Source organism: Solanum dulcamara, chromosome 12 (assembly GCF_947179165.1).
Source record: "Solanum dulcamara chromosome 12, daSolDulc1.2, whole genome shotgun sequence".
Classification (NCBI taxonomy): domain Eukaryota; kingdom Viridiplantae; phylum Streptophyta; class Magnoliopsida; order Solanales; family Solanaceae; genus Solanum; species Solanum dulcamara.
In genome coordinates this window covers 58,747,863-58,819,951 of record NC_077248.1, presented here as the reverse complement: position 1 = coordinate 58,819,951, position 72,089 = coordinate 58,747,863, and the positions used below count along the sequence as shown (strand labels likewise).

Below are 72,089 nucleotides of genomic sequence, written 5' to 3'. Positions count from 1 at the left end.
AATGAATTCGAGTCAAGGAAGTAGTCATTACCTTCAATGCTCTCCTCGGTAGGCACGAATAGATGTGGGTATTTAGACTTCATGGCTTCCTCCGCTTCCCACGTGGCTTCCTCAACAAATTGATTCCTCCACAGGACTTTGACTGAGGCGACCTCCTTGTTCCTCAATTTGCGGATTTGGCGATCAAGGATTTGGATTGGGACCTCCTCATAGGATAAGCTATCCTTAATTCCAACGCTTTTAATAGGGACTACCGACGAGGGATCGCCCAAGCACTTTTTCAACATTGAAACGTGGAACACCGGATGAATAGAAGCTAGTTCTGAGGGTAGGTCCAGATCATAAGTGACACTCTCGATCCGCCTCAAAATTTGGTACGGGCCAATGTATCGAGGACTAAGTTTCCCCTTCTTTCCAAACCTCATGACCCCCTTCATGGGTGACACTTTCAAATACACCCAATCATCCACCTCAAACTCTAAGTCTCTCCTCCTCACATCGGTGTACGATTTTTAGTGACTTTGGGCTGTCTTTAGCCTCTTTCGGATAACTCGTACCTTTTCCATGGCTTGATGGACGAGGTCAGGCCTAATCAACTCGGCTTCACCAACTTCAAACCACCTAATGGGAGATCTACACCTCCTCCCATACAAGGCTTCATAAGGAGCCATTTGAATGATTGCATGGTAGCTATTGTTATACGCAAACTCTATGAGAGGCAAGTGATCATCCCAATTTCCCTTAAAGTCAAGCACACACGCCCTCAACATATCCTCTAATGTTTGAATTGTGCGCTCTGCTTGGCCGTCTGTCTGGGGGTGGAAGGCTGTACTCAAGTTCACCCTCGAACCTAATCCCTTCTGAAAGGATTTCCAAAATTGGGAAGTGAATTGGGCTCCTCTGTCTGAGATAATAGACAAAGGGACCCCATGCAATCTAACGATCTCCTGTATGTACAACTTCGCATAATCTTCTGTGGTGTCAGTAGTCTTAACCACCAAGAAGTGAGCTGATTTCGTCATTCTATCCACAATTACCCAAATGGAATCATGTTGCTTTCGGGACTTCGACAAGCCTGTAATAAAGTCAATGTTGATCATCTCCCACTTCCATTCTGGAATTTCTATGTTTTGGGCTAGACCACATGGTCTCTGATGCTCAACCTTCACTTGTTGATAATTCGGGCATTTGGAAACGAATTCCGCAATATCCTTCTTCATCCCGCTCCACCAGTAGATCTCCCTCAAGTTATGGTACATTTTCGTAGAACCCGGATGAATAGAGTATCTAGAACTATGCGTTTCAGCCATAATCCTCTCTCGAACATCATCAATATCCGGCACGCACAATCTATTTTGGTACTGTAACACACCATCTCCCCCTTGGGTAAAAACCATTACCTCTTGTTTGTGAACGCCTCCCTTCAATTGGAGAAGGACGGGATCTTGGTCTTGCTTCTCCTTCACCTCTGCCACAAGTGAGGACGTAGACCCATCCTGAATGGTAACTCCACCTTCATTATTCTCTTCCAGATGAACTCCCAATCGGGCTAATCTGTGTACCTCTTTCGCCAATTCCCTCCTTCCTTCCTCCACGTGGCTAGTGCTACCCATGGACAACCTGCTAAGAGCATAAGCAACAACATTAACTTTACCTGGATGGTAGAGGATGCTCATATCATAGTCCTTGAGTAGCTCAAGCCATCTCCTTTGCCTAAGGTTGAGTTCCTTTTGGCTAAAGATGTATTGCAAGCTCTTGTGATCGGTGAATACATCGATATGCACTCTATACAGGTAGTGGCGCCAGATTTTAAGTGCAAACACCACAGCTGCCAGCTCAAGGTCATGAGTTGGGTAATTCCTCTCATGAAACTTGAGCTGTCTTGAAGCATAGGCTATCACCTTCCCCCTTTGCATCAACACACAACCCAAACCAATTCTGGAGGCATCACAATAAATCACAAAACCTTCTGTTCCATCGGGCAAGGTTAGAACAAGAGCAGTGGTTAGCTTGGTCTTCAATTTCTGGAAACTCTCCTCATAAGCATCAGACCATTGGAACTTAGCCTTCTTTTGGGTCAGCTTAGTCAATGGTGATGATATGGATGAGAATCCCTCTACAAACCTTCGATAGTACCCGGCCAAGCCCAGAAAGCTCCTTATCTCTGTTGGGATGTGGGTCTAGGCTAATTCTTCACAGCTTCTATTTTCTGAGCATCCACCTAAATACCATCTCCAGATACAATGTGGCCTAAGAAGGCCACCGATGCAAGCCAAAATTCACATTTAGAGAACTTTGCATACAATACCTGGTCCCTCAAAGTTTATAGAACGACTCTAAGATGATAGGCGTGCTCCTCTTCATTCTTGGAGTAAACCAGAATATTATCTATGAATATAATCACAAACATATCAAGGTACGGTTTGAATACTCGGTTCATGAGATCCATAAAAGCGATGGGAGCATTAGTCAACCCAAAAGACATGACCAAAAATTCAAAGTGGCCATAACGAGTCCGGAAAGCAGTCTTCGGAATATCGCATTCTCTCACCTTCAACTGGTGGTAGCCGGATCTCAAGTCTATCTTTGAGAAACAAGTGGCACCTTGAAGTTGGTCGAATAAGTCATCTATTCTGGGGAGAGGGTATTTGTTCTTCACAGTGACTTTATTCAACTGCCTATAGTCGATACACATTCTAAGGGACCCATCCTTCTTCCGCACAAATAGGACCGGAGCACCCCATGGCGAGACACTCGGCCTAATGAATCCCTTATCTAACAAGTCCTTCAGCTGCTCCTTCAACTCCTTCAACTCGGCCGGAGCCATTCTATATGGGGGAATTGAGATAGGCTGGGTATCAGGAAGAACATCAATCCCGAAGTTGATCTCCCTATCAGGAGGGACTCCAGGCAGATCTTCAGGAAAGACATCCGGAAACTCGTTGACAATCGGAACTGACTCAAGGGATGGAGACTCAATGCTGTCATCTTTCACTCGGACAAGGTGATAGATACACCCTTTTGAGATTAACTTCCTGGCCCTAAGGTATGAAATAAACTTACCCTTAGGCGCAATAGGACTACCCCTCCATTCTATGATAGCCTCATTCGGGAATCTGAATGTGACAATTTGAGTTCTACAATCAATAGAGGCATAGCAGACATAAAGCCAGTCCATACCAAGGATCACGTCGAAATCAACCATGTCTAACTCAACCAAGTCGGCCAAGGTGTCCCTGTGATGAATTGACACATTGCAATCCCTATAGACTCTCTCAGCTAAGACAGAATCACCGACAGGAGTGGCCACACAAAAGGGCTCAAGAAGACGTTCAGGGATTTTATTGAACTTACTAGCCACATAGGGAGTTACAAAAGATAAGGTGGCACCTGGATCCATCAATACATTACAATCAAAGGAAGAGACTCGAATCATACCCATCACGACGTTTGAAGAGTTCTCCTGATCTTGGCGACTACCCATGGCATATAGGCGGTTTGTACCTCCACTCGTACCTAGAGTAGCGCCCCTCTGATTTCCTCTAGCTGGTGGTGCGATGGCAGAGGACTGGGCCCTGTTCCCCCATATTGGACACTCCCTCAGAAGATAGCCCATTTGGTCGCATTTATAGCAACCAACCCTTTCTGCTCTGCATTCTCCCAAGTGGAGCCTACCACACTTGCCGCATGGTGGATTTCCCTTCGAACCCTGACTTACACTGGCCGGGGATTGAGAAACCTGGGGTCTGAAATTCTGGCGACTTTGTCCCTGCCGATCATACCTGTCCTGCGGTATCGGTGCGCTGGCGGTAGATGAGGCATAGGTGGAAGACCTCTTCTGGAAGAAGGACCTGTTGCCCTTGCTTTGCCTCTGCTCATTCTCATGCCCAGATAACCTTGCCTTTTTGCTCAGGTGCTCTTTTCTGTCTTTCCTCTTCTCCTCCTCTACCTGTTGAGCATACACCATTAATCTGGAAAGGTCCATATCCTAGATCAATAATGCTGCCTTGCATTCATTCTTCACATGCCTCCCTAATCCGGAGACGAACTTCCTCATCTTCGACCTCACATCAGGAATTATTTCTGGAGCATACCTGGATAGCTGGATGAACCTTAGGCCATACTCCTTAACCGACATACCTTCTTGCTTCAGATTAACAAATTCCTCCACCTTCGCTTCCCTCAATTCTCGGGAAAAGAAGTGGTCAAGAAAAGCCCCCTCGAATTCATTCCATCTAGCAGGTTCAACATCTTCACCCCTACTCTGCTCCCATTGGTTATACCAAATGTTTGCCACATATTTGAGTTGATAAGACACCAACTCGACCCCCTCGATTTCTATAGCGTGCATAGCTTTTAGAATCTTCCACATTTCATCAATGAAATTCTGGGGATCTTCATCAACCTTAGAACCCGTAAATGCCGGTGGGTTCATCCTCAGAAAGTCTCTAATTCTAGTGGTAGCAGATGGCTCCTGGGAACTAGAGCTGAGAGTCGGCAAACTTTGATTGCCACTTCGGGCGGCCATTAGTTGAGTGAGCATGGCAATTGCCCCTCGAAATTCAGCTTCTGATGTGGGTGCAGGTGGAGTAGATGGCACTTGAGGTACCTCCGCATATCTCGCGGGTCGGCCTCTAGCCCTTGCTGGGCGTGCCTCTGACTGTGGCATCTCTGCATTATCAACATTCCTCTGGCTAGCGGTACGTTTAGGAGGCATTATCTGTAACGTATGAATGCACGAATTAGAAAGGAAGTTTCATGGAGTTCAACTCCATCACATGAATTCAGAGTATGAAAGAAGTGAAACAATTCCTAATGTCCTATAGCCTCCTGCTCATAAGTGTGGTGCACAACACACCCATAAGAAAGATTCTACTAGACACGACTTCATAGACTCCCTAGGACACCTGAACTCTGTGCTCTGATACCATGTTTGTCACGCCCCGAGAGGGTACCCTAGGCATAACCGGCACCCGAAGGCCATCTCTGACCTCCGAGCGAACCACTTGGTACAGTCACTCATTCATTCAATCACATTCTATTAGCAGAAAACTCAATTTAAGAAATACTTCTCATATCATAAGGGCCGAAGGCCAAACATTTACAATCAAGACGATAATCAAAATAGGAATCCTCAAGATGACTGCTCGACCTCCTCAGATCTCAGTCTATGAAGCCTCTATTCAAGTCTAAGAGGTGCCAATGACAAGCCCATGGCTACCGACAATCTAAATAAAGAAAAGACAATCAAAAACTGTACAGGAAGGCCCAATATCCTCCGGGAACTAGGAGGACTCACCGACTGGCTGGAAGTGTAAGTGGATCTTCAACGGAGCCCCGGTTGATGATCTCTAGTACCTGTCTCTGCATCATGAAATGATGCAGGCCAAATGGCGTTAGTACATGGAATGTACGAGTATGTAAAATGGCCGAATACAATGAACATCAAGGAAGAATAAATCAACCAACTCGGGAGCTCAACTCAAAAGGAATGACAACTTAATCAAATGTCCTAAGTCTAAACAAGAGTATGATTTAGACTGGACCAATCATATACAATTCAACTCAATCTAACTCAGAGTGCTATCAGAACTTATTTGGGAGTTTCTCTTAACCGACAACCAACACTTATGAGCCAGTGAAGGTACAATGAAACGACGTCGTTGCCACGCCCGTTCATACCTTGCTAAGGCATGAACGATGAACACTCATGGATCCAATCCAACCAGGTCCTATAATGTCAGGACAAAAGCTCTCGGGGAAGCATCCGACTTTAATGGTTCAATCCCCCCTACGTTTGGCAACACAGGTATTGGGTTCGAGTATGGACTATACTCTTGCCCAATTCGGTGCTCAATACTCCTCCCAAGACTCAATGCTCATAAAACTCCATCAAATCAACTCCATCAACTCATATCACAATCAAATCTCAATCTCAATGCTCAATCTCAATCACATCTTCAAGGAAGTTTTAAATGCACATATATAACATCATCTATATATAATCAATCATTACCTCCATCCATTTGAGAAAATCCTTGTGACTCATCACATCCTCAAGACTTCATAATCGACATTTTTATAATAAGCAACATGTTTAAGAAAATAATATACTTTATCAAATCTACATAATTAAAAAGACCAATAAAACATATTTAGCAACTCATTTCTTCATCATCTCATACTCACATAAGGGCTCATTTTAGGAACCTCTTAGATCAACAACATCAATGCATATAGAATCAAATAAATAGGGGACAAAACTCATTAAACTTAGACCATATCAAGAAACTCCATTTTCATGGACATCTAACCTCAAAGCAAGAATAGGGCACATGGGTGGACTCAACCCATGTTTTGGATAGCCTTACATACCTTAGTGAAGACTTTGAAGAAACCTTGATGTTGGGTCTTTAATGGGAGCTTGAGGTCTTGAAGCTCTTGGACTCCTTTTTGGTTGGAAATGGAGAAGAAGAGAAGAGAGAAGGGAGAGGAGCTAGGGCTTTTTCGAGAGAGAGAATGGGTCTGAAGAAAAATGGTCCCAAAATATACAAGGTTTGTGTATATATAATTTTGGAAATTTCCCAAATTGCCCTTCCTCCAAATTCTGAAAATTAGGCAAAAATGCTCTTGGCGCAATAGTGGCGCGTCGCGCCCTTACAGCGCCAAGGCCAATTACGCCTAAAACCTGCACAACTTTTAGTGGCGCATCGCGCCAGGGACCAAACTACTGAGGCATGTTTCTGGCGCGATAGTGGCGCGTCGCGCCTTTACAACGCCAAGCCTATTGCTCCAAATTATGGGAATTTGGCCTGAAAAACCCTGCATACTTTTAGTGGCGCGTCGCGCCAGGGACCAAACTACTGAGGCATGTTCCTGGCGCGATAGTGGCGCGTCGCGCCCTTACGGCGCCAGGGCCATTTCCCCAGCAGTGGTAGCCCAGGCCAAAATGAAATCCCTGTCGTGCTAGTTTGTCTTCGGATCGTCATATCTTTTGGCTCCGAACTCCAAAATCTACATTCTTGGTGGCGTTGGAAAGAAGACTCGACGACCTTTAATTTGATAGGTCGTGGGCCACCCGGATTGATGTCTTTCAAACGATAGGGTCATTAAAAGTCGACCCTGACGTGAACTCGTCCTAAACTTAGCCACGACAGATCTTTTGGACTTAGCTCGGTCCTAGGGGTCCTCAATGACCCCACATCACCTCCAACGCTCTTAAAATCCTCAGGGACTCATCTTAACTCAAGCACGTACTTCGAAATAAATACGATGGGCTCCACACGTGTACAAAAAAGGCCCGAATCTTAGGAAAAATTTTGAGGGGTGTTACATTCAATTCAAACATGTATAATAATCTTCATTTCTAAGAAATAAATAAACATCTTAAAACGATCTACATTTTGTGTATAATTAAAATATAAGCTTATGAACATGAATAAGAACAAGAACAAAAACAAGAGCAAAACAACATAGTATGCTTTGTAATCTTAATCGATTATTAATGAACAAAAATCTTTGAATCTTGAGTTTGTCAAATCATTTGAAGTAGACAATCAACCCAATATTTGTTTTGAAAACAAAAATCTATAAACAGAGTCTAACATGAGAAAGATCTAAATCATCCAAACAAGGAACTTATCAAAAACTTAGAATACAAAATATAATCAAACCAATATATATACACAACAATCATATGAAATTTAGATTTACAAGAAACATAACATATATATATATATTAAAATTTAAATACAACCATACCAACATATACACAACAATTCTATGAAATTTTTAGTTGCAAGAAACATAACATATATATCTATATACACATATAATGACATAAAATTTAAATGCAACCATACCAATATATACACAATTTTAGATTTGCAAGAAACATAACATAATATATATATATATATATATATGAAATAAAAGTAAAATGAAACCATACCAAGACAGATCTATGAAGATCCATTTTCGATTTATCGTCTTGTTCATTTAGCTACGACGCTCGAAGAGATCATCGTCACTGGTTGGAGGCTGCCGTCGTCACTACCGCTGTGCGCCGTCGTCGTCGGAGCTGCGAGCTGGAGGCTGCTACGCGTCGACGGAGCTGCTGGCTGCCGTCACTGCTTCTTCCGGTGGCTGCCATTGTTGGGGTCGTTTAGTTGTGTTGCTGGACAGCATCGTTGGTGGCGTTGTTCGTGGCTACCGGAGACGAAGAAGGCGCGCAACCATGGCTGCTTACAACTTATGGCTGTTGCGTGAAGGTATCGAGAGAGAGAGAGGAATAGTGTGGGAGAGATGAGGGGACAAAAAGAGAGTGGCAGAGGGAGAGAGTAGAAGGGGCGGCCATGGCTTGTTGTTGTCTTCTTCTCCTTGGAGAAGATGACCAAAAAAGGCAAGACCAATTTTTTTTTTGTTTAGGTTAGGGTTTGGGTGTTTTGATAGTGTAATTGTAATCCTAGCCGTTCATTAATTGAGATGAGCGGTTGGGATTAAATCTTGATATTTGATAAAGATGAGATGGATGATTGTGATTAAAAGGTGGATTTAAGATTTAAAAAAGGTTATATATGACTTTAATTTAGGAAAAAGACTACACTAAGAGTAAAAATAGAGAAAAAATTAAATAGATTGCTATCTAATTAATAATCATAATATATCATAAATTTTATTTAATTGGTAGTATATATATATATATATATATATATATATAACATACGTATGTACATACTAAAATGCGTGCGTAATTAATATAAAAATATATAATAAAGTCCATTAAATAATAACTTTAATGCACGCGTATAAAATGTAATAAAATAGATATGCAATATAATAAGTAAATTATAAAATATATTTAGTTAAGAAATATTTTTTATATAGATAAAATACATACGTACATAATATATGCTAAATAGACACGTAAAAATATTCGGACATATGAGGCTAGTTATTAAAAAATGAAAAATAGTGAATATAATAGTTATAATATTAATAAATTATAAACTACTAACGTAAAAATATATGTTTTATTGGGTAAAATTAAATATAAATTATTTATTTAATAAAGAAATAATTTTTTAAAAATTGTTTATTTATTAAGATAGCAATCCGAACAAAATAGTTGTGAATTGGTCAAAATTGAGTGTCAACAGCAACCACGCGCCTGCAACATCGAACCAGCAACCAACTGCACCACCTGCAACAACAACATGCGCAACTCCACAACGAAGACAACAACCATCGACGCTGCCAAAATAAATTCCAGCAGCATTCAAACGACTCTACGAAATTCTAGATTCGGATGTATACGTCAAGATATAATTTTGTTTTAAGACGGATCTGGTATGTTCCTATCTCATCTTTTCAACCCCTTTGTTACTGTTAGACATGACATATGTGAAGTTGGTTCGTACATTTTTTTCGTTTTTAGATTGGGCTATTGATTTTGTTCAAACTCATTATTTCTTTTGGTGTTTAATTGGCTTAATATTTTGTTAAAACTCCTATGTTTGATCAGATTCAAGTCTGTTTCTTTAATTATGTTAATGTAGTAGGTTGATTTTAGTAGATTAGAGTTGTTATTTTGACATCTGGAACAAGAAATTGGATATTCGCTAATCTGCTAATATTTCACTCTTTTGATTGATTCCACAGTTTGGTTGAAATTAAAATTAGAATAAATTATGCATTTAGCTCAATCATGGTATATTCTGATTAGTTAGATAATTATTCCGTAAATTCGATGACCTCTAAGCTAATTATTATAATATTTCTTGGTCTTGTATTTTAAATATTATGATTATGACTGATTCTTTGTTTGCTTAAGTTTACATACTTAATGTTCTAAATTGATTTCTTGTTACCTTATTTAATTTTTACTCGTCTCATTATGCATTACATACTTTCTTTGGTGAGCATTATTTTTTAAAATTGCTTATGAAATTATGAGCATGATGTTGTCTATAATTAACTATTTTCTCTAAAGTGATTTACATAATTTTTCTACATTATTGATAGTGGGTCCCTCTGGCCATAACTTTTTACTTTTGAGATATCCTTTTTTGAATAAAATTCGGATCAAATCTGAAAAAACAGAGGTGGATTGATTTGTTTTTGACAAAATCTTGAAAACCTTGCCATTTTCTTTGAAATAGTTTATGACTTATTTGGTTTGAATTTAAAATCTGGCCAGTTGTCTTGGTTGACTTCATTGCCCTTCACTCATGAGTTATCAGTATAAGACATACACAAGAAAAGAAATTAAAAAAAAAGGAGAGAAGAGGATAGACACACAGACACAGAGGAAAAGACAAGAATAAACACAGAAGAAAAGAAAAGAACACATTAGAACACAGGGAAACTTTTTAACAAAATACATATTGCTTTTAAGTTCTTTCTTTTGCCTCTTTGCTACTTCGACTTGTTTAGATCTCGAATATTGCTACCGCTTTTCGTTGGCATATTAATAAAACTCATATTAACCGGTTAATACTTCTTTTTCCTATTTTTATTGTATAGTATTTACTTTAGGATCTTACATATTATATCTTGTTAAAATAAATATATGGAGTATCCAGGTTAGTTCCCACTTTCTTTTATATATTGGTTTATTATTTTAAAATATGTTCTTGCTTTATTTGTTTGCTTTGTTGTAGTAAAATTATCTAATCATGATGTACCTCTATATTATTTGTATACTGCTTGTATTTTCTTTATGGTTTAGCAGGATTTGGATTTCAAATGCAAGACATGAAGATGTTAATTTGGAACAGGATTCAATTGGTTTTAGTTTCTGTTTTATTATTTCTATTTGTGTATTATTCTTTCTTAATTATTTTGGCATGTAAACTCTGTATATAATAAAAGGGGGAGAATACATGGGGAGGGAATATACTTGCTACTTGGTTATTTATTTAATTTTTAGTTTATCATAAATTTATGTGTGCTTGGGATACATGTGATCTAGTTACACTACTCATTTCCACATGCTTAGGTTCATTTATTCACGATATAAATATTTTATTTTTACAAGATGTTTTCTTTAATAAAAAAATAAAATAAAATAAAATAAAATGATCTAAGGATAGTTTGTTAAATATCGTTTATCATCATATATGTTTTCAAAAATAATTTGTCTATTTTATATGTGTTATCTTTGTTTATTAAATTTTAAATTTTATTAGAATAATTACCTTGATGATGTTTCTACATTATAACTTGTCTTTTAAACTTAAAACTATGAATATAGTTTCAAACAATAATTTTGTCACATTAACTATTTAGACATTATATATGTACGATCTACTAAATAATTTTGAATATGATGATAAGAATATTTAGATTTAAATGTCATTTCATATAGACATCATGCCCATAGGATTTTATAATTTTGATACATCATGTCTATATATTTTAATTAATATTTTTTTAACATACCATTTTGTATAGACATCATGTCCATAGGATTTATAATTTTTAATATATCATGTCTATATATATTTTAATCAATATTTTTAACATGCTAATCACTTAGAAATCACTTATAGAATTTTATGTTAAATACCATATAGCAATTCATGTCCATGAGATTTAATGAATATTTAAGTATTTATAGTGCTATGGTCCTTATTGGTTTTTTTTTTAAAACTCATTATATGGGTGTAATAAATATTGACAAAATGTTATTAGGTAGTGTCGATATGAAATAATTCCTAGCTTAAAAGCATGCCATTGGGGTATAGAAATTGTGAGTAGGTTTTAATAAATATTCTGGTATTATTCCATTTTGAAATCATGTCTACATTTTGATAAATTTTCATTTCATTCAGAATTCATATCTATGGTATTTTAATAAATCTTTAGCATGTTATTAACTAAAATCATATTAATAGGATTTGAAACACTATTAGTTAATAACTAAAATTATCAAGCATTTTTTCCATATTATTCAAGTTTTTATATTTGTGATACCTACATCTGATTGTATGCACACACATATAATTATTATAACTTTCACTATTTATCTGTGTTTTTAAGCATGCTAAATAATTAATCTAGAGGCTTACTTGAGATTTTATGTGCTAACTGCTCGTCCCATCTGTTTTGTTTGACGATGTATCTAATTAGGATGACTATATTTTCTTTAGTATAAAACCCACCAGAATAGTACGTCCAATGCCTCTTGGATATTAAGTTGGGACGTTAGACATCTTTTAGGACGTTAGATTTTCTTATTTTTTTTAGATCGTTTTAGGATTATAACAATAAATAAACTTAAGAGGGGTAGGGGTAGATAGACCCTTCGGAAATGAAGGAAGTCGACCCGAGCAGAAAATGAAAAAATATTATATTTTTGTCTTCCGATTAATAAGCCGGCGCTGATCCGAAGAATATGAATATATAAATATTTTTATCCTGTCTATTTTAAAATATTTTCATTGATATATATTTGGGGTAGTTTAATGTTAAAAACTAAATTGTTTTCTTCTAGGTATCACTAATTTCTATTGTATTTAATCTTTTTTTTATTAGTTAATAATATTTATTTATCCTGTATTAATTCTAATATTAATTGTTTAGTTTAACCTAATTAAATTCCTTAAAGAGAAACCATTTTTTTATGATCGTTTGTTTAATTTAAATAATTTATTTAATTATCCCTCTTTTATTTAATCATTTTTATAGCAAGTCTATTACTCTTATAAATTATCTAAAAATATTTCAAAATTTATATTTCTTTCAAATTGTTTAATGCTTCGATTATTGTTTAAAACACATTTTCTCAAAGTTAGTTAACTAATTTTCAAATCGTTGGACAACCGCATGTTAGCGGCTATTTTAAGTGCTAAAACCTTCTTAAAATGGTAATATGAACCTCGTACTTTTTTCTCTGAATTTTTAAGACTTAAATCTGTTAGAGTCTTTTAAATTAAGTTTTCTTAATTTCTTTAAAAAATTAAGTGGCGATTCTTCTTTTACAAAATTGAATTTTTCTCTAAAAATTGAAATTAATTTTAAACTGTCTTTTTTTCCGACATAACAAAAGTCACCACACATGAGCCAAGGACCATTATAATAAGACTTAATATTATACAGATTATTCCAAAGCGTGTTTCTTTGAGTGTAATTTGTACTAGCATATATTATACTAAGCATCCAAGGGTCATGAAGAGGGTGTACCTTAACAGTGGCATGCAACTCCTGAGTGGACTGACGAACACAAGTGACTGTGACGGCATTATCATGCCAGAAAAGCACAATCCCTCCAGATCTTCCTATAGCAGGTTGTTCGATCATTCCACTAAAGTGGAGAGAATCACGAAGCCTGGAGTGATCTTCCATCCTAGTTTCAAGTAAAGCTAACACCGAAGGGTTATAGATAGGAACCATTTCCTTAAGATTTCTCAGGGCAGTATCATTAGCAACATCCTGAATGTTCCAAACAATGAAACTATTAGGCCTATTCATCATGGGAACAAAGTTTGCATGGATCTCAGTTGGTCCCTCCAGTTGGGGAACCTCCTTCAAGGTTGGGCTCATCACCACCGCAAATTTTGCTGCCGCTCGATTGATCAGAGGACGAATGTCTATAAAGCATTTCGCGCAATTGGGCAATGAAAGATGTATTTCTTGTCGTCCATTTCCGGAAATAGCATAAGGGCTACTTCTCTTAGATTTGCTATTTCGGTAAACGTACGTTCCAGCTCCCTTCCTTCCCTTATTTGCACCTGCTCCTGAGGGGCCTATTGTTGTTGCATGTTCCCCTGGAATTGTTCCTGCTACTATTTCTGTGGGATCGTCATCTGAGGTGTCCATGGAACAAACAGCATTTTCGATTCCATGTTCTCCCTTGGACTGAAGAAAGGGAGATCCGGTCTTATCAATGGGTTCAGTAGCGGGTTGAAATGTGTGGGCATGTCCCACATCTGTTGCATGGAGTGGAAGATGTTCGAAGCCACTGCAGGAGCCAATGGGATCAAGATGTTGTTCAGCCACACATGATATGTGTAGTTGTCCATGGCCAACGTCATTGCTTCGGTGACTAACTGAGCAAGGAAGTTGGGGTTTTGGAGAATGATCATCACTTCCTGACCCTCGATGTCCAGAGTAAAGAAAGTTGCCTGGTTCTGGAGACCCACCTCTAGCCATGAGTGTGGTGGTTGACTCAGTGGGAGTGCTTGGGTGGCATATACTGCTGTTGGATTTGGAATAGGGTTCAGAGGCAGTAGATCGTCGTCCATGGCTGGAGTTCGTGGAACACTTTGAGATAGAAGAGCTACTCTGTTTCTTTTTTTTTTTATGGGAACAGACCCTACACTAGGCTCCCACCTCTCATGCACAGTTAGGGGTTGAGCATCACCCCCAAGCCTTAACATAAAAATAAAACAGAAAAATACAAGGAGGGGGACATAAACCTTACCTCCGATCCTATGTTGGTTCATAAGTCGGCTAACCTATTAAGGTCGGCTAACTCATCCCCGTAGCAAAAGGAGCTATCTATAACTAGAAAGCAGTAAACCTATGAGAGGACTCCTCCCGATACAAGTCGACTAAGAAAGCATAAATGAGGGAGACTCTCCCCTTCCATGAGAAGACAAGAAAGTAACCTACACTAGTCCTATTCAACTATGCTACGTACCATACATAGCTAAATTGAAGAAGAACAAGTATATGAACCTTCTATCTTGCATGGGGTGAAGAAGCTCTTTTCATCTTTGCCCTTTCTCGTCTTGTCGTACCAAGTGAGTCCAGATGGAAGGATGCATCAACTTCAAGATCATGATTATAGCAGCTCTGGAGGATGAAAAATGGAAAGAAGTGTAACAGTCAGCAGCTTTGGAGCTGTATCAGTCAGCATCTTTGGAGTTGTTGTTGAGGATGATATGGTCCTGAGTTGCTGTATGTAGCGGATGTAAGTGGTGCAGCTGTGGCTGAACTGCTGCTTGGAGATCCAACTGCAATCAAAAACTAATGAGGCACAAATGCTAAAGCAGTGCATCCACAATGTTAGAGATGCAGCTGGGATGTCCAAGTGCTTGGCTGCATTTTGTGTCCCTAGATTGCATCTCAGCAAGTAAGTAGCATCTTGCAGTAGCAGTGTGCATGATATTGAAGGCTTCTAGGTTGTTGTACTCCAGTGTTGCTGTGATTGTAGTAGCCAGCAGAAGACAGTTTGTAATGGAGCTCTAGTTGGTTTCTTTATTACTTGCATGCATTGTAGGAGGTATCCTGTAATAGAGGGCCCCATTAAGAGTTGTAATTCTGCTGATTCCTGCAAGTCTGCAATCTCCTTGGGTGCTGCATGTTGTTGGAGATGTTGTGTATTGTGTCTTGTATCCACAAATGTTACTTGATTTAATGTATCTCCAGCTACCTGCAAATGCATAAAACCAAGCCAACCAAACAAAAAACCAATAGGCACAAACAGAAATGGAAATCCCCGAGTTGCTGTGGTTAAGGTATAGTTGCTGTGGATGGACCAATTGTTGAGACTGTAGCTCCTCATGTTCTTACTGGTGTTGAAGCAGTTGTACCTGCACAAAGAGACACACAACAGGGAACAAAAATATAGTACTGTTGTTGCTGCTGCTATAGCCCATCTGTTGCAGGTATGTGTTGATGTTGCTTTATGTTCTAGTGAGTTGTTGTATGCTGGAGACCTTGTTCTTGGAGATTTCAATTGTGTATTGTACCTGCACAAGTAAAAGAACCAGAGGAAAAGTACCTCCAAGACTTCTGCACAGCAAAAACTGTGCTGTAGTTCTGAATGTCCATTGTAGGCATGTAGTTTCTCATTGTATGCTGCATGTTGTTGGAGTTGTTGTGTGTTGTGGCTTGTGAACATGTCTCCAAGTGTTACATGCTTTAGTATACCTCCAGCTATCTGCAAATGCATAGAACCAAGCCAGCAAGACCAAAAACAAACATGCAAAAACCTTAAATCGGCTAACTTTTTCAAGGTCGCTCGACTAACGTCTTCGGTTGTTCGTTGGAGTTGAAACTTCTTGGGCTTTGCAATTACTGTATTTTCTGTTGTCCTGCAATTTTTGGAGGACTTTTCCATAAGTTGGAATTTCCAAATTGAGACTTGCTCCATCATGAGACTTAAGTCGGCCAACTTTTTCAAGGTCGCTCGACTAACGTCTCTACTTATCCATTTGAGTTGAAACTTCTTGGGCTCTACAGGAGGTGTATTTGCTGTAATCTTGCCCAATTTGGAGTTCTTTTGGTGTTGCATGATGTATTTGTTGAGTGTTGGTGGTTGCCTCTGGCTTCTGCTGTTGCTGTTAGGTTGCTGCTGATGATGATTAGTGGCATTCACTTTTGCTGATGTAATGGAGCTTTTGCAATTGATGTTGTTGAGTTGATGCAGGTCTATGGTGGGTTGTTGGTCCTTAAACATTGTTCCTGCAAAATTAAAACCAACAAGAAGGGAACTCCTAGAGTTGAATGAGCCTCCACCTGCTGTTAATGTACTGTAGTTGCTCCATGTGCTGTTGTGGAGTTGTTGTATGTATGTAGATGGTAGGTGTTGCATGAATTCCAGGCAAAGCTGCTGCAACACCACCACATGGCTCAAAGTTGCATGATACCTGAACAATGAGACACCCAACAGTAAACAGAATTGGAACTTAAGTTTCCTTTTTGATGGCTGTTGAGTGTGGATCCATGTGTGTGATGTTGTGTTGCTGGTCTGGGTTGTTGTTGCTGTATGCTCTTGAGTGTTATGATAGGTGGAAGTTCTTGTTCTTGGAGGGTGCAGATGTGTAGAGGGTTCAATGTTGACATCATACGCGAAATAAGAAAGAAGAAAGTGGGGTAAAAGGGATAAATAATTTGAATTATGGGTCCATTAAGAATAAATAGTTTGGATTGAATCCAATTTGGATAAATAGTTTTACTATTGAATCTATTTTGTATAGTTCTTCCAAGTTTAAAATCTCACCCTTGTCCACTTTCTTTCGATTGTTTTATGTTATCATTTTCTTCTCTTCTCATTTTCTCACTTCTTCCGGCCACTAACATCGCCCACTCCCTCCCCTTTTTTTTTCTCATCAACTGTAGCGAACATCAACTCGTCGTCTCTTTTTTCTTTACCATTTTTTTCACGATTTTCTCTTCTTTCACTTGGATACAAAAATGCTTATCCTCTCCAAATAATTTTCAGCCAAAGTACGACGGTGGTTGATATTTATTTCGCTTAATATTCATTTTCAGATATGGTTTTTGACACAATACTTTCTTGGAAGAATTTTAAGAGAAGATAAACCAGTGAAAACAATGAAAGTAGTATGTCTGCAGGAATTATCGTTAACGATTTGATTGGGACACATCCAATTGAAAGTCTAATTCCAACCTGCTTGAGTTGTTGACCATCACCTGACCTCATACGGGAGGCCCCACGCCGAGTGATTCTCCCCAAAAACACTGTGTGGGTCCATTCCATGCAATTAGTCAATAACAGCTGCAAATCACTGCAGAATTGTTGAAAGGCAACAAATGTATTTTTGCTGTAAAATTGGATTGTCAACAAATGTTGACAAACGGTTTTTGAATGGTTATTTGCCATGATGTCATCAGTGACAATAAAGGGCAAATTTTCTCATTTATTACGTACCAATTCACAGATAGAAAAATATTTAGAGAACTGTGAAGTTTTCATAGATTATATATAAGAAAATAGTCTGTGAAAAAAAATAGAGTGTGTGAGATATATTAGTAAGGTGGTAAATCAAAAGAGTGTTATTTCTTTTGAATGTGTGGTAGTCATTTTTGAGTATTGTACTCGTGACTACACGATGTAAAATTCCTTACTATAGTGATATCGGTTGCTCCTCTTGGCCCGTGATTTTTTTCCTTACTTAAAAGGATTTCCACGTAAAATTCTTGATGTCATTATTTTTTCATTTTATTTCATTATTTTGATCATATATATTTTTGTATTAGTCCGCTTTTTCCCAACACACTGTTGAAGAAGATATACTTTTCTGTCAAGTTTGTCAGTTCTTCAATGCTCCTCCATTTATACATTGTGTAATTAGTGTAATAATCGTATAATTACAATGTATACATCAAGTATATATTGGTTATACATTCATTGTACACAAATTATACAGAAAATTGGGCATGAAAGATTATAGAGGATACAATTGGTACTGATAATTTGAAAGAAAAAAAGGTATAATATGTACTCTTCAATTTTGTGATTTAGAAATAATATGTACCTTGTTATAAAAATAAAATGGCTCATATATACCACTGTCATTACACAAGTGGCCTAAATATACCCTTTTTGGTTGACAAATAAAGTTAAAAAATGATTTTTTATTTAATTTTTAATTGTATATTAAAATAAAATATATACAAAAGTATATTTGATCCTTCTTTCAAAGTTTGGGGTATATTCACTCCTTCTCACGAGTGATTTTTTATAACTATTTTGATTCAACGGCTAATTTGTATTTTAAATATCTTTCTTGTGGATCTGTTTACTTATCATTATCTAATTTTTTTATTTTTTTTCATTATTTTCTTTTATTTTTAGTGTGAAAATATGAAAAATAAAAAATTGAGGGTAATTTTCCCCATAAAGTTTTATTAAATAGTAAAGACAAAATTAAAAACCACAAACATAAAAGACAAACATTAACGACTACACGGAATATGGGCAGTCAGTGCAAAGCAAAAACTTGTAGATAAATTTAAAGATTTTTGTAGGCCAATTTGTCCAACTTATAACATCGAAATATGAATACAATAAAAATGAGTCATTAATAGAAAAACTAGGACAGAAATGGCACGTGTTCGCTTATGAAAATATAATCCGTCCAATAGAATCGGTCTTTTTTTTTGCGTAGAATAAATTTTTGTGGTGAGAATTTAGAAAAACCAGGAGATTTCCTAAGTAGTAGGGTTAAAGTTTGATTATATATAGCATGAAATTGCATTAGTTTGAATTTCATAGCTAGCTTTTCTTATATTTTTACATGTAAATTATAAAAAAAAATGGATCGGTCAAGTAAAAAAGGGTCCAAAATGGCATGTTGTTTCCCTGTTATCCTTGACCGATCCTTCAGAAGCAGCTTCAAGCTATCTAAGAGCTCTTCTTCTGATAAACTCAATAAAAGCAAGAGCTCTATATGTAAGGACTCCTTTTTTATCATTACTATATGAAAATATAAAATTAGCAATTCGTTTGGAAATTCCTAGCTAATGCGTAATTGAATTTTCTTATAATCTATCGCTTCATAATGGAATTAGTATGAGATTTTTGTTGTATAGCTATAAAATTTTGCATAGATTCTCAAATCTCCGACAAACAAAATTTCCATGCGCGCTTTCTTTCTCTCCTCCATCCCCTCATTCTTCTTTTTTTAAGTAAATAAGATTTTCATAATTAATATATAAAATAATGAAAATCTCATTTTCTTGACACCCATAATATGACCTATATTTAATATAGGTCATAGTGTATTTTTGCAGTAATTCCTATGCATGATCACGATGACAAAGCCAGAAATTATAACAAGAAAATTCAACGAAAAAATAAATAAATGATCAAGTGCCACAACTGAGAATTCAATATTGCAACCTTTAATTAAATAATATCTGAACCACCTTTTATCACTACATATAATATAATATAGAAGTTTTCATGTGTCAAAATAATTTATTTATATCAATTTATATAATACACATGAAAAATTTGTTTTTCGGCAAAAGAAATTTAATTGAACACCTCTTCAGATTTGTAACTCTTCCACGACATAATTCAGCAGCATCGAGTTCATTTGAATTTGATAATAACGTTAAATAACACATATTGTTATAGGTTCACCAACATCGCTATCGATGAAGAAAAAGGAGGTCCAAGAAAACGATCACCTTGTTGTATGTTTCGGGGAGTTGTTGATAGATTTTGTACCTACAGTATCTGGAGTTTCACTTGCAGAAGCACCTAGTTTTAAGAAGGCTCCTGGTGGAGCTCCGGCTAATGTTGCCGTTGGTATTGCAAGATTAGGAGGTTCTTCCGCCTTTATTGGCAAGGTATACTCACATTTATTAATTAATTCAGAGTGAACGATCAAACATACATCTAAAGTATGCTAGTTTTTTGAGTTTCATATGTGCGAGTTTTCTACTTCAACTGTCAGCAACTGTTTATCAAAACATACATTTTCTATCTTACGTTTGTAGGTGGGTGCAGATGAATTTGGTTACATGTTAGCTGATATATTAAAAGAGAACCATGTTGACAATTCTGGGATGCGTTTTGACACTCATGCAAGGACAGCTTTGGCTTTTGTCACATTGAAAGCAGATGGTGAGAGAGAATTTATGTTTTTCCGTAATCCAAGTGCTGACATGCTTCTAACTGAGGCAGAGCTGGACAAAGATCTCATTCAAAAGGTAACGTAACACAAAAACATGCTCTTTTCATGTCTTCTAACTTTGAGTGTGCAACAAGTAGAAATATTTAAACTTGTATAAAATTGAACAAATAGTCACATTTGTCCTACGTGACAATTTTATATCCTATTTGACGTCCTACCAAGCATGTGTTTACTAGTCTAATTTATACAAGTTTAAGTGCTTACTTGTGTACAATCAAAATTGAAGAACATAGATATCAGCTGAAGCCAAGTTAGAAGCAAATTTCATTTTTGAGTAATACATAACTCAAATTATTTCCCCATTTTTACAGGCAAGAATATTTCACTATGGGTCAATCTCTTTGATTGCGGAACCATGTAGGTCAGCTCATCTTGCTGCCATGGAGACTGCTAAAAAAGCAGGCTGCATTCTCTCTTATGACCCAAATCTAAGGTTACCCTTATGGACATCCGCTGAGGCTGCTCGTGAAGGAATTTTAAGAATTTGGGACCAAGCTGACATTATTAAGGTAAGTACAATAAATATTACTACGTGTTATAGCATGTTATTACTAGATTGTTTTTATCTGTTATAGCAGGTTATCACTCTATATATTACAATTTTTAGATTAGCATATCAGATTTGACATAAAGAGTTAGTTATTGTTATAATGTGGATGAAAATAAATTTCAGGTAAGCGAAGATGAAATCACATTCTTGACAAATGGTGAAGATGCCTATGATGACAATGTGGTCATGTCTAAGCTTTTCCACTCTAACCTTAAACTTTTGCTCGTAACCGAAGGCGGAGACGGTTGCAGATACTATACTAAGGTTAGTCACTAAAACTTTGTTACGGTTATTGATTTGATTGTGTAAATATTTTTTATAGCATATACATACGTATGTAATTAAAAAAATACTGACAATTTAATTATTTCAGAATTTTCATGGGAGAGTGAATGGAATTAAAGTCACAGCAGTTGACACCACAGGAGCAGGTGATGCATTTGTTGGTGGACTTCTCAACAGTATGGCCTCAGATCCAGACATTTACATGGTACTATCATCATCATTGCAATTATTTATTTATTACATCGTACATCCTGTATATAAATTAAATCTCGATTAATTTATTTTTGGGTGCGGTGTAGGATGAGAAGAAATTAAGGGATGCCCTCCTTTTTGCTAATGGATGTGGAGCAATAACTGTAACAGAAAAAGGAGCAATTCCTGCATTGCCTACAAAAGAAGCAGTACTTAAAATCTTGGATGGTGCCACTGCTAATTGATCAAATCATCTATGCACCCCACCCCCTAAAACATACAAACAAACAAACAAAAAAATCCTAATAATATGACATTGCACCACTTGTGTAAAAAATATTATTGTGTTATTTAGTCCATTATATAGATATTGCTATCCCTGTAACAAAATGTTGATATAATTCTGTTAAAACATATGTATATTTTGTTACTCCTCCTGTATTAAGGTTAGCAAAACAGAAATAATAAAGATGAAAATAAAAAATAATATCCAAATCCACATAATTCATTGTGTGTCCTCAAGGAATTTAATCCCCTCACTGTATCCGAGGTTATAGATTATTTCCTCCCAAGATAAAACGGATAAATTATTAAAGAAGTAGTGATACCTCAAACTTCAATAATTTCAGTGAACTCAAAAACCAGCAACAAAATCACACAAAAACTCAACTTTGTTTGTAAGAAAATATATGCAGAAGAGGGATAATTCAAAAAACAAAGAAGAGAAAAATCCTCTATTTATAGACAACAAAGGGTAGTGTAAACAAGTGTTTATTGTGGCTTATCGGAAAAGTCACAATTCTTCACAAAAATCACGACCTTTCACAAAAGTCGCAACTCTTTAAAAAAGTCACATCTTTTTTGGAAAAGTCGCAACCTTTCGAAAATGTGACAATCTTTCATTTTTCATTTACACCTTTAAAACCCAACAATCCCCCACATGAATGGTGAATGACTATTGTTAAAACATATGCATAAAAAATTGTGTGATTTGTAAGTAAGAATTAATTACATCTGGATAAGTAGATTTTCCTTTGAACTTTCCGTAGTGAACATATATCGGATATACTCGGTCAATCGGTAGATTTGATATCTTTGAACCGTCGAGCTTTGGTGTATACCTAGACAACATAAGTCACATAATCAACCCTTTAACTATTTTTGGTTCTCATTGTTTTGTTCATTTCAGTCATGAACACTTCTTGGTTCATAAGTGCGTAGAGAACTGGCCTTACCGGATTCTCCTTGAAGCGGCTTACACTTCACACTTACATAAGTGATATCTAAATGTGTTATCCCATAGAAACACCATTTGATATGCCCTGTATCAAACTTAGATATCATTAAAAGGTCCTAATGCCTTATCCTTGTTACTGAACATTGTCGCATCATGAGAATGGATCATAAAAATTATTTTAACAATGTTGAATCGTCATCAATGACTTTGTTGATCTCCTTGAGCCTAGATCTTGGGATCTCCAGTCTTCTAGATAGAGTTATCGCCACGATAATTTGTCATCGACCATAGTCCCATTCCCTTTGATGATCGCTCAACTCCCTCTCTAGTTAGGCCTTTTGTAAGTGGATCCGAGACATTATCTTTTGACTTTACATAGTCAATTGTGATAATTCTACTAGAGAGTAATTGCCTAGCGGTATTATATCTTCGTCGTATGTGACGAGACTTACCGTTATACATAACGCTCTCAACTCTTCCTATTGCAGCTTGACTATCACAATTTATGCATATAAGAGCCATTGGTTTAGGACAAAATGGAATATCTTCTAAGAAATTTTGGAGTCATTCTGCTTCTTCACCGGCCTTGTTTAAGGCTATAAACTCAGACTCCATTATAGAGCGAGCTATACATGTTTGTTTGGAAGATTTCCAAGATATCGCTCCTCCACCAATGGTGAAAACGTATCCACTAGTGGACTTAGTTTCAGTTGACCCAGTAATCCAATTTGCATCATTATATCCTTCAACAACTACTGGATACTTATTGTAATGTAAAGGAAAGTTTTGAGTATGTTCTAAATACCCCAAAACTCGTTTCATTGCCATCCAATGATTTTAGTTGGGATTACTCGTGTATCAACTTAATTTACTTATAGCACAAGCTATGTCTGGCCGTGTACAATTCATAATATAGTTTTGTACGGATAGATATGTTCAAAACATTCAGCATTATCTGATTCTATTATCATATTCTCATGAATATCCTGATGTTTGGACTTGTGAATCAAAAATCGACATGCTTTACTATTTGTAGCATATCCAATGAAAACACAGTCCACAGTCTTAGGTCCTATTATGACTCTCTTAGATTTAGGAACTTGGATTTTGGCTAGACACCCCCACACTTTGAAATATTTCAAGTTTGGTTTTCTTTCTTTCCATTTCTCATATGGAATAGACTGTTTTTTGCTATGGGGAACTCTATTGAGTATTCGATTTGTTGTAAGGATGACTTCCCCCCACAAGTTTTGTAGTAAACCTGAACTTATAAGTAATGCATTCATCATTTCCTTTAAAGTTCGATTCTTCCTTTCTTCAATTCCATTTGATTGAGGTGAGTAAGGGGCAGTAGTTTGATGGATGATTCCATTTTCCAAACATATTTCTGCAAAATGAGATTCATACTCTCCACCTTTATCACTTCTTATTATTTTTATCTTTTTATTCAATTGATTTTCAACTTCAGTTTTGTATTGTCTAAATGCTTCTATTGCTTCATCCTTATTATTTAACAAATAGATAAGATAATATCTAGTGCAATCGTCAATAAAAGTTATAAAATACTTTTTCCCACCATGAGTTGGTGTTGAATTCATATCACAAATGTCTGTGTGAATCAATTCTAAGAGACTGAAATTCCTTTCAACAGATTTATAAGGATGCTTAGCATACTTAGATTCAACACATACTTGACATTTTGATTTATTGCACTCAAAGTTAGGCATTACATTTAAGTTAAATCAGTTTTCGCAAGGTTTTATGATTGACATGTCCTAAACGTGAATGCCATAAATTATTTGACTCAAGTAAGTAAAAAGAAGCTTGCATTTTATTATTATCAACAATCATTACATTTAGTTTGAACAGACCCTCAGTGAGGTAGCCTTTTCCTAAATACATTTCATCTTACTGACAACTACTTTGTCTGAAATTAGAACACACTTGAATCCATTTTTGATAAGAAGACCAGCAGAAACCAAGTTCTTTCTCATTTCTGGAATATGACAAACTTTGTTCAGCATCACCACTTTACCGGATGTCATTTTTTGGAATACTCTACCATATCCTTCTACCTTAGCCGTTGCAGAATTTCCCATATAGATAGTCGCATCAAGTGCGCCAGATTGAATAAATAGCGAAGGCTTCTCGGACCGCACAAACATGCGACGTAGCTCCTGAATCAAGCGACCATTCTTTGGAATTTCCTACCAGTTGCATTTAGTCATTATTGCACATAAGTTTTCAACATCTCCATTTGTATCAACCATATTAGATTGACCTTTCTTCTTTTCCTTCTTGGGAGCATGACATTCCACAGTCTTATGTCCAGTTTTTCCACAGTTGTGGCAGTCTCCGTTGAACTTCTTTTTGCTAGGATAGTTCTTTGGTCCAAAAGGTTTTTTTTCCTCTTTTTTGATTTATTTGGACCATCCTCAACAATATTTGTTCTCATAATTGTTGAGTTTCCTCTAGCCTTCTTTTCGACAGCCTTGTTGTCTTCCTCGATCCTAAGACGAACATTCAAATCTTTAAGAGTCATCTCCTTTCGCTTGTGCTTCAAATAATTTTTAAAGTCTTTCCATGAAGGAGATAGTTTTTCAATAAACGCTGCTACTTAAAATGTCCCATTTATGACGATACCTACAATGGATAATTTAAAATCACTACTATATTCAATAATTTTATCAATATAACTATTGAATTTGATCATACCTTCTGTCAAGAGATCATGAATAATGACTTATAATTCTTGGACTTGAGACATCACAGTCTTGCTATCAAGCATCTTATAGTCCAAAAATTTTGCAGCCACAAACTTCTTTAAGCCTGCATCTTCAGTTTTGTATTTCTTCTCAAGAGCATACCAGAGTTCTTTAGAGGTTTTACAAACACTGAAGACGTTATAAAAGTCATCTTCCAATCCAATGAGTATGTAGTTCTTGCAAAGAAAATCAGAATGTGTCCATGCCTCAGTCACAATAAACTTTTCGTTGACAGGAGTTCCTTTTTCTAACACAGGAACATCTTCATTTATAAATTATTGTAGACTGAGTGTAGTCAGATAGAAGAACAGCTTCTGCTGCCAACGTTTGAAGTCAATAGCAGTAAACTTCCAGGTTTTTCTGCAATAGTCATTGCTGTAGAAACTAGTGTTCTACTGGTTGAAGGCATTGTGTTTGCTTCAAAACTTGATATATTTGTATCACCCATTCTGTTTGACAAAACAAAAGTAGTGTTAAACAACAAAATAACCAAATAGGGATTTTTTTTCAACTCGATAAAGCTTTTATATTCTTCAAACCAAAAAGAAAAACAAAAACTCAATTAACTTGATAAAGATTTTATTTCTTCGAACCAAGTTAATCACTGGAGTAGAAAGTCTTTCGATTTTAGTCTCCAGCCCTCCAAAAAGAATATAAGATGAAGCAAAAATATACAACTTGTTTCTAGTTTAACGATGAAGTTTTTATGTTCTTCCAATCGTTAACCGAATGAATCTTGAACACTGATAAAAATTTTATACTCTTCAAGTCAGAATATTCATTCAAACACAGTGTTTAATAAATTGGGAAACTTTTTGTATTCTTCAAACCAAATGCACTGATTTATTCGGTGAAGTTTTTATATTCTTCAAACCAAAGGAGTAGAAAATCAAAAGATATTAGTTTCCAAACATTAGACACAATCGAATTCCATACAGAGTAGAAAACTACACAAGTTTTAGTGTCCAAAACAGAATTAGAAAATCATAAGGATATGATTTTCTTTTCAAAAAACTTTCCTTCATTACCAAGTTTGTTGGACTGACTTTAAATCTATGAATGGTAAATTCTATAGAGCTTCCACGTAGTCAGACCAAATAATGTTTTCTTTTATGGAACAAATTTAATATTCGATGAAGTTTTTTATATTCTTCAAATCGAATATTTAAACCTTTCTTTTCTTCTTTTCTGGAAAAAAAATATCTTGATATCTACGTTCTTGGATTAAGATCCTTGAAAGATGCATCCAATATTGGATGTAATACACACAAAAGTATTTCTCTACCCAATTTCATCACAACAGATAATAAACCTTTGAAAATAGTTTGTGAAAACTATTAAGACAATAACACATTATTTAACTTAATCATCTTTAATTTGACCAAGGTTATGGTAAGAAAAAAAATACTACTTTGCAGTATCAAGTCTAAGATTTCTTAATAATGTACTTACTTAGACATAGCAGAATCATATAGATACCATGACAATGACTTCTAATATCTGGCGTGCCCCAATTCAAAAATCTCAGATACAGAAAAAAATATATTAAATTCCTTAAGCTTGTTACTCTTCCTGTATTAAGGTTAGCAAATCAGAAACAATAAAGATGAAAATAAAAAATAGTATCCTAATCCACAGAATTAACTGTGTCCTTAAGGAATTTAATCCCCTCACTGTACCCGAAGTTATGGATTATTTTCTCCCAAGATAAAACGGATAAACTATTAAAGAAGTAACGGTAACTCAAACTTCAATAATTTCAGCGAACTCAAAAACCAGCAACAAAATCACACAAAGACTCAACTTTGTTTGTAAGAAAATATATGTAGAAGAGGGATAATTCAAAAAAATAATAATTAAAAATGAGAGAAAAATTCTCTATTTATAGACAACAAAGGGTAGTGTAAACAGGTGTTTATTGTGGCTTATCGAAAAAGTCACAATCCGTCACAAAAATCACAACCTTTCACAAAAGATGCAACTCTTTAAAAAAGTCGCAATTTTTTAAAAAAGTCACAACCTTTCATTTTCCATTCACACCTTTAAACCCAACATATTTATGTAATACAAGATGCATCTACCATTTTTAAAACGTTGGTCCATTTTTCGCTTCTTTATTATTTATACCAATGCCTAGAATTTGAACTTTGAAATCTCAAGGTAAATTTTGAACCCGTATATCAATAAGCCAACATCTAATATTGTATTTAGAGGATTCAAAATCTCTATATACACTAAAATTTTAAAAAAATTACCTAATATATACAATGTATTTTTTTGACGAAAAGGTTTGGATGAACATCCTAACTAGCACCCTCCTAGATCGGCCCCTAGTACCACGAAACCATTTAATAAACACATGTGTATAATACGAGGTGCTCTCTTCTTGGTTTGTGAGTGGAATGGTGCAGGATTATAAATAGAACAACATTAATTACGTCTCGATTCCTAATTAGTTAAATGAATTCTCAAAAATACCGAAAAAAGAAAATAAGAGCATATATATAAAAAGAATTACTCATAATAATAACATCATAGATTTTCTAGAAACAAAACAGCGTGAAAAAAAAAATGATGACATGAAACTGAATTACAAATATTGAAAACAAATTAAAGTGGTTCGGAGGGCAAAGGGGGAATTTATGGATATAGGAATCAGTCTGCTTCATTACATAATCAAAGTCATTAATTTTTAAAAGGGTGCTTTGTTCTGCACTCTGGTAGTCCAATAAATAATTCAGTCTCTACATCAGATTTTTCGATACTCTCTATAGAAAGGTCTTCTCCACCTGATATTTGTTGCTTTTCAAGATCACCACATTAAAAGCAAAAAAGGACAAGGAAATTATATTAGTTGAAAACAATAACAAGTTACTTAAAGATAAGAAAAATAATTTTTCTAATAACAAATTCACTTATTTTGTAGAAAAAATGTTTTTCATAAAAAATATATTCCTTCATACTAAACACACCCTAAAGGAAAAATTATAGCACTGATTAATATTTGTTTGTTTCCTCTTCATTCAAATCTTTTTATTTACAGTAAGTTAAGATGGAGAATCTTACTAGTTTAATTGATTAACTACTTGAACTTTCACCTCTTATGGATGAACGTTGAATTCCCCATCTTTAACTGCCCCCAATCTTCTTCTTTTTTTTTTTAATAAAAAAAAAAGTAATTTAAGGTTGAGGTGGAGGGAATGGAAAAGTACCTTCTCTAACAACATAACATTTTCAGATGCAAGGTCTTTCACCTGGAAATAATTAAAAGACAAACAATTAGTAAAAAAAAAAAAAAACATTGTTTGCAATAAGATGTGCTATCTATGCTATTACACTCATTGAATTTATGTTTAGTCCATGACAATGTAAATAATTTTTGTATTATATATCAAGTTAAGTTGAACTATAATAACAAGTAACTTTTCAATTCATATCAAGTTTGTTATGATCATCTAAAAAAATAGATTAATAACCTGCTATAAATGATTAAATAGTACTAATAATGTAATTAAAAATTGCATTGTAAGTGTATACTATAGTTGTGTTCCCACATCTTGGACAATTCTTATTTTATGTGCTAATTTTTAAAGTTGAGTAAACTAGGTCAAGATTCATTTCTTATCATGATATCAAGACTCATCTTAATTTTTAATTTACCCGATATTTAGGCCCCATATATTATTCATACCCCAATCCTGCGGGGGAAATCATTCTATGATATATGCATAAGGCTCCATTTTATATACAAGAAATTGTTCATATTCATAGGAATTGCAGCTTGAAATAATTAAATGAGTGAGTGTGGCCTTACATTTTCTTTCAATCTCTCAATATGTTCCCTAAAGACTTCCATCTGAATACAAAAAAAAGAATAATATGTCAAGTTATGCTAATCTTCATATACACATAGATAGATATAGATATAGATATTGCGTGATGTCTCTTTTTGAAGAAAATTATTAACCTTTCTTGCGCGGATGATGTTGACACTCCGTTCCAACTGATGTTCTATCTGTTGAAGTTCTTCAAGACTGCAAGATTCTAAACTTTCTCCCAAGAGCTTCCTAATGCAAATGGAATTTATATGGTAAGGATTGCTTCAAAAATGTACTGGAAAATATGAGTTTGATATGATAAAGGTCATTTTTTCATGAAAAATATTTTTTTTTTGAAAAATTACTCTTATTTTATATATATCAAAGAAAAATAGCTTGTAAAGTAGGGTTAAGTTAAACCTTTTAGATGTTTCAAGGAGCTCAATCTTCTTCATCAGACTTTTTGTATCATTATTCAAATTCTGCATATTATTCTGTTCCGCGGATGGTTTTTCACCCTGAACATCTTTAGTATGCCTCTGATAACGCTTGATAATCTCCTGCATGCTGCATATCATGTTGAAGTATGTGACCAGCTCATCTAAAAGTGTAATTACTCAATTATGTCTTCAAAAAAGTATTATCCTATATATTCAAATGCATACTCGTACGTACTGGATACGTATCCATAAGCATATAATATTAATGTATTCTAGAAACAACTCTCATGTTTGGTTAGGGTTATTGTATATACTTGTGTGAAAGGAGGCAAAATGTGGCCAAATGAAGGATAACCATGGCCGTAAATCAATCACAATCTAGATGAGAAGGAAAAAAATCACAAATTTTGGGCATATCAAATTATTATCTTTTCCTTTTCTTTATTCTAATTTAGGGATAACGGTTAGGAAGTTGTTACAGTGTATATCATACAAATTACTCCCTTTACTATATGTTTGTGTGGTTATAAATTATTTCATTAAGAATAAAATAAGTATTTTAAAGATAAATTATTACTAAATATATAAATGTGACATTTTCTGAAACCGACTAAAAAGAAAAATGGATCATATAAATTGGGACACAAAGAGTATGTACATGATAGGATTAGTTAGTTTTTTTGAATTTAAACTAAAGACTCCTTTCTCTTAATAGATATATAGCATTAGGACTCTTTTTATAATCTGCATCTTGTTATATAAATAGAGCATACAATGTACACATGAATATATACAAAAAAAGCTCCTACTAAAAACATGAATTAGCAACGGACGAATCTATAGGTAAACAACAAAAATCCGTCATTAAACTTATTTAGCAATGAATTAATTAGTGACCACAAAGTTTGTTGCTAATTTAAGTTTTTTTTATAGTGAACATTCTTAGATCGGGATGGGCTTCGCATTGAAATTGTGTTTTATGCCTTGAGAATATGTGTGACTATCTTTTGACCCTTTGTCTCGTTCTTGACTCTTGTGATTTTACTTGTTATGTCCTAGAATTATATGTGACTATATTCTATTTGCATTAAATTGGGAGTCGAGTCTGAACCATCTTGACAGAGCCTGTGTTTAGTGTGAAGTGAGGTTTAGAGGTGTATTTTGTGTTATCCCTTGCTAGTCTAGAACTTGCCCTGTGTATGAGTGGAAGCAAAATGATTTAAGTCTTGTGAGTTTAGGAGATGATATAGATATTTCATTAATTAGCCATATTGAACCTCTTTGCCGACTATTGTTCAAATTATCTTTAGTCAACCCCTTTGAGCATTAGACACTCTAACACTTGTCAAAAATTCAAAGAAGAAATTCTAGTGCCTGGGTCACCATTTGGCAGTGGTGCTGAAACTAGAAAGTCTATAGAGATAAACATATTTAGCACCTAATTCATTGTCTGGCCGTTCCTAGGGTGCCAAATTTTGATACGTTCTCTAAGAGCAAAGATTCATCAAGTTTCTCTTCCTTTCATCTTGTCATGGTAATTTTAAAAGATTTAAATTATTTTTATGATTGTATAACACTTCATAAATAATTTAGGTAGCAATTAGAATCCATTTTATACTTGTGGTTACCTCCAAATCATTGAAATTATGAGAGTTGTCGTAAACTATATGTCTTATTTAAAGATATTCACGTTTAGGTCCCAACATTTCAAGTTATTCGTCAATCCAAACTTTGTACAAAAAAGTTAAGCATATTTTGCTAAAATTGGGCACTAGAAATATTTCCAAGTATGAAATGCCTAAGTCGATGCAACACATGCTACAGGGCATGCGGTGCGTTGCCTGTCATGTGCGATGACGTGCTGTGCCCACCATCACATCCAGGTTGGATGCGGTGGGGCATGCGGCGCCATCGAACCCCACATCCCAGGCCAACTCAGACAACTCTCTATAAATACATGTTTGAGTCCGTATTTTCATTTCACTATATTTTTAAATGACTTTTGATAGAGAAAACACCCTAAGGCTTCTCTTAAACATCTAAGGTGAGTTTCTACTTAATCTCCATGTATATCTCTTTTTTAATGTACTTTCAACTTTAAAAAACGGTTGAACTAGAGCTTTATGCATGTGTGGAACCAGCGTGCATCAAGCGTAATGTTATTCTATATGATAATATCTGAGTATGAACGTGTTTATCCTAATGAGCGAAAATTTGTTGAACTTGACTACTAAGATGTTGGTCTCTATAGTTATGATCTTTGAAAAACTCTTTTGTTCAATGAACGAGCTGTGATGTTAAACATGATTTAAATGAACTTAAATGATTTCGGGTACCATTTCATGACTTATTATTCTTTTTCTGTTAATATGTCATGATTGCATATTATTTGGATTACTCCTATTTTAAGGACACTTTGATTACTCCTATTTTGGGAGGATATTTTGATTACCCCTATTGTTGGGAGACACTTTGACTACCATATTTTGGGAGGACATTTGATTATTCATATTCTAGGAGGACACTTTAATTATCTTTATTTTGGGAGGACACTTTGATTATCCCTATTAAGGATGGCGATTTGGAGTGGGATGAACTTTTGGATTACGCCCATGAATTGACATGAACTTTATTGCTTTATTTTTGCACTTGAGTGTCAGGATGATGTAACACCCTCACATTTGTTTCATGTTTATGTAGCCTTACATGTCCTTTTGAGCTTAGAAATTAAGTTATTTGACCTTTAGAATAATTAAAAATTATTTGAGATGTATTCCGATACTTAGACGAAAGTTTTCAACGTAAAAAGTGAATTGTGTCTCGAATTTTAGGGATCCCACGTTAAGGACTGCACTGCACCAGTCCCCGAACTTCAGCGGGCATGAAATTCTAAAATCCCACGCGATGGAGCGCGACACAGACCCCCCTGAGGCGCATTGGGGGCTGCAGCGCGGACGCCCCCTACGAGACATGAAAGTATTCTCCCACTTTATTAAGTTAGGGTACATTGGTCTTTTCCTTGTATGATTTACTCACTCTCTCAAAAGTTTCCGTAAGTCTCTCAAAAGCTAAGCCTAGAATTTTAAGCAAGTTCTCTATTCAATGTTCTTGTCTTCTTCCAAGTATAAGAATTCAGTGTGGGAAACTCCATTCATCCCCATGTTCATGACTTTCAAAGTCTTATATTACTTGATATCAAAGTAGAATGTCAATTCCAAATTCCCAATTCAATATCTTCGAATTGTAGTTTATGTTTTGGAACTATTCTATGAAATCTTGAAATCTTACTTTGTAATTTTTATTGCGGAAGCTGAATATATAGAGAGTGATAAGATCACAACTGCTATATTTAAAGACAGCTAATAAATAGTAAATGAGACAACAATAAAAAAACACTAGAAATTTACGAGGTTGGGCAAAAATTTATTTTCTTTTGCTTAATCCTCGGACACAACCAACCAATATTTATTTCACTCTAAAAAAATACAAGTGAAATACTACAAGAGAGAAAGAAGATCAAATGTCTTAAAAGATGAGAATGCAAGTGAGAGGTGTGTTACAAATGAACCAAAAACTACTTATTTATAGGAATGAAATCTTCCTCTTAATGTCATCCATGACATCATTATGAGTTAAAATGTTAAGGTTTATCTTGTGAAACCATTTAATGGTTTACCAATATTTCAACTACAAATTTCCTACCTTGACTTTTTATACCAAAGAAGAATTATCTTCCTACCAAATATTCAAATTAATTCATCTAGAATTTTGTCAAATTCAACAAATCTCCACCTTGGCAAGATTCTCCATTTTCAACTTTTTCTCAACAACTTTTGATTGTGTCTTCAACTTCAATCTTCAATGTTCAACAATATTGATCAATTTCAAACAATGTTGAAACTTGATCACAGTCACCACTTTTGTCAGCATATCGATACGGTTATCTGTAGTATGAATTTTCTGCACTATGACTCCATCTTCTTCTATGATTTCTCAGACGTCAATGTGCTTCGTCCTTGCATGATAAACTTGGTTCTTTGCTAAATGAATAGGACTTTGACTATCACAAAATATTGTGATACCTTCTTGTTCAATACCAAGCTCTCTAAGCAATCTTTGAAGCCAAATTGCCTCCTTTGCAGCCTCTATAATCACCATGTATTCTGCCTCAGTGGTAGACAAAGCAACTGTTGACTGCAAAGTAGAATTCTAATTAACTGGTGCATTGGCAATAGTGAAAACATAGCCAATAGTTGATCTTCGTTTGTCCAAATCACCTGCATAAACTAAGTCATAATATCCAACAAGATATTGACTATCTTCCTACTCGAAAACTAAACCAACATCTACAGTATTATGAATATACCATAGAATCCATTTTACAGCTTGCCAATGTTCCTTTTCAGGATTATGCATATATTTGCTTACAACTCTCACAACATGTGAAATATCTGGTCTTGTGCAAACCATTGCATACATCAAGCTATCAACAACATTCGCATATGGTACTCTTGATATGTACTCTTGTTCAGCTTCAGTTTTGGCGACAAAGCATCACTAAGCTTAAAGTGAGGAGCAAGTGGAGTGCTAACCGACTTTGTTTTGTCATTCATACCAAATTGGCTTGGTACATTCTTTAAGTATTCCTTTTGAGATGAAAAAGAGATTCTTTGAATGTCTATCTCTTTTAATCTTCACGCCAAGAATTTTCTCCGCCTCCCCCAAATTCTTAATCTCGAACTCCCTTCTTAGTTGAGTTTTCAACTTCTCAATTTCCTCTTGACTTTTAGAAGCTATCAACATATCATCAACATACAAGAGAAGATATATAAAGGATTCATCTTCAAATTTGCGCAAATACACACAATGATCGTATTTGCTTCTTCTGTACTTTTGCTGCAATATAAACTTGTCTAATCATTCGTACCATTGCCTAGATGATTATTTTAATCCATATAATGATTTTTCAAGTTTGCACACCATATTTTCTTCTCCATCAACTTTGAATCCTTCTGGCTGAGTCATGTAAATTTCCTCTTCCAAGTCTCCATGTAAAAAAATAGGTTTTACATCCAACTGAACTAGTTCCAATCCGACGTGAACAGTGTTTTTCGGCGACAACTAGGTTCATTTCAGCTGGAGTTGGTACCTCCATTTTCCATATCTATTCTTTGTTCATACACTTGTAGTTATATTTTGCTAACTTTAGACCTTTGAATAATTTATTAGTTCGTACGCATTTTCGTGGCTTTGGATAGTGATGGTAGAATAGGGTCATATTCTCATTTAGGGACAGAGATGAGGGTAAGGAGGGGTAAGTGGGTTAAAGAAGAGTCTAGATTGAGAGTAGGTTCTTGGAACATTGGGACATTAACAGAAAAGTCCATAGAGCCAGTTAAGATTCTTAATAAGAGGAGGATTAATATAACTTGTGTCCAAGAGATCTAATGGGTAGGTCCTAAAGCAAAGGAGGTAGATGGGTATAAGCTTTGATTTTCTAGTAGATCGAAGTATAAGAATGTGGTAGGCATTTTAGTAGACAGTGATTTAAGGGATCAAGTGATGGAGGTTAGGAGAGTCACTGATAGGAAGATGTCGATTAAGGTGGTCGTTGAAGAGATCACTTTGAATATTATTAGTGCTTATGCGCCACAAGCGATCTTAGGTGAGGAGGAGAAGAGGCGCTTTTGGGAGGATTTGGATGAGTTAGTGGGAGGCATACCGCCTAGTGAGAAACTTTTTGTGGGAGGAGATTTCAATGGGCACATCGGGTCTATTTCGGTAGGTTATGATAATGTGCACGGAGGCTTTGGCTTCGGGGACAGAAATGGATGAGGAGTTTCACTTTTGGATTTTGCAAGAGCTTTTGGGTTGGTTATAGCCAATTCGAGTTTGTCAAAGAAGGAGGACCACTTGGTAACCTTCGGTAGTTCGGTTGCTAAGACTCAGATAGATTTTTTTACTCCTTACAAAGGATGATAAAGGTCTGTACAAAAACTATAAGGTCATTCCGAGCGACAATCTTACAACTCGACATAAGATTTTGGTGATGGATTTAGGAATCAAAATGATGAGAAAAAAGAGAGTCGGGGATGATCGACCTAGGATCTGATGAGGGAGTTTGACCACGGCTAGTGCCCTGGAGATGGGAGAGAAATTGTAGGATATGTGGTCCTGGGATAGTAGTGGGGATGTGAACAGTATATGGGATAAGACGGCTAGTTGTATTAGGGTTGTAGCAAGGGAAGTGTTGGGAGTCTCGACAGGTAGTCATAGTCGGCATCGAGGGGACTGGTGGTGGAATGGAGAAGTGCAAGAGAAGGTGGAAGAAAAGAAGATGGCATATGCGAAGTTGATAGAAAGCAAGGATGGGATGGAGAAGTAGACGAATAGGAAACTTTATAAGATAGCGCAAAAGGAGGCGAAGTCGGCGATTTCAAAGGTAAAAAATGGCAGCTTTTGAATGCCTTTATGCTGAACTAGAAGAGAAAGGCGGGGATAAGAAATTGTTCAGGATAGACAGGGTACGGGAGATAAGGGAACGCGATGTAGATCAAGTGAAGTGCATTAAGGACGAGCATGAAAAAGTATTAGTAGATGAGACTCTCATTAAACAGAGATGTCAGTCATACTTCCATAAACTCTTGCATGAAAAAGGGGACAGAGACATTGTATTGGGAGATTTGGAACATACATGGAGACGTCACGATTTTGGGTATTGTGGAGTATTAAGGTCGAGGAGGTTAAGGGTGTTGTTCGTAGGATGCGCTGGAGAAGAGCGATCGGATCTGACGAGACTTCTGGAGAATTTTGGAAGAGCACGAGCTCGGTAGGTTTGGAGTGGCTGACTAGGTTATTTAATGTCATCTTTAAGACAACAATGATGCCCGAAGAATGGAGGTTGAGCGTAATAATCCCTCTATACAAAAACAAGGGGGATATCTAGAGTTGCAACAACTATAGAGGTATCAAGCTACTAAGCCATATTATGAAAGTGTGGGAAGAGTGGTGGAGATGAGGGTGATGAGAGGTGTGTCTATTTCAGAGAACCTGTTCAGATTTATGCTGGGACGCTCAACTACAGAAGTCATCCATCTTATGAGGAGACTGGTGGAGCAGTATAGGGAGAGGAAGAGAGACTTGCATATGATATTCATCGACCTAGAAAAGGCTTACGATAAAGTTCCAAGAGAGATACTATGGAGATGTTTGGAGACTAAAAGTGTACCTGTGGCATACATTAGGGTGATCAAGGACATGTATGAGGGAGCCAAAATCAGGGTAAGGACAGTAGGAGGGGATTCAGAGCAATTCTCAATTATGATGGGGTTGCATCAATGATCAACTCTTAGTCCGTTTTTATTTGTCTTGGTGATGGATGGATTGACGTGACAAATTCAAGGTGAGGTGCCATGGTGTATTCTTTTCGCGAATGACATAGTTCTGATCGATGAGACTCGTAGCAGAGTTAATGCTAACCTGGAGGATTGGAGACATACCTTGGAGTCTAAAGGGTTTAAGCTGAGTAGGACCAAGATAGATTACTTAGAATGCAAGTTCAGTGAGACACCTCAGGAGATTGGAGTGGAAGTTAGGCTTGGTGCCCAGGCCATCCAAAAGAAAAGTAGTTTCAAGTATCTTGAATCTATCATACAAGGCAGTGGGGAGATTGACGATGATGTCACACATCGTATTGGGGCAGGGTGGATGAAATGGAGGCTCGCTTTCGGAGTGCTATGTGACAAGAAGGTGCCACCACAACTTAAGGGCAAGTTCTACAAAGTGGTGGTTAGACCAACTATGTTGTATGGGGAGAAGTGTTGACCTGTTAAGATCTCTCACGTTCAAAAGATAAAAGTTGTCGAGATGAGAATGTTGAGATGGATGTGTGGGCACACCAGAAGCGACAAGATTAGGAATGAGGTTATTTGGGACAAGGTAGGAGTGGCCTCGGTGGAAGACAAGATGCGGGAAATGCAGTTGAGATGGTTTGGGCATGTGAAGAGGAGAGACATAAATGCCCCAGTGCGGAGGTGTGATAGGTTGGCCATGGATGATTTCAGAAGAGGTAGGGGTAGGCCAAAGAAATATTGGGGAGAAGTGATTAGACAGGACATGGCACAGTTATAGCTTACCGAGGACATGACCTTAGATAGGAGGATGTGGAGGACCCACATTAGGGTAGAAGTCTAGTACATAGTCTCGTTATTCTTCCTTATTAGTAAACGCCTTACAATTCCTTATGCCCTAATTTCTATTATTGTCTATTACTGTTTGTACTTTAATTACTCTATTTTACCTATGTAGCTTTCGTTATTTGATTTCCCATATCGCTTTGAATTACTTAGCCTTATCTGACCTCTGTTTATGCTTTTATTGAGCCGAGGGTCTTCGGGAAACAACCGCCCTACCTTGGTAGGAGTAAGGTTTGCATACACTTTACCCTTTTTAGACCCCATGTTGTGGAATTTCACTGGGTTGTTGTTGTTGTTACATGATAATATACAATTGAGCCAAATATATATAAAGAACCATAATCTTCAGCACGTTTTCCATATCATTTTTCTAATGGTGTCTTGCCACCTATAGCATCGATGGTAGACGATTAATGAGGTGACAGGCATATGTTATTGCCTTAGTCCAAAATTCTTTGCCCAAGCCAGTATTGGACAACATACACCGAACTTTCTCTAATAAAGTCCAATTTATACGTTGTTCCACACCATTCTGTTGTGGTGTGTTTCTAACGGTGATATGTTTGACAATGCCATTATCTTCACAAACCTTCTGGAAAAGATCATTTTTGCATTCTCAATCATTGTCTGTACGAAGACACTTGATCTTTCTGCCACTTTGAGTCTCTATCATCCCCTTCCATTTGACAAAAATTCTCATTACTTCATTTTTTATTTTCTTTGTATACACCCATAGCCTTCGAGAAAAGTCGTCAACAAAGGTTGCAAATAGTGTTTTCCACCAAATGAAGGTATTTTGGAAGCACCCCAAACATCAGAGTGAACATAATCCAAAATATCTTAGTATTATGGATAGTTATTCCAAATTTAACCCTTGTCTTTTTTCCCTTGATACAATGCTCACAAAACTCCAAGTTGCAAGTTTTTACTCATTTCAATAATCCTTGATCTGATAAAGTTTTTAAGAATTTTCCTTCAGCATGTCCCAAGCGCATATGCCATAACCTGGTCATTTTTGCCTTCTTGTCGTCACTAGATGTTGTTGTTGTTCCAATAATGGTACTATCTTGATAGTGGTACATATTATTGTTTCTTCGAATCGACTTCATTACCACCAGTGCACTGGAGCATATTCTCATTACCCCATTATCAACAATGATTTTGAACCCCTTTGACTCTAGGGCTCCTATAGAAATGAGATTTTTCTTCAAATTCGGTACGTATCAAACATCTATTAATGTTTTGCTCAATCCATCATGATTCCTTAATCAGATTGAACCAACACCATATGTGGTAAGAGGATTATTATTTGCGGTGTGAATAACTCCACATTCTCCCTTGTAACTCAACAAATCAGTCCCGATTGGGACACATATGATAGCTACAAGCCGAGTCCATCAATCATACATCAGATGATTTAGATGGCTCTGTTGTAACTAGCGAGAAATCAGAGTCATCACAGTCAGCTACATTTGAATCTATGATGACTTTTCCATTATTTGATTTGGCCTTGCTTTTCAACTTTGGACAATCTTTCTTCCAATGCTCCTTTTCTCAACAAAAGGCACATTCATTTTTGCTGGGTCTGGATCTTGACTTGGATCTTCCTTTCTTCGTTCTTGACTAATTCTTAAAACGACCTTTCACGAACAGGTGATTAGACAGGACATGGCACAGTTACAGCTTACGGAGGACATGACCTTAGATAGGAGGGTGTGGAGGACCCACATTAGGGTAGAATGCTAGTTCATAGTCTTGTTTTTCTTCTCTATTCATAGGCGTAGTAGTGCATTACGATCTCTTGCGCTGTGAATTCTGATTTTTGTTATTTATGTTATTATTTATTACTTTCTATGCTTTGATTACTCTATTGAACCTGTGACGCTATCATTATTTATTTAATCGTTATTTATTATTTGTATTTATTTATTAGTATTTATTTGTTATCTATTCGTTATTTGTTTGTTGTTTTTCTCATAAAGTTTTTAATTTCCTATTCTTATGCATTTATGCATTTATGCTTTTACTGAGCCGAGGGTCTCTAGGAAACAGCCGTCCTACCTTGGTAGGAGTAAGGTCTGCGTACATTCTACCCTCCCCAGACCCCATGTTGTGGGATTTCACTGGGTTGTTGTTGTTGTTGTTGTTGCTTTGTTCATAACTATACAAGGCAGAACAAAATTCTTTGAGGGATACTTCATCATTACCATGAAGTAGAGTAGTTTTAAGGTGCTCGAATTCATCGGGAAGTGAACTTACAACATAAAGGCCATAGCTCCATCATTAAAAGTTACATTCATATTCTGCAAATCTATCGCCAATTTACTAAAGCTGGTGATATGATCATTCATTTTGATACCGGGGATATATGTGAAATGTGACAATCTCTTTTTCATGTAAAGTTTATTTTGACTGTTTTTCTTCATGAATTTCTCCTTCAGTGCATTCCACTATTTACTTACAGAAGTTTTCTTTGTGTATGGATACTTTTGTTCTCTTGCAAGGTAAGATCGAATGGTACTGCAAGCAACACGATTGATAATCTTCCAATCTTCTTTTCCTACACTTTCTGACTTCTTTTCTTCTATGGCAATGTCTAGTCCTTGTTGAAAAAGGACATCAAGGACCTCGCCCTGCCACATTCCAAAATGTCTTGACCCATCAAAAATTTCAACTGCAAACTTCGCATTTGACACAATTCTTGTCATAAGCGAAGATGCCAACGATGACGTATTATTGACATTTATTGTGGACTCATCATTTTTCTTATCTTCCATTTTTTATACAAATACTATTATTAGCTAACAGTTGCAAAAGGCCAAAATAAATCATTTTTGATGTGGATGTTCAGGCTGTGTTGCAACTACAGAGCATACTCAGATAAAATCTTGACTCTGATATCAATTGTTGCGGAAGCCGAATATATAGAGAGTGATAAAATCACAACTGCTATATCTAAAGACAGCTAATAAATAGTAAATGAGACAACAATAAAAAGAACATTAGAAATTTACGAGGTTGCGCAAAATTTATATTCTTTTGCTTAATCCTCGGACACAACCGACAAATATTTATTTCACTCCAAAAGAATACAAGTAAAATACGACAAGAGAGAAAGAAGATCAAATGTCTTAGAAGAAGAGAAGGCAAGCGAGAGGTGTGTTACAAATGAACCAAAAGCTACCTAGTTATAGAAATGAAATCTTCCTCTTGATGTCATCCATGACATCACTATGAGTTAAAATGTCAAGATTTATCTTGTAAAACTATTTAATGGTTTATTAATATTTCAACTACAAATTTTCTACCTTGAATTTTATACCAAAAAAGAAATATCTTCCTACCAAATATTCAAATTAATTCATCTAAAATTTTGCCAAATTCAACAATTTTGAAGTAAAATTATGTTTTTACTTATTTTCACTATATCTATTTCGAAAGGCAGGTTGGAAAGAAAAATTCAATATTTATGAATGTTGGAACTTGAGTTTGAATATAGAAATTGAGCATAGGCTCATAGCAGTACCGTTTTACAAAATAGGCTTTTGAGAAATGACTCATACTATAATTGCAGTTAATTTACATGATATATTATGAGCATTATAATTTTGAAAGGATTATTTAGCATTGAGACGGGCATGGGTTAGATACACATGTCCCCGAACTACGTTATCATCGTAGGTCTGGATCGTACCGATAGTCAAACGACTCCTTAGCTCAAAGAGGCTCAATTTTGGGTCCACAATTATCAAGTTCTAAACCCCGACAAAGTATAGAGCAGCTCTCCGGATCGAATCATAGGTTAGATATCATTAGCTCACATGGTATATGTCGGTGGTAAGAAATTCTCACATATAAAATAGTGTACTTTCGTTACTTAAAGTATTAATTATGATATTTTATGCAGACATCAGTTATGATGTTGTTTCAGATATACAGTTATAGAACATATCTTAACTTTTTAGTAAAGATCTTACATGTCTCAACTTTGACTCCCTTCATTTAGTTACAATAACTATAATATTCATGCTCAACTTTATAGTCTTTCAGTTATGTATATGTTATATTTAGTCCTTCCCTTGCATACCAATACATACAATGTATTGACGCACCTTTATGCTATATCATTTTATGATATAGATTCAGGCCCGTAGTTAGATGTTCCATTAAGTTTTTCTCATTTAGTTTGTGGTGAGTCCTCCTCGCATCCTACTTCAGTTATGATTTATCAGTTTATAGTTTCATCTTAGTTATTTTGCTTACATGCAGGTCGAGACCTTGTCCCCATTCAAACACATATAGGAGGCTTCATTAGATACTAATAGTAGTTTCAATATCGACATTGTTCGAGTTGTTTTCAACTTCAGATTATAAAGATTATTTTATCATTTCAGAAATGTAGCACATTACTATTAGTTTTCAATCAGGCTATGAATTCGATTGGGCCCCATAGTAAGTGTCGTCCACGCTCAGAATGTAGACTCATAGTGTGGCAGATGATGATAATGTGGATTAATCCATTTGACATATAATTGATCATACGCACTTGATTATTGAACATAATGACTTGAAATTGATTGTTCTTTCATTAATAATTTTTCTCTAAGCTTACATGATATAGTGTATACCAGAATTAGTATGTTTCATCATTATTATTTTGTTACTATTATTAAAATTATTTCGTTATGTTAACTCTTTTTCCAAGATACTCACTGAGTATTGGTACTTAAACCATACCATTACTATTTTGATACTGTATTAAGTAACAAGAGAGAAAAGGTACAGGTTGATCTCGCAGGCAAGGAGTATTTGTTATTCATCAGACTGTTGTGAGCCCACATTTTTGCTCCTGGGACTCTATTGACTATCTTTACTGATTTTTTTCATTTTTGACCTATATATGTATCGACTAAGTTTATTCATTCATATAAGCTCTCTAAATAGATATTGAGTCGTAGAAATTATGTAAACTTGTTGGCTTGTCTGAGTCCACCACGAGTTAAGAGGTTAGGTCCCTTGACAAAACTAGTTAACAAAAGTATTGAAGTTAGATGATGAAAGTAAAATGACACAAAATATTTACGTGGAAACCTCCGTGTTCAAGGGAGAAACAAAGCATAACATATCTCACAGAATTTCTCAATGCACTATTAACTTCAAGCAACTCGTAATTACAGACTCAAGTAATTACAATGGATTAAACTTTTAATCCTACCAACCTTGTAACAAGACAACCAGATTACAAGACTTCTATTACAAGACAACCAGATTACATTGGTGCTTTCCATGTTTGATTTACTCAGATTGCATTGGTTATTCTCTCATTTCACTCTCCTAAAAGCTTCCAGACATAGAAAGTCTCTCAAAAGCTAAGCCTAGAATTTTAAGCAAGTTCTCTATTTATAGTTCCTGTCTTCTTCCAGGTATATAAGAATTCAGTGTGGGAAACTCCATTCATCCCCATGTTCATGACTTTCAAAGTCTTATATTACTTGATATCAAAGTAGGATTTCAATTCCAAATTCCCAATTAAATATCTTCGAATTGTAGTTTATGTTTTGGAACTGTTTTATGAAATCTTGATAATCTTACTTGGCAATTTTGAAGTAAAATTATGTTTTTACTTATTTTCATTATATCTATTTCGAAAGGTAGTTTTGAAAGAAAAATTCAATATTCATGAAAGGTTGAATCTGTGTTTGAATATAGAAATTGAGCATAAGCTTACAGCAATACAGTTTTACAAAACAAACTTTTGAGAAATGACTCACTCTATAGTTTTGAAAGGATTATTTAACATGGAGACAGGTATGAGTTAGATACAAATGCCCCTGAACAACGTTACCATCGTAGGTCAAGATCGTACCGATAGTCAGATGACTCCTTAGCCTAAAGAGGCTCAGGTTTGGATCCACAACTATCAAGTTCTATACTCCGACAAGGTATAAAGCAACTCTCCCAATCGAGATAGAGGTTGGATATTATGAGCTCACATGGTATATGTCGATCGTAAGAAATTCTTCAAATTGAAAACAATGTACTTTCTTTACTTAAAGTATTAATTGTTATCTTTTATGCAAACACCTGTTATGATGTTATTTTAGATATTCAGTTTCAGAAGATGTCTCAACTTTTTATTAAAGATCTTATCTTATGCTATCAGCTCATTAAAAAATTTAAATGATCATCTCACAGGTCTCAGCTTTGACTCCCTTCATTGAGTTACTATAACTATATTGTTCATACTCAGCTTTATAGTCTTTCAGTTATGTATATATTATGTTTAGTCCTTACCTTACATACCAATAAATTCAATGTATTGACGCACCTTTACGCTACATCATTAAAATGATGTAGATTTCAGGTGCTCAGATTCAAGCCCACAATTAGACGTTCCATTAAGTTCTTCTCACTTGGTGTGTGGTGAGTCCTCCTCGTATACTACTTTATTTATGCTTTGTCAATTTGTAGTTTAGTCTTAGTTGTTTTGCTTACCGACAGTCTGGGGACTTCTCGTCCCATAGACTTATTTAGTTCATACATTAGAGGCTTCATTAAACACTAGTAGTAGTTTCAGTATTGACATTGTTTGAAGTTATTTTCAACTTCAGATTATACAGATTATTTCATCATTTCCAGAAGTTTAGCACATTAGTATTATTTCTCAGCTTCTACATAGTTCAGTGTTCAATCTTATAGCATGCCAGACCAACAATTCAATTGTACCCAATAATAGTTCTAAATGCCGGCCACGCTCAGAAAATAGACTGGGGGCGTGACAAATGATGATAATGTGGATTAATCTATTTGGCATTTAATTGATCATATGTACTTGATTATTGAACATAATGAATTGAAATTGATTGTTCTTTCATTAATAATTTTTCTCTAAGTTTACATGATATAGTTTATACCAGAATTAGCATGTTTCATCATTATTATTTTATTACTATTATTATAATTATTTCATTATGTTAACTCTTTTCCCAAGATACTCACCGAGTATTGGTACTCAAGCATACCATTATTGTTTTGATGGTGTATTACGTAACAAGGGAGAAAAGGTACAGGTTGATCTCGTAGGCTAGGAGTATTTGCTATTCATCAGACTTTTGTGAGCCCACATTCTTGCTCGTGGGATTCTATTGACTATCTTTACTGCTTATTTCGTTTTTGACATGTGTCTCGACTAAGTTTATTCATCATTCATATAAGCTCCATAAATAGATATTGTGTATTAGAAATTATGTAAAGTCATTGCATGATTTATTGGGATTTCCAATCCTAGCAGGAAAGGAAAGGAATGGAAACGAGTAAATAAAATTTCATACTCGATTCCCCACACACACACACACATATATATATATATATATATACACACTATTTCTCTAGTTGACATAGTTGGAATATACTATTAATCATATAGTTAAGTTATAGTGTTTTATTTAATCTCTTGTAAAGACTATTTTTTATTTTATTTTAATATAATAAAGTCTTTATTTAAATAGTTCATTGTGTTTATATGTGTGTCCATTACTCATATATAGACGATTTTTGTGTATGGAGTTATTTAACTCATGTACGGAAGATTAAAACTGTCGGTTCTTATAAGTTATAAATTAAATGTTCATAATCAAAGATAACGTTGGACAAACATCTTGATGATTGTAGCACAAGATTAATGTAATTTGATCTTAATTATGAGAATGGTAAAATTTTAACTTGTTGTGCTAGTCTATTTAGTATGTATTGAACGGACCAAATTGAGATATTCGTTTAGGTTCTGAGTTTTAATAAACAATATCTCTAGTCCATTACATGTACTTATACTCTTAATCTTAATATAATTATTATGAGCTACGTAATTTGATTTATTATTTTAATCCATTAAAAGGTGAGACTCTTTTAACGAGTCAATAAATTCCTAATAGATAGGATGATAATAAAAAATCACGTTAGTGAAATAATAATTAGTTGATAGAATTGTGTCTTGGTCTTGAGATAAAAGACACCCCATTTGTAATGACCCGGAAGGTCATTTTTGATGAAACTACCATTTTACCCCTATCGTAGTTTTCCCGAGTCATTTTAGATTGGGTTTGAAAGTTGATTTTTGAAAATCTTGTGAAAAGTTGAGGTTTTACTTAAAAGATGAGTTCTAAAGGCTTAAGTTGTCAAATTTTGAGTTTCTTAGTCATTTGGAGTTTCGAGTCTCAGAATAAAATTCCGTCGAGTCCATCAGTTCCGAAATGTGGAAATTAGTTTAGGAGAGTTGTCGGAATCAAATTTGGAGTTAGAACATGGAATTTAGGTCCGAAGTTGAAAATTGAGTTAAAATTTAATCCAAGTTTGACTTTGGTCAATATTTGGGTTTTGGGTCCTCGAATTGGATTTCTAATGATTCCAATGGTTTTGGGTGGTAAAGCTAACGCTAGAAATGGATTCGTTATAATATTTCGAGGTCCCAAGGGTATTTTGGGTATTTCAAATGTCGAAACTAGTTTAGTTGCGATTTATTGGGTTCAGGATCAAGCAGACCTCAAATTCAAATTTTGATGGTTCCATTGAGTCCGGAACATCAAATTTAGTAGGGTTGCATAGATGATTTGTGTATACGAGATTCCAAATAAATCCCGAGGGTCCGGTCGGAGGATTGAATTGTGACTTAGCCTATTATTGTTGGTGTTGATGCAGGGTTCGCTTATGCGGACCAGGTTCGCTAAAGCGAACCTTTTCTTAAGCGATGGGGACTCACTTAGGAGGGGTTCGCAAAAGTGAACATTCGCTTAAGCGAAGATTCTGCCACTTAAGCAACATCAGAAGGGGTTTAGACGAGGTTTAAGGTATTTTCACCATTTTCAACCTTTCCAAGCTCGGTTTAGGCGATTACTTCGAGATTTTTCACGACAAAAGTATTGGGTAATGTATTTCTAATACTTTTCCTTAATTTTCATTGAATAATTTCATATTTTAACTTCAAATTGTAGATTTCAAATTAGAGATTTTGGGTTTTCTTGAACATGAATTTTTGTAAGAGAAATGAGAATTTTGAACTCATTTTGACCTCGTTTTTGAAATGAATTTCACCATTAGATTCCTGGTTACTTGAGGAACATTTTCATGTAAAAATAATCAGATTCTGAGTTCGGTTTGTGATATGAGATATTTGATCATTTTACCCTTTTCACCCGAATTCCTTGATTTTAGTATCAATAGATTTGAAATGTGATTGTGAGTCTATATTTGATTAGATTGGGGTGATTTGGAATATCTTGGAGAGGAAAAGCGGTGATTTAGGATTATTCGTGACATTTTGGCTAAGGCAAGTGGAATTCTAACCTTTGTTAAGTATCTTGAACCTTGTATTTCCTATGTAAGGGAATTAGGGTGTGTTGGGTCATTAGATTGAATTGAATTATATATGATGAAGGGCAATAGTATATTTGAACAGGGATTAATCGTATAAGTGTTGTGGATTTCGGGACAGTGATCTATTGTGTGATTGTGGTCTATATGACATCATTGTGAATATTTATCTTGCTCACTTTTTATTTGTGCATATATTTTATCTTTGATGGATGAGAAATGATATGAGTAAGATACTGGATATTGGGGCTGAGGTTTCTATCGGTCGAGGTGATTTGCCGAGGTTTCTTTCGGCGGCCGAGGTCTCTTCTAGCGAATATTATGGCCGAGGTTATTTCCGACGGATATATGGTCTATGTGAGGCCCCCATGGGTTCCAGTCTGAGGTGATCAGCGGATGTGTATCGTAGGACAGACATGCATCACATTATTTGACATTACTTTTGCATTCATTTATTCCTGTGATTGATTATGATCTGAGATTATATGTGTTTGCCTAAGTATAATGGTGAGAATATAATTGTGCCTTCTATTATGGACTGTCTAGTATTCTAGTGCAATTGTGATATAAACTGTATAGATTGGGCTATCTGAATACATGTGTGTAGTTGTGGAGGATTGTGGTTGGGATGTCAAGAGTACCCGTGTTCCACATTGCTTTACTTAGTGTTTAGTTTCCATTTTGCTGAGTACCGTGTTATTGGTGCTCACCCCTTGCTTCTACATTCATGTAGGATCTGAGCCCGACACCTTTTACTCATAGTACTCTTTGACCGGTCTGAGCTTCTGGATGTTTGAGAGGTAGTAGCTTGTCCTCTTCGGCGGACTCTCGTCACCCATTATCTTATGTTTTGTTCTACTTTGGAATTGAGACATATATATACAAGTATCTCTTTCATTTCTGTTGAAATAGTGGCTTGTACAAGTGACACCAAGTCTTAGGTAGTTTAGAATCTGTTTTCCGCTTATCCTTATTTATATCATTATAGACTTTATATTTTTGCTTAATTAGAATTGTTCAGACTCATAGGATGACTCGTCTTGGTGAGTTAGGCGAGTGCCATCACACCCGATTTTGGATCGTGGCAAAATGGTATTAGAGCCCCAGGTTCATAGGTTTGATGTGCAAAGGCTAAGTCTAAGTAGAGTTTCGAGGATCGGTACGGAGACATCTGTTCTTATCTTCGAGAGGCTATAAAGACTGTTAGGAAGTACCTTAAGACAGTAAGGTATCGAAGATTTTGTGTTTTATGTGGGTTAGATTGCTCAACTTATTGTATGCAATTTATGGGCGCGCCGTAGGAAGGGCTTATAACTCTTTGTGGTTATTAAAGATTTCAAGTTGGATTAATACTACTCGGTTGATGGGACTACACAGATTGTTGTGATGCGATACATATTCACCTGATGGTACATAAAGGGTTGCATGCTTATGGTATGCGGAACTGTCGGGGTGACCAAGAATTTTTCTAAATTTAGGCATGAAGTACATGATGGTTGAATGTTAGTTGAAATTGGATAAGTGTAAGATTGCGTGGAATTGATATTGGCGGTGTTTTAATAGTTCTATCTTAATGGAGGGGTACTATGAGATTCGAAAGTTGGAGTTTGGCAATTGGTTGAGACTTGTACCTGTCATGGGATGCGTAAATGGAAGGAGAGAGGTCAATAGTTCAAATTTTTGGAGACTAAAATGTGTTGCTAAGAGGACCTTGATATTAGTAACAGTTTGACAAGTAAAGTAACTAACCGAGTGTTATTACGACGTTCTGGTAGTATTGAGAGTGTGGGCTTCTGCGGAGGACTATAAAGAGTATGAAGAAGTTGATAAATCAAGTATGCCTATGATAGTTACGGGACTAGGCTGGTTGATTGTGAAGTCAGACGGATGGGAATGTGTGGTATAGACACTATAGAAGGAATATCTTATATCATTTGGCTTTGGTTCTATATATTATTATGTGACCACCCACTCCTTTTAAGACATGGTTTTGGAGTATGATTCCTTGTCTATGACCATGCGTGTTTTCACTTCCATGGGTGGATTCCTAGTGGTGGATCGGAGGTACCGATCCATGCCTTTTTGGTAGGGTAAAATGCTTGCGCAGGTGTGGTCAGTTAAGATATGGTGGATTTGGTGTGGCTTTGGAGTGGTCGAAGGTTTTCGAAAATTTCACAAGTATCACCTTGCTTATGAGGACTTATAAAGGGGCTACCGTATATAATTGCGGTGACTGGCAGTCTTATTGTACACCTTGTCGTCGAGTTTATGTTCCAACTATGTATAATTGAATGTGCAGGGTCGTTGGGCTTAGTACTACCACACTGAGGGGTTGTTTACAATTACAACTACTGATCTGACAATTTTGATGATGTTGTTTGAGGTTCTTTGTGCTTGGGGGTATCTCTCACTAGATGGTTGCTTGACTATTTCATTCTTTGGGTCAGATATATTCGATTCCCCCATGATGAGTGTCCGATATCTATGAGTCAGATTTGTATGGCTTAAGCTTGTGGAAAGACTTGGCTGTGAAAATAGAACTTTATTAGAGTCTATGATAGTTCGTGTGTTATGAACGATTGGTGGTTGATTCAGGCTCACCTTCCAATGGTTGTGCTGTGATTTAGAGAGCTTCGGTTCAAGTTCGATTCATAGATTAGCCTGTGGCTTGGTAATCTCTCCTGGTTTTTATAGATTTTTCAATTCTGATTCAGAAGTTCAATTTTGATAGTTGATCCTGATGATATGGTTTAAGGCTGAGTTCACTAGGGGGAGGCAAATACCAAACTTATAGGTTACGCCTCAAACTCTTGGTAGCGTTGAGTATCCTTTTTTCTTTTACTTTATGTTCGAGGACAAACATGGTTTTTAGTGGTAGATGATGTAATGACCTTGAAGGTTATTTTCGATATTTTTGATAAAACTACCGTTTTAACCCTGTCGTAGTTGCCCCGAGTCATTTTAGATTGGGTTTGAAAGTTGATTTTTGAAAATCTTGTGAAATATTGAGGTTCTACTAAAATAAATGAGTTCTAAAGGCTCAAGTTATAAAATTTTGAGTTTTGGAGTATTTGGAGTTTGGAAATTAGTCTAGGAGAGTTGTCGGAATTGAATTTGGAGTTAAAACATGGAATTTAGGTTCGAAGTTAAAATTTGATCCAAGTTTGACTTTGGTCAACATTTGGGTTACGGGTGCTCGGATTGGATTTCTAATGGTTCCAATAGTTTTGGGAGGTGAAACTAATGCTAGAAATGGATTTGTTATAATTTTTAGAGGTCCCGAGGGTATTTTGGGTATTTCAAATGCCGAAACCAGTTTAGTTGTGACTTATTGGGTTTCGGATAAAGAAGACTTCAAATTCAAATTCCGATGGTTCTATTGAGTCCAGAACATTAAATTTAGTAGGGTTGCATATATGATTTGTGTATATGAGATTCCAAATGAACCCCGAGGGTCCGATCGGATGATTGAATTGTAACTTAGCCCATTATTGTTGGTGCTGATGTAGGGTCCGCTTATGCTCACTTAAGCGATGGAGGACTCACTTAGGAGGGGTACGCAAAAGTGAACCTTCGCTTAAGCGAAGATTCTGCCCCTTAAGCAACATCAGAAGGGGTTTAGACGAGGTTTAAGGTATTTTCACAATTTTTAACATTTTCAAGTTTGGTTTAGGCAATTTCTTCGAGATTTTTCACGACAAAATTATTGGGTAATATATTTCTAACACTTTTCCTTAATTTTCATTGAATAATTTCATATTTTAACTTCAAATTAGAGATTTTGGGTTTTCTTGAACATGAACTTTTGAAAGAGAAATGGAGATTTTGACCTCGTTTTTGAAATGGATTTCACCATTAGATTCCTGGTTGCTTGGGGAACATTCTCACCTAAAAATAATCAGATTCTAAGTTCGATTTTCGATTTGAGATTTTTGACCATTTTACCCTTTTTATTCGAATTCCTTGATTTTAGTGTCAATAGATATGAAATATGATTGTGAGTCTATATTTGATTAGATTGTGGTGATTTGAAATATCGTTGGAGAGGAAAAGTGGTGAATTAGGATTATTCGTGACATTTTGGCTAAGGCAAGTGGAATTCTACCATTTGTTAAGTATGTTGAACCTTGTATTTCCTATGTAAGGGGATTAAGGTGTGTTGGGTTATTAGATTGAACTGAATTATATGATTTGATGGGTGATTGTGGATTTAAACAGGGATTAATCGTATAAGTGTTGTGGATTTCGAGACAGTGATCTATTGTGTGATTGTGGTCTATATGATATTATTGTGAATATTTATCTTGCTCACTCTTTATTTGCGCATATATTGCATTTGTGATGACTGAGAAATAACATAAGTAGGGTACTGGATATTGGGGCCGAGGTTTCTACCGGTTGAGGTGATTTGCCGAGATTTCTTTTGATGGTCAAGGTCTCTTCTGGAAGTTGAGGTCATTTTTGGCGGATACATGGTCTATGTGAGGCCATCATGAGTTCCGATCTGAGGTGATCAGCGGATGTGTATCGTAGGACAGACATGCATCATGATATTTGACATTGCATTTGCATTCATTTATTCCGGTGATTGATTATGATCTGAGATTATATGTGTTTGCCTGAGTATAATGGTGAGAATATAATTGTGCCTTCTATTGTGGACTGTCTAGTATTCTAGTGCAATTGTGATATAAACTGTATAGATTGGGCTGTCTGAATACATGTGTTGTTTCGGAGGATTATGGTTGGGATGTCAGGAGAACCCGTATTCCACATTGCTTTACTTAGTGTTTAGTTTTTGTTTTGCTGAGTACCATGTTATTGGTGCTCACCCCTTGCTTCTACATTCATGTAGTATCTGATCCCAACACCTTCTGCTCATAGTACTCTTTGACCGGTACGAGCTTCTAGATGTTTGAGAGGTAGCAGCTTATCCTCTTTGGCAGATTCTCGTCGTCCATAATCTTATATTTTGTTCTACTTTGGAACTGAGACATATATACACTTGTATCTCTTTCATTTCTATTAAAAAAGTAGCTTGTACATGCGACATCAAGTCTTGGGTAGTTCAAAATCTATTTTCCGCTTATCCCTATTTATATCATTTTAGACTTTATATTTTGCTTTTATTTTCGCTTAATTAAAATTATTCAGACTCTTAGATTGACTCGTCTTTGTGGGTTAGGCGAGTGTCATCACATCTGATTTGGATCATGACACCTTTATGGTTGCTTATAAGTTTTCACGTGAAAACCTATCAGTGGATTTTTATCCGATATGTGAAATAAGTTAAGTATAAAAAAAGGATTAAGTCAGTCGATAAATTAAATTTTCAAAAAAATTGATTTAATTGATTAGTGTCGGTAATTCTAACATGGAGAGTTAAATAAATTGTAATGGTAAATTTTGAAATTAAATCGAGGAGTACAATTACATATTTTTAGTGGTACAAAATGTGATTTATTATAATATAATTAATTCATGCTTTTACAAATTAAATATTATAATTAGAAGGCTCAGTTAATCAAAATTGTGGTTCATATTGTGCCTGACCGATTGATCAAGTTCAAAAAATAAAAGGATCATTATGAGATAAATATTTTTTTCATTTTTCCAATAAAGGAGTAAATCCGTTTTCGATTCTTTGAATTATTTATTGATTTAAAAAAGGGAAAAAACATTTTATTACCTTAAAAAGAGAAGGAAGAAAATTTTCTAGTTGTTAATGGTTGATTATGGTTGTTAATGGTCTTTAATGGTTTTTAAAGACTTTAATGGTTGATTATTGTCCTTAATGAGATTTTAATGGCTGTTGAAAAATATTTTTTTTCTATTGAGTCTTTCCCCTATTGCTGATAAGTATAAATAGGGGTGGTGGTTCTTATGGAAAAATCTCCCTTTCTACAAATCATCTTGCCCACACAAGAGTTGATACATCACGGACAAGTCACTGTTGTACTTGTATGTATCTTCTTTTTTCTGATTCAACCTCTTGTATTCCAAATACAAGTTTTGTAACTTCCTTTTAGTCTCTTTAAAAGCTTGTATATTTTTTAATGGTCGTCGCATCTAGTGTCCACGGAAACTTTTCTCTCTGATACCAATATAAAGTCGTTTCAATAGAAGGGTAGTTTTAGGTAAATACAAAGTGAAATAAGTGGGTTTTGTCCAAAAATATTATAAATCCTACTCAGTACTCCCTCTCTTGTTTAGCCTTTTCGTGCTTGTCCGTGATGTATATCCCAAATTTCTCTATTTTTTACTTTTTTAACTTACTCTGTTCATCTCTCCTTCTTAACAACTTCTTCTTTAACCACACCCCGAATATATTTCTGACAACAACTATGTTCTTTGTTCATGGCGGACTTTCAAGGCCAGTATTCCTAGAATTTACAGGTTAATCTATCGTTAGTGTTAAGAAGTTAATCATATACTAAGGGTAACATTTATCACTATACAACAGTTTACATATAAAAACAGTAAATTAAAGTAATAACATATTTTTGGGGAGATATTGGGAGTAAAACATCGTAAAAACTTACATGATACAACAGAGAGAGGTTTCCCTTTCGAGAACCCTAAAGAACTTAAAGTAACTTGAGATTTGTTTCACAAACACACTTATTATTACACAGTGTTTTTATACAAATAAGGTACTTGGGTGTTGGATAGGAGTGTATACATAAAGAGAAAGAAAGAAGAATGGACGTTGTACGTTGATTTTTCTGAAGTTGTTCTCTCTTAGTTCTCAACTCATCCTATCTTTCTAACTTTCACAACTATCTCTTATATAGGCATAAGAGAAGATAGACGAAAGGTTTTAAGACTAGCTACGTGGCCTTACTATTGATGGCCGACAAACTGATAAGATTCTTTCAATAATGCAAGTCGGGTGCTCAGTGGACCCCATAGTCACATGCATTATTAATTTATCTTTTTGACCGACTGACAGACGTGTGCTTGTCAAAAAAATTTCCCTCATTTGGAGGGGTAGTGATAAACTGACAACACTCATTATTATAGGACAGTTGGGGGCATACCCACATGGCACACTACTATTATGTACATAAGGTGTGATACTTTTGCCACGCTTCTGATCTTATCTTTCTATCTTATCATCTTGGAGTTTTCATCGTCTTCTTGTCTTCTAAAATAAGTGTCTAAGTTGTGTAAGGTGATTGAATCGAAACTCATTCCTGAGTCATCATCTTTATATGGATCCTGAGCATCTTGATAATTGTTGCTTCCATATTCACCTTTATCAGAATTTGGAGTTCTTATCGGACTGTCAACATCTTCGTCTGAATTAGGGACTAATCTGTCCCTACTGGACTTGGACTATCTTTGCTAATAATATGTTTGTCTTGTCCTTGATTCTTGTAGAATTGTTCTAGAGTTTGTTTAATTATGGATTCTATTTTGTCATTTTTTTTCTTTTTAGAAATTATATTTTTTCTAGAATTGTCTTTTCAAAAAGATTTAGGTAGTCTTCTTCATGAGGAAGAAGGCCCCTCGTCTTTACTCTTTGGAAAAGTGACAGCCATTAATATATTTGATGAGTCTTTACTAGTCATAGTTTCAACCGGACTAGCTGTATCTTTGTCAGATACAGTGGATTTCTTAGCATTAAGGGGGGATGCACACCCATCTCATCCATTTTTAAGTGAGATGGAGAACTCATTTCTGGAGTCTGAGTACCTATATCAGTGTTTGGAATAAACTTGCTTTGGAATGTCTCGAGTTTCTTTATTAGTCTCTTGGATGAGGGCTTCATTTTTTGCATTGAGCCTTTTGAAGGCCTAAGTCATTGAAGAACAATGATCACAGAACATTATTTTATCTGAGTCTTTATGAATGTTATATTGAGGAGTTTGGGTTGGACTTTGTTTGAGGACTGGTGAGATATAGTAGTTTGGCCCAAGCATTCCTCTGGCGTAGTCTAAAGCTTCGGTAAAATTATTAAATTTTTTGAAAAATGGGTTTTAACCCCATTTATTGATTCTACTACTTCTATCCAAATTTGAAAAACACCATTGGTTTTTTCATGTATAACTACATAGTATTTAAATTTATTCTCTCTACTTTTATCTGAAAAGTATTGACACAAGGCATTAGTAGCAGCAATGAAATATTTAGTATCTTTCTTATTATATGCTATCTATAAATTATCTATTAAATATTTTTGAGATTTGTCTAAGGTACAGTCTGACATTATTCAAAAAGATAGATCACACTGAGGATAGGAGATTAAATTAAGCTTACCAAAGTAGATTCTCTCTATCATGTCTACAGTACTTTGTGGTCTAAAGTTTATTTTACCCAATAGAGTTTGAGCATAAGAATTTGTCTAGGCTATGCCCTTGCCTTTGTCTGCTGGTTGTTGGCTAGTTGGTCTCATGCTGAAAAGAACATTGGATAAGATTCATATAAATTTCTTAAAACTAACTGATGTAATGTTCTTTTCAGATAAAAGTAGAGAGAATAAATTTAAATATTAGTAGATTACAACTTAAAAATAACTTATGTAAAATTCTTTTCAGCATGAGACCAACTGGCCTACAGCCAGCAGACAAAGGCAAGGGCATAGCCTAGACAGATTCTTATGCTCAGACTCTATTGGGTAAAATAAACTTTAGACCACAAAGTACTGTAGACATGATGGAGAGAATCTACTTTGGTAAGTTTAATTTAATCTCCTATCCTCAGTATAATCTATTTTTTTGAATAATGTCAGACTGTACCTTAGACAAATCTCAAAAATGTTTAATAGATAATTTATGGATAGCATATAATAAGAAAGATACTAAACATTTCATTGCTGTTAAAATGTCTTGTGTCAATACTTTTCAGATAAAATAGAGAGAATAAATTTAAATACTATGTAGTTATACACGGCAAAACCAATGGTGTTTTTCAAATTTGGATAGAAATAGTAGAATCAATAAATGGGGTTAAAAACCCACTTTTCAAAGATTTTAATAATTTTATCGGAGTTTTAGACTACGCCAGAGGAATGCTTGGGCCAAACTACTATATCTCACCAGTCCTCAGACAAAGCCCAACCCAAACTCCTCAATATAACATTCATAGACTCAGATAAAATAATTTTCTGTGATCATTGTTCTTCAATGACTGAGGCCTTTAAAAGACTCAATGCAAAAAATGAAGCCCTCATCCAAGAGACTAATAAAGAAACTCAAGACATTCCAAAGCAAGTTTGTTCCAAACACTGATATAGGTACTCAGACTCCAGAAATGAGTTCTCTATCTCACTTAAAAATGGATGAGATGGGTGTGCATCCCCCCTTAATGCTAAGAAATCCACTGTATTGGATAAAGATACAGCTAGTCCGGTTGAAACTGTGACTAGTAAAGACTCATCAAATATGTTAATGGCTGTCACTTTTCCAAAAAGTAAAGACGAGGGGCCTTCTTCCTCACGAAGAAGACTACCTAAATCTTTTTGAAAAGACAATTCCAGAAAAAATATAATTTCTAAAAAGAAAAAAAAATGAAAAAATATAATCCATAATTAAACAAACTCTAGAACAATTCTACAAGAATCAAGGACAAGACAAACATATTATTAGCAAAGACAGTTCAAGTCCAGTAATGACAGATTAATCCCTAATTCAGACGAAGATGTTAACAGTACGATAAGAACTCCAAGTTCCGATGAAGGTGAATATGGAAGCAACAATTGTCAAGATGCTCAGGATCCATATAAAGATGATGACTTAGGAATGAGTTTCGATTCAATCACCTTACACAACTTAGACACTTAATTCAGAAATAATTCAGAAGACAAGAAGACGATGACAACGCCAAGATGATAAGATAGAAAGATAAGAAGATAAGATTAGAAACGTGGCAAGAGTATTATCACACCTTATGTACATAATAGTAGTGTACCATGTGGGTATGCCCCCAACTGTCCTATAATAATGAGTGTTATCACTTTATCATTACCCTCCAAACGAGGGAAAAACTGTTGACAAGCATGCGTCTGTCAGTCGGTCAAAAAGACAAATTAATAATACATGTGACTATAGGGTCCACTAAGCACCCGACTTGTATTATTAAAAGAATCTTATCAGTTTGTCGACCATCAATAGAAAGGCCACGTAGCTAGTCTTAAAACCTTTCGTCTATCTTCTCTTATGCCTATATAAGATATAGTTGTGAAAAGTTAGAAAGATAGGATGAGTTGAGAACTAAGAGAGAACAACTTCAGAAAAATCAGCGTACAACCTCCATTCTTCTTTCTTTCTCTTTATGTATACTACTTCTATCCAACACCCAAGTACCTCTATTGTATAAAAACACTGTGTAATAAAAGTGTGTTTGTGAAACAAATCTCAAGTTACTTTAAGTTCTTCGGGGTTTTCGATAGGGAAACCTCTCTATGTTGTATCATGTAAGTTTTTATGATGTTTTACTCCCAATATCTCCCCAAAAATATGTTATTACTTTGATTTATTGTTTTTATATGTAAACTGGTGTATAGTGATAAATGTTACCCTTAATATATGGTTAACTTCTTAACACTAACGATGGATTAACCTGTAAATTCTAGGAGTACTGGCCTTGAAAGTCCGCCATGAACAAAGAACATAATTGTTGCCAGAAATATATCCGGAGTGTAGTTAAAGAAGAAGTTGTTAAGAACATAGGTTAAGAAGGAGAGATGAACAGGGTAAGTCAAAAAAGTAAAAAATGGAGAAATTTGGGATATACATCATTCGAAGTTATTTTGATGGGTTTTTGATTATTTTTGTGTTTTCTGAAAAATTAAAAATTCCGAATTTTTTTCAAACTCATGATTCAAGGGTTCGTCCTTTATTGTTTAAATGACATTTTACAGTAAATGTATGAGTTTACATGTTGACATAGATTTTCTTTCCCATTGGCTAAACTTGTATATTTACAAACTATTTTTGTAGTCTTTTGTTTTGATGATTTGTATTAACTTCTCAACTAAGTTACATGTTGAATCAATGAACAATAGATTATATGAAATAGATATACATAACTAAACTTAAAGTCTTACTCTCGAATTGAGTTGGACCTATTTTATTTAAGTAGTGCTATCTATCTGGACATGCTCATGTATTTGCTAGAATAGTTAAGTTTTTCTAATGATTCTAACTGTTCATTAGCATGATTGTATGTGTTTTGTATTACTAGTTTTTTTAGAACATATGTCTAATGATTTGTTTTCATATATCTCTCAGATTAATTATGTCTCACTTCAATCCCTTTACCTTTATCCTAAACTAAAACAAACTGGAAGTTCCCAACTATGTGGACTGAAAACAAAATTTAGATATTGTCCTAACTGCTGAAGGTTTTAAATTTGTGATGGTTGAGGAATGTCCTGAAGAATCTGAGAATGCAACAAAGGATGAAATTAAGGCCTATGAAAAGTGGGTGAAGGTCGATGAGATAGCAAGATGCTACATTCAAGCCTCTATGGTGAATATCTTGCAGCATCAACATCAGTCTATGGTGTCTATGTATGATATGCTTGAATCTCTCAAACAGATGTTCGGCGAGCAAAATTGTGCGGCAAAATAGACGGCTATGAAAGGCCTCTTGACTACAAAAATGGAGGAAGGCTCATCGGCTCGTGAGCACATTCTGAAAATAATGAGCTTACTAAAAGAGCTAAAAATTCTTGGAGCAAAGATTGATAATGAGTCTCAAGTTGAGATAGTCCTACAGACTTTATCTGACAATTTTCAGCAATTTTGCTTGAATTAAATATCAACAAGATGGACTTGTCTTTAGCAAAATTATTGAATGAGCTGCAAGCAGCTGAGACTATCATCAAGCAGCAAGCTCCTCCTTCTATGGAATTCATGGTTGAAAACTTATGTCTTCCTCTTCTAAACCGACAAAGCCAAAATGAAGAAGAAGCCTCGCAAGGCTGTGGCGCTTGGAGGTGCAAGGGGTCGTGTGGCTAATCCAAAGGGCACATGCTTTCATTGCTAGCAGCTTGATCAACATAAAAGGCAGTGCCCTAACTATCAAGCCAAAATGAAAAATAAAGGTACTCTTATTTAAATGTTATTGAAACCAATTTAGCGGTTGTTTCTACCCAACTATGGGCTATAAATTCAAGAGCCACTAACCATGTCTACACTTCATTGCAGGGGTTTTAGAAAACGCACGACTAAGTGAGAATGAAATCTGCATTTTTTAGGCTAATGGGGAATCAGCACCAACCTTAGGTATAAGAAATATTTCCTTTTCGTTTAGTAGTTCCAGACTTTTGCTCTTGAATAATGTCCTTTATGTTCTTTCTATAAGCAGGAATCTGTAATCCGTATCGAAAACAATGGATGTTGGTTGTAATATTTATTTTATAAATAATTGTACTGTTATTAAATATAATAATCATTTTATCCATAATGCTCCAAAATACATGATTTATTTGTATTTGAAGTCTCCCCTAATATGCTACACCAAATCAAATTAAATACTATTGATATTTCTCATAAAAGAAAAAGTATTTCTGAATTGAGTCAAACTTACTTATGGCACATACGTCTATGCCATATCAATATAAATATGATTTCAAGGTTGGTTTCTAATGGATCTCTGAGTTCACTGAAAGTGGAGGCACTACCAACCTACGAATCCTGTTTAGAAGGAAAAATGACAAAGAAATATTTCCCTTCTAAAGGAAATAGAGGCGGTTATAAGTTAGAATTAATTAATTCTGATTTGTGTGTTCTTATGAACATACAAGCAAGAGATGGTTTTAAGCATTTTGTGACTTTCACAGATGATTACTCAAAATATGATTATATTTATTTGTTGCACCGTAAATCTAAATTCTTTGAAAAGTTCAAAGAATTTAACATAGAAATAGAAAAGCGACATGGTAAACTTATCCAAACATTACGATCTGATCGTGATGGTGAATAACTTTCTGCCAAATTCATTAAGCACTTGTCAGAATTAGAAATTATATCTCAATATTCTACCCAAGAATACAACAACAAAATGGTGTGGCAGAAAGAAGAAATAGATTCTTTTGAAAATGGTTAGATCAATGCTAATTTATTCTAATTTTCCTTTTAGGGTTTCGAGATATATTTTGGAAACTGCAAATTACATTATGAAATTTAGTTCCTTTCAAATATGTTCTTTTACCCCATCCAAATTGTAGAATGGGCGCAAGCCTAGTCTACAATATAGTCGAATTTGGGGTTGTCCAACACATGTACTAAAAGGAAAAACAGATAAGTTGAAATCTAGGACAAAAATGTGCATTTTTATTAGATATCCAAAAGTATAAAAGGTGATTTATTTTATTGTCCTAAGGAACAAAAGGTGCTTGTCTCAATAAATGCCAAGTTTCTAGAACAAAACTATTTAATTAATTATGTTCCTAGAAGTAAACTCGTGTTACAGGAACTAGGCAAAAGAATAACTAGCAATGAAGCAGCACCAAAACAAGTTCCACAAACAATTATTGACATACCATTGCATCTACATAATGGGAGAAAGGTCAATGGACATGAGGTTTCCCATGAGGTTTCACAAGAGCAAACTCAAGACATCTCACTACCATTGAGTAGTGGGAGTAATGTTGAGCAACATGATATTGTGGAGGAAGCAGTTCCGGATGTTCAAAATTTAGTTCAAGAGGTTAGTGTTGATATAATCTTGTACTTATACTCTTAATCTTGATATAATTATTATGATCTATGTAATTTGATTTATTATTTTAATCTATTAAAAGGTGAGATTCTTTTAATGAGTCAATAAATTCTTAATAGATTGGATAATAACAAATCACGTTAGTGAAATAATAATTAGTTGATAGAACCATGTCTCTGTCTTGAGATTGAAGACACCCTTGCAGGTGGATTATTATCCGACATGTGAAATAAGTTAAATATGAAATAAATGATTAAGTTAGTCCATAAATTAAATTTTCAAAAAAATTGATTTAATTGATTGATGTCATGAATTCTAACACGTGGAGTTAATTAAGTTGTAATGATAAATTTTGAAAATTAAATCGAAGAGTATAATTATATATTTTAGTGATATAATCTGTGATTTATTATAATATAATTAATTCATGCTTTTAAAAATTAAATATTATAATTGGAAGCCTCAGTTAATAAAAACAATGTGGTCCCTATTGTGCCTGATTATTGACCAAGTTCGAAAATTAAAAGGATCATTATGAGATAAATATTTTTTTTCATTTTTCTAATAAAGGAGTGAATCGTTTTTGATTTTTTGAATTATTTATTAATTTTTAAAAAGGGAAAAACGTTTTATTACCAGAAAAAGAGAAGGAAGAAAATTTTCTAGGTGATAATGGCTGATTATGATTGTTAATGGTCTATAATAGCTTTAATGGTTTTTAATGACTGATTATTGTCCTTAATGAGATTTTAATGGCTATTGGAAAATGTTTTTTCTATTAAGTCTTTCCCCTATTGCTAATTAGTATAAATAGGGGTGGTGGTTCTTATGAAAAAATTACCCTTTTCTAAAAACCTTCTTGCCCACACAAGAGTTGATACATAGAATCAGTCAGGGAATAATAGAAGACTGCAATTCTAGATTTTTGGGTTTTGGAAGAATTTTGCAGAAGCTTCAATAGGTTAGTGTTCTGCCATAATGTAAGTTCTTGTTCTTGTGGTATGCTTTTTGTAACGATCTATTCTGTTGTTACTAAAAATATATGCGATAAAGGCATACAAATCTCATTTGTCATAAGGCTAGAATTAATTCTTTGGTATACGAGTGCATTTATTGTAAATTAAGGTTGGACGATGCCCCTATCACAAAGTTAAGTTGAAAGTGTCTTTCCGATTTAATTTTGGACTTGATTTTAAACTAAGGTCAATTTCAAACGACTATAGCTCTCAGCCTATACTGAACTAGGTGGCCCATCACCTATCAAATTAAAGGCCTATGAGTCTTCTTTCCAACACCACTGAGTTGCCTCATTTGGAGTTTGGAGTAAAAGGTTATGTCCATTTTACTGAGCACTGTCGTGTTGAGGCTGTTGTGACTGAAATTAGGCTGCCGTAGCAGAATTTGATGGGCCAAAATTATAAAAGAGTAAATTTTTATTATCTTCTTACTTCCTGAAGTGTCAAAATAGATGAAGGTTACCCTAGAAACCCCCAAAAAGATGTTCTAGACTTGGAGAGAGGGGAAGAAGGGATTTCTAGTGCAAGGAAAGCTACAATCCACAGATTTTAATCCTGTCTCTGTAGTTTCTCCTTTTGAATGTCAGGGATCGTACTATAATCCTTCTATAATTGGTTGGTGCCTAGGTAGGCTAGGTTTTCTCAATTGTGTAATTATAAATTCGTTCCTATTGCTTAATATAATATAGATTGACGGAATATTTCATGCCTATGCCTTCGGTCATAGAGTCTGGATGGTTAAATGATTGTTAATTATTGTTTTAGAGTGAGAATGTATGATGTGGGCATGATTATTATATGATTAGTGATAAAGGTACAATTTTTGAATGTTAACCTTGGTGAAATTTGTTTAGAAGGCTAATGACATTTGTAAGATTAAGTGTAGGTAATTACTGGGTTATAACGGAATTCTGACACTTGGGAGTTATGGGTTATTGATGTATATAGGGGGATGTATTTATACAAATAATTGTGTGCGTTCATGCTGATTATTTCCTTTGAGTTATGTGAATAATGAAATAAAGGATAAATGTGAATGACTTAGTATTGATAAATCTCATAACATGAACCTATTGGATTACCTATGGTTGTAGGTTATGGTTTAATTTAGGTGAAACCCATCGGTGCCCCCCTAAAGTTGGCACCAACTTTCACTTAGACACCTCAACTAGGCTTTGTTCATTTTAGACACCTCAAATAAGGCTCCGATGTGTCATTTTGACACTTTTTTGACAATCACCAAAATATATTAAGTGTGTATAATGCACTCGCCTGACATATCAAAAACAACAAATTAAATAAAGACACGTGGCATGTATATCAAAAATAATTATCAAATAATGACTTTTGAATAGAAAAAAATGACCAATAATTTGATGACACGTGGCATTTTTTTATCCAAATAATATTTTTTTTAAAAAGAAAAATTAACAACTATTAACCCCACCCACCCCGCCGTCATCTTCTACAACCCTACCCACCCTAACCCCAACCACTCCCCCACCCCGCGTCATCTTCTCCAAACCCACCCACCCCAACCCCAACCCCTCCCCCACCCCACCAAATCTTCTTCTCCTCCAACACCGACCCAACACTATCCATATCATCTAAAGAGGAAAAAATAGATCTATAATGACAAACAAAAATATAAATCAAATTGGATCAAAAAATCCGACGAACCTCTATTTTTTCCGGCAAGATTAATACAAATCTAAAATTATTTTCTTTGAAATTGTTAAAGAATTCAAACCTTAAAGAATCCACAACAAAATTCAAAGTCCAATTAAAAACAAATGGACTATTCTCTAATTTCTCAGATTTCTAAACACAACTTCAACAATACAAGTAGTAATCTTTGAACCCAACTCATCAAGTTCATGACTTTTTAATGAATCAAGAGGCTTAGTGAATATGTGAACAAGTCTATCAACGATTCTTGAATCGTCTGGAGAGATTGGGGGAGGGAAATTTATTGGTTTTGGGTAAATGGGTGTTGAAGAAAATGGAGAAAGATTGTGTTTTATAAAAGGAATTTATAAAAGAAGAAAATGAAATGAAGAAGAAGAAGAAGAAATGAAGAAGAAAAAAGAAGAAGAAATGAAGAAGAAGAAGAACAAAAAAACTAATAAAAAAATATTTTTCACGCGCTTAAAATGGGTGCAGCACACGCAATGTGCCAAGTCAGCACAAAGTATCAAAATGACACATTGGAGCCTTACTTGAGGTGTCTAAAATGAACAAAGCCTAGTTGAGGTGTCTAAGTGAAAGTTGGTGCCAACTTTAGGGGGCCACCGATGGGTTTCGCCTTTAATTTATATCATAGAGAGACTCTTAATAGTGATTGAGTAATGTTGTGAGGTATTCTATACATTTAATTGTTGTGGTTGAGTGATTTATATGTTGTTGTGATTGGTCTACAATTCCAAGACCGTGAAATTCATCATAATCTTGAACTTGTTCTACCAAAAGTGATTCCTTGAATAAGGAAGACTTGATGAAACATTGTTAATAAAAGGGAAGATAGACTGACTATTTGTGAACAATTGCATGCAATGAATCTGTTACTTGATTGTGCAAGTATGTGAACTATTTGTTGTGAACTGTGATTGTATTTGTGATTGTGATATTGGATTTGGTACCATGCTTCGACACATATATTGAATCGGATATCACATTCCGATATATATATTAGATCGGGTGTCGCATTCCGACACATACTAACTAGTGGATCGGGTGTCATGCCGACATACTAACAATTTGGGTATGGATTCCATGAGAGAACCATTGTGTGTCTACCATCTGTGAATTGATCTTGACTATATGTGCGATGATAGAGAAACTGACTCGATTATAATTGAGCATGTCCATCTTGTATAATAATTTATATGAAAGGATCGAAGGTCCAAGTGTTACCATGTTGACTGTTGTACTTGAGATTTATATTGTGAAACTGTATAGTGATCCTGAAATGGTAAATTGGTAATGTGCTTTTGTATATGCATGTTTGGATTATGTTATGGTGGCTAGATGCGTCTGTATCGTAGGTATGAGGTCTTAAGTAAACAAGTGGAGAGCAGTTGATGCATTGTTAAGTGAAATTAGTGACTTAAATTTAGATATTGCTGATGTCCTGTGGGCATATATGTTAAAGGGGGAATTTGAAGAGAATTCAAAGCTTCTACGTCCAGACAGGCCGCTCTGGCAAGGGGAATCTCGTTGTGGCGAGGCCATCAGAGTGGATAGGTCCCACCACAGCGGGATAGTGTGGTTAGAATTTGAGCCTCAGCCACCTAAATGTCTCCCTCTTTCGAGTGAGATGCTAATTATTTTAGGGCCAAGTGTTGGTGTGAAAGCTAAAGGTAGTAGACTAGTTGGAAGGTAAATGAGCCTCAGTTCAGAAACTCATTTATGTGAAAAGGGTTATGCCTTGATCTGGATTAGAGTTGGCAGCGGACCAACTAGAAGGGAGGAGAGTTACGCTTGAACGACTTCAGTGAGATTAATGGGAATGACAAGAGTTTGTGCATAAAGGGTGTCGAGTGTATTCCTTAAAAGCATGCTTTTTCTTTTTGATTTCTGTATATTATGTGGTGGCTATCGAACTGACCGATGATGCCTACCAGTACGTGTTGTTTGTACTGATACTACTCTTGTTATGTCACTTGGCATCATCTGATTGCAGGGTCAGTGATGTTTCATAGGTGAAGACGAAGATGAGTCTTCAATAGATTTTACTCTTCATTCCTTATGGTGAAAGTTGTGTATTGTTTTTATTTATACTCTGTATCTTTAGAAGCTCGTGTACTTGTTTAGACTAGTATTCTTGGGGTGTTAGAATTTTTCTTGTAATCAACCTTGGAGTTTTAAATTAAATTACAGTTCGCTACTCTTTTTGGCTATTAATGACATTTTATCAAACTTCCGCATGACATTTTTGTAAGGATTCTCCTATCTAGGTGTTAGAGTAGGTGCCCGCATGGTCCGGTAGATTGGATCGTAACAGCTTTGAACTGCAACAAATTGTTGTCATGATTATAAGTGGCTAAGAGGAAAGAATGAGTCTTTGGCGAGCCAGTTACCACGATCAAGTAGCGTTTCTCTTGTTCTAGGGTCATAGATAGTTCATGAATGTGGTACTAGTCGATTAAAGTGATTATATCATATTGATTTGTTTATTTTATCATGTTCTTAATTATTTTGTTGCATAGCTAATAGTGAAATACTATCTATGAATCTATAGATGATCTCAAAAGTGAGAACTATAGATTGCATATAGGATTAAATAAAGCGAGTCTCGAACCCAGACATCAAATCGGGAACCAAAAATTCACTATGAGGATAGATACATCCTAGCTGCCTTAATTTTATTTTTTTAATCTTTCTATTTCTTTCTCAATGATATCCGACGATCGCTCCCGAAGAAAGAAGCCCAACGAATGTCGTTCTCAAATTTTATTGATCTGAGCAGCCAAAAGAAAAGGAGACTAACATTATGTCCTAGTCCCCTTGTGTACATGTTTTGAGAGAGAGGTAATTAATCACTCCCTCTTGTTTATTATACATAAAATTCAAATGTGTTCTTCTTAATTTTGATTCTATAGACATAAGTGGTCAGGGGTTCATCGGAACCTCCTTCGCTAGAAAATTATATTATTTATAGTGGTTAAAATAATTTTTTTGTATATATAACAGATATCGGACCCCCTCCGACTAGTTTGTATGTCTACTTCTTTCGATTTTGAACTTCCTTAGTCAAAATTCTGACTCCGCCACTAATAAACGTATAAGCTTATGTTAACTTGAATAGGCGAGCACTTACTAGTGCGAGCAATGTAACTCTTTTCGATCAGCAAACACACACATATATATTGAATAGTTAATTTAATCGGAAAACTCAATCAGATTGACGATAATTTCATAGCCATGAAATATTCCTAATTGATTATCTCAAAGCCTAAGTTGTTACGTTCTTTGCTTGATTTCACATTTACTTTTTTATTTATTATATTATTGCAAGTAGTTAAACAAAATATCCACTTTTGATAAATTGCTTGGATAAATAATTTTTATTAATTAGGTCACGGGTTCAAGCCTTGGAAACAGCCTCTGGCAGAAATGCAAGGTAAGGCTGCGTACAATAGACCCTTGTGGTCAGGCCCTTCCCCGGACCCTGCGCATAGCGGAAGCCTTAGTGCACCGGGCTGCCCTTTTTAGTTTGAATCCGTTAGTAATTAATTAGTATAAGTCTTTGTGTGTACGATACTCAAGTGGTCATCACTTTATATTACTTGTACGACCCTTTACACTTACATATGTGTATTGATGAACAAATTTTGATATGAAATGGTTATCGTTATGTATATTGTGAGTCATTATTGACCTTGGATCTCCAGGATAAGATTCAGAAAGTGAAAGTTGAGGTATATTGAAACTTACTCCTCTTGAAGCTTTTCTTACAAGATTCAAGAAGTTGAATCTTTTAATATTGTTCCTTACTAGCTAAATATTTGACATTTTTGGATTATTATTATTTTTTTTTAAAAAAAAATGAATCTCTTTTTTGATGTCATATGAAAGAAGAGAAATGATATATAGACGGTAAACTATTTTGAGAGAAGTATTGAAAACACCGCTAAATTTGGTGCGAATTATTAGTTTAATTTCTGAATGATTATAAGCCTTAAAAACACTTCTTTATTTGGTTAACTTAACTTAAATATACCTTCAATCTTGCAATATGAGTGAACACACCCTAAATTCTCGTCAAGTTTAGAAATATTTTCAACACTTTTCTCGACTTTTTATTAAGAGCATCATGCTTCTATAAGAGTTTGAAATCACTCAATATGTCATGTCACTCATGTGGCAGATTATGAATGTATTTAAGTTTAGTTAGTCAAGTAAAAAAATATTTTTAAACCTATCAATATTTTATAAATGAAATTAATAATCCACACCCAAATTGAGAAGCGTTTTCAATACTTCACTCAACTACTTTCGGTATCCTCGTTTGTTCCCGTGTTTGTAGCCATGCCTTTTAAGGGATATCTTTACATTGTCAAAGTTGATTCTTTGTCATTGTTTATTGATACTACAGGAAGTGGGGGTGAACATGGGCAGACTCTCCCCCAAAAACATTAATAATACTATAATACAGAAACTATTTCCTCGTTTTAATTTATGTACGTTAGTTTAATTTGGCATAAAATTTTTAAAAAATGTGGCTATAAATCATTTTTCTAAGGGTAAAATGACCATTTTTAAAATTAAATTATTATTAAATATAGAAATGTATTATTCTTTTTTAGACTGAATAAAAAGAAAAGTAAATCATCTAAATATTGAGGCATAAGGAGTAATATATATACTCTCTCCATCTTAATATTTGTGATTTTATTTGATTTGACATTAAATTTAAGAAAGAAAAAAAAAAGACTTTTGAAATTTGTGATTTAAAACAAGTCATACATATTTGTGTGGCTATAAATCTTATCATTAAGAGTGAAATGAACATTTTAAAATTAAATTATTACTATATATAAAAGTATATTGTTCTTTTCTAGATTGACTAAAAAAATGTGACATAAATTGAGATATAGAGAATATTATTTTTGAGGTTGCCAATTCATCTTTTAGGAACAGGTAATTGGATTCTTTTACACTACTATTGAATAGAAGTGAAACTCAAATTTAATGTATACATGCTGACATTTATCATAAGTGGGTTCATGATTTGAATTTTATTTGTTTTGGATTGTAAAATAATGGTTACAAACTTTAAAAACAATAAATTAATTTGTGTACATATTTAGCAATTTTTTACTACATACATATTTTTACATGATATCAAAATCAGGTTTATTTATGTTTGAGCATCTGTTCATGGTCCAAAGTTGGGTTGAGCGTGAAGAGGAGTGTCAAATTCTATATTTTTCTTATTAAATTTATTGAATATGTATTAAATTATTAATTCAAAAATTAATAATGTAAAAATAGATCAGAATCTCGTACTCATAAACTTCGAATTTTTAACTCCAATAGATAAAAGTGAAGGTCTAATAAATATATTGATGAGGCACATAGTAATTTTAGGGATCTGCAATTTGCAAGGATGTGGATTTAAAGCTGTACAAAGATTCTTAAGGTGTGTTATAATGGAAACAGCATAAGAGTGTGGCCTTTCTGAAGGAACACATAAAAATCAAGTACAAATTTGACAACTGGCTCTTATACATTTGCCTTTAAACAAATAATGACACACTATTTTTTATTATTTTTTTTAACTTTGTCAGTTATTTATAGTTTTTTTAATTCAAGTTTTATGGGAAAGAAAGACATTGGTGACCACACTTGTTAACCCTAAGTGAGAAATGTTTAAACTTTAAACAACATGTACATAAGATGAAGGTCTCATCATGAGGCATATATATTATTACTCCCTTCGATACAATTTGTTTGATTTATTCTTCTTATTAGTCAGTTTCGATTAAAGAATTTTTCTTTTTCTTTTTAGTAATTCTTCAGTTCCAATTTCTACATAACATATTTAAGTCTAAATGATTAAAGGATATTTTGATATATTTGACATATATATAATTTATGACTATAATATTTAAAATTTTCTTTATTTTCTTAAACTTTGTGTAAATAGGTCAAACAAATTAAAGTGGAGCAAGTAATAGTTATTCTCTAGTTTATCTCAATTTATGCGAATGTGTTTGACTTGAAACCTGGAAAAAAAATATTTTTATAAACTTGTGATTTAAAACAAGTCATAAAAAATTGTGTGGCTATAAATCATCATATTAAGGATAAAAAAGCTGAGAAGTTTAAAGTTGAACTGTTACTAAATAAAGGAAAATGCTATTCTTTTTTTGATTGATTAAAACAAAAGGAGTTTCATATAAGTTGGTTAGAGGGAGTAATATGCAGAGAGCAATTGACTGATTCAAAATTTAAAATTTATGAGTTTTGAAACTCCTTATTTATTGGGTTTCTCAATTTATATTACTACTACATATTAAAATAGATTTTTAAAGATAAATACATGATTTGAATCAATTGTGTTCTTTAAACTCATACCATAAACAATAAAGTTATTTAGCTACATATATTTTGCGCCTTCCTTAGCTAGTAGATCTGCTACTTGGTTACTCGAAAAGAAATGTATACCCTAGTTTTATCTTATGGTAATTAAGAACTATATTGAAAACACTTGTATTGTTATCTTTGTTCATTAATTTTTTTTCGTTTTAATTTAAGTGGCCTTATTTTTTATTTTTTTTGATCTGCTTCAAAAAAGAAGTTTAAGATCACAAGATACAAAAAATTTCTTTTATTTCTTAAACAAGATAGTTAAATTGGGACGGAAGAAGTAAATAGGATTGCTGGATGGACAGATAGAAACACTAAAATCCTTCACTTGATACACTGTCAAAATGTACAAAACTTAGAACTCTTCATTAAATGATTATTAAGTGAGACATGATATAGAATGTTGTCATAATATATTATGTTCATTAGTTTATCAGTGTTTTTTAACTCACCAAAATAATTAGTTAATATATTAGGCTTGATTTTCTAAGTTACTAAAGGATGAGATCTAATATAATCTCAAAGAAAATCACAGTACTTTCTAACTATAGCTAAAACAGTAAAAACATAAAAAAAAAAAAAAATGAAATTAATTACCTTGAAGTGGAAAATTCATAAAGCTTGGCTCTAGGAGAAAAGATAATCAATCCAACTTGAGCATCACAAAGAACAGAAAGTTCAAAGGCTTTCTTTAACAATCCATTTCTTCTCTTTGAGAAAGTAACTTGTCTGCTTGTCGCGTTTTCGATACGCCTCATCTCAGTTTTCCCTCTCACCATTATATATCTGAAAAATTAATCACAATCATAAACAAGCTATAGAGTTAATTTTTATTGCCAAGAAGAAATAATAAGGGCTTGTAATAAGAATTTTTATACTTGGGGAAAAAAAGGTATAATTAGAGTTGATGGTGGAGGAATAATGAGTACTTACAAAATTAGCAAAAAACTCAGAGAATCTTTTGCTTGTAAGTGAGTGGAAAATTGCCTAAAAAGATGAAAGTCACAAATGTGATGAATACAAATGTGTGTTAGAGAGAAAGAGAGTGAGGGGGGGGGGGGGGGGCAACAATTCATAAAAATCCCTAAAAGGGAAAGCTATGGTAGGTGCCAATAATGTTTATTTTCAAATTTCCAGTACATTTTTTACACCGTTATCACGATCCGAACTTAATCAGAGCTCCATAGGTTTCAGACATCAAATGAGAAAGTAAAGAAAAAACTTACAATGACATAAAGCATGGTAACTAGACACAAAATTTAAGGGAAAAAAATTCTTGAAATTTTTGTGACTCTTAAATCATTTCATTAAGAACAAAATGAAAATTTTATATAGAAAATTGAGATTTTTTTGGGGACAGATTAAAAAAATGTCACATACATACACTTTCTTGGTCCACTTTTTCTTATCTACTATATTAAAACTTAGAAATATCTATTTTTTACTTGTTTAGTTTGAAAAATCAAGAGATAAATTATCATTTAGTTCTTAATTTATCCTTCTTATTAACTAGTTATTTCCTAAAACATAAAATCTATTACATTTAAAGAATAATATGCTAAATTTATCATTTATCTTACTTCTTTAAGGTACATATCAAGTCAAATATGAACCAACAAATGAATGAAAGAACATTGTATATAAGTAGGGCTAGGCATAAAATACCGAAAATCGAATTATCGAATCGAATCGGCTATTTTGGTATTCGGTTCGGTATTCGGTACTGAAATATAAAATTTGATATTTTGATTTCGATATTCGGTAAATATCGAATACCGATTTATTTATTTTATTTTTTATTTTACAACAAAAAAACTGGAAAAAAAAAGAAGAAAAATTACCAAAAAGAGAAGAGTTTAGTAAGAGGAAACTATCCCATTTTTTCATTTTCCTTACCATTTCCATTTCAACTTTCTCACGTTTACAACAAACTATATGCACACTTTCAAACACGTACATTATGGATAACTGCTAAAATTTAAATTCATGTACATGTAAAAATTATAAATTCTAATTTCAAATTTATGCAATTGGTTAAGAATTCTAATTTCACTTTGCATG

At 34.7% G+C, this 72,089-nt stretch overlaps 2 protein-coding genes across 3 annotated transcripts; one reads left to right on the top strand and one right to left on the bottom strand.

The window, feature by feature from the left end:
• Nucleotides 1–18,998: 18,998 nt before the first annotated feature.
• Nucleotides 18,999–21,692, top strand: LOC129876739 (probable fructokinase-7). The gene is made up of 7 exons (XM_055952239.1): nt 18,999–19,147; nt 19,838–20,052; nt 20,203–20,415; nt 20,711–20,908; nt 21,073–21,213; nt 21,323–21,439; nt 21,534–21,692. The coding sequence occupies exons 1-7, from the start codon at nt 19,012–19,014 to the stop codon at nt 21,669–21,671; spliced, it is 1,158 nt and encodes a 385-aa protein (XP_055808214.1). The 5' UTR covers nt 18,999–19,011; the 3' UTR covers nt 21,672–21,692.
• A 6,359-nt stretch (nt 21,693–28,051) lies between these two features.
• Nucleotides 28,052–71,095, bottom strand: LOC129877717 (MADS-box protein SOC1-like). Of its 2 annotated transcripts, none has more exons than XM_055953246.1 (7): nt 70,962–71,095; nt 70,626–70,814; nt 29,667–29,813; nt 29,396–29,495; nt 29,243–29,284; nt 28,641–28,682; nt 28,052–28,217 (listed from the first exon to the last, which is right to left on the bottom strand). In XM_055953246.1, the coding sequence occupies exons 2-7, from the start codon at nt 70,805–70,807 to the stop codon at nt 28,197–28,199; spliced, it is 534 nt and encodes a 177-aa protein (XP_055809221.1). In that variant the 5' UTR covers nt 70,808–70,814; nt 70,962–71,095; the 3' UTR covers nt 28,052–28,196. The 2 variants fall into 2 exon arrangements, with proteins under 2 accessions (XP_055809221.1, XP_055809219.1); XM_055953244.1 differs by having other exon boundaries at nt 28,052–28,230; nt 70,962–71,094.
• Between the last annotated feature and the right edge of the window lie 994 nt (nt 71,096–72,089).

Bases quoted from the DNA above. Each gene is read 5' to 3' on its own strand.
- LOC129876739 (XM_055952239.1), top strand. From the start codon at position 19,012: ATGGATCGGTCAAGTAAAAAAGGGTCCAAAATGGCATGTTGTTTCCCT. The intron at 20,053-20,202 runs GTATACTCACAT...TTACGTTTGTAG, and splicing joins CTTCCGCCTTTATTGGCAAG to GTGGGTGCAGATGAATTTGG. The intron at 21,214-21,322 runs GTTAGTCACTAA...TAATTATTTCAG, and splicing joins GTTGCAGATACTATACTAAG to AATTTTCATGGGAGAGTGAA.
- LOC129877717 (XM_055953244.1), bottom strand. From the start codon at position 70,807: ATGGTGAGAGGGAAAACTGAGATGAGGCGTATCGAAAACGCGACAAGC. The intron at 29,814-70,625 runs GTAATTAATTTC...CATGATATGCAG, and splicing joins TATGAATTTTCCACTTCAAG to CATGCAGGAGATTATCAAGC. The intron at 29,285-29,395 runs GTTAATAATTTT...TTTTGTATTCAG, and splicing joins ACATCATCCGCGCAAGAAAG to ATGGAAGTCTTTAGGGAACA.